This window comes from Delphinus delphis, chromosome 3, assembly GCF_949987515.2.
Source record: "Delphinus delphis chromosome 3, mDelDel1.2, whole genome shotgun sequence".
NCBI classification, from domain to species: Eukaryota; Metazoa; Chordata; class Mammalia; order Artiodactyla; family Delphinidae; genus Delphinus; species Delphinus delphis.
Window position 1 is genome coordinate 114,960,655 of NC_082685.1, and position 72,089 is coordinate 115,032,743.

Below are 72,089 nucleotides of genomic sequence, written 5' to 3' on the forward strand. Positions count from 1 at the left end.
ACTCCGACATCAACCAGTCAGTGGATGTGGGTTGCCCCCCCCGGGAGAGTGTGTGAGCTTGGATAAGGCTCCCCTTATCCCTCGGAAGTCTTGGAGGGGGAGGCTGAGAGCTGTTGGCCACTAAGACTCCCGGTAGCTGGGGGTATGACTGCTTCCCATCTGGGGGGTTCTGGGTGACTCCCACACAGCATCCACTGCTAGTGCTGGCCTCTCAGTAACCAGGAAGGGGGCACCAAGGCGGGGGGAGGCTTCTAGGGTACTGGTGACGTTCTCTTTATCTAAATGGTCGTTATAAGGGCGTGTTCACTTTGTAAACGTGTATAGTCGTGATTTTTGCACTTTTCTAAATTATATTCTATGTCAATGAAAAAGCTTATTTAAGAATGAAAGGGGGGGAGTGAGCAAACATGTCAAAGTCAGCTGAAGTCAGGACGAGGAGGGCAAAGCCCTCCTTGGGTTTCACAGCACGGAGGTACTGGTAACCCTACTGACAACTGTTTCTGGGTGGCAGTTGGGTTGGAAGAGGGTGAGGCGGGAGTGATAAGGGAAGGAATGGAGAGAGTGAGTGTGGGTGACTCTTTTGAGATGTTAGCCTGAAAATGGTGGTTGCCTGGGTAGAGGGTAGGGCAAGAAGGAGCCCAGAGAGGATTTTGTTTTGAATGGAGAATACTTGAACCTCTTGCAGATCTGTTGGGAAGCATCCAGTGAGAGGAACTGGTTGTGTATGATGGGAGGATAAGGGATGGTTGATGGGGTGTGGTGCCTACAAGTGTGGAAGGAAATGGGGTTCAAAGCACAAGGTATTGGCTTTACATACGAGGAGAGCATTTCTGACCTCCAGTCGCACCACCTACGCAGGCCACTCGTCCGGGCCTCAGCATGTGATACCTCATGTTGTTGTGTCTCTACGTACACATATGATTTTTATCTGTCAATAAAATCCTGTTGAGAGCCATGACTATGAGCCCTGGAATCCCCACTGACTACTTAGCACAATGCTTTGTACACTGTAGGTGCTCAATAAGTGCGCTATGGTAAAAGACGATGGCAGTGAGGTAAGAAATAAGGATAAAAGGGGAGCACATTGATTTGTTCGGACCTGGTATGGAGCTTAAAGCAAGATAAAGAGAAATCCCTTTGAATAAACTGACATTTGCTTTTTTTTTTTTTTACATCTTTATTGGAGTATAATTGCTTTACAATGGCGTGTTAGTTTCTGCTTTATAACAAAGTGAATCAGTTATACATGTACATATGTTCCCATATCTCTTCCCTCTTGCGTCTCCCTCCCTCCCACCCTCCCTATCCCACCCCTCCAGGCGGTCACAAAGCACCGAGCTGATCTCCCTGTGCTATGCGGCTGCTTCCCACTAGCTATCTATCTACCTTACGTTTGGTAGTGTATATATGTCCATGCCACTCTCGCGCTTCTGATATTTGCTTTTATTTGTATAGTGTTCGCATCTGAAAATGGCATGAAAGGGTCCGGGCAGTGAGCAAGTGGGCTATCCCAAGTTATGCAATTAGGAGAAGATGCAATTCTCTGTTTTGATCCCTTATAGGGACTATGACGTTGCCCTTTCTTACTCTTCAAAGTGCTTTCACGATTCGGAGGAAACAAGTTCAGAGAACTTAAGCAACCCGTCCAGGGTCACACAGCTACGGGCAGAAGCATGCCAAGCACCCAGGTCTCTTTCCCCAGCGGCCCCGCAGCCCGTCTGCCTGCACTGACCGTGTGTTCCAGATGGACTGCACATGCGGCGGTGTCAACATGCCAGCCGGGAAATCTGAAATGTGTGTTTGATCAATGATGGCGAGGACTCAGTCCTTGGTGAAAACCCACTTGTCCCTTGGACTTGTCTCTTCAGACATATTTGTATTATGATGACAATTAGTAATTACACGGAGTCAAAGCCCTCAAACCCCTTTTAGGTTGTAAATCTACTAGTGCCTTCTGTTTGGCTTTGTGGGTCACTCTGCAGCCTCCAGCATCATGGAGGTGCTTAGCTGTGGGACCTCCACCGCTGGAGTGTGGGTAGAACATCCAACAGAGACAAAGAAAAATCTGTAGGCGAAATCTTTATGCCACAAATGTCTGGATTTATCGTCACAGACATTAGATCATAACGTTTCAAGCAGCCAGTGCGCTACACGGTTTGATTACAGATGGCAGTCGATTTTCTCCTTGCCTTTTCTTTATGTCAGTGATGTTACAATTAAGTGAAAAATGAGAAGGGCGTGCTTTGTATTTTCCCTGGGTCTGAATCTCACAGCATCTCTCTTTGTTAACATTTTCTTTCCTCTTAACTTGGCTTTCTTGTTGTTGTTGTTTGTTTGTTTTTTCTTGTTGCTTTTTCATTTTGGAATCTAGTTGGGATGGTTTATGGGGAGGTCACAAGAGCCCCAGACACCACGGCGCTTTCTGTGGCAGGTGCTATGTCTCTCCACTCCACGTCGCCTCCCTCCACTCACCTCTGAGCTCACTGCAGCCCACATCAAGCACCTACACGCTCTGCTTTTCTTGGCTTCCTCCTGCCCGAGGGCTCTCTCTGGTACCAAAGATGCATCTCAGCCTTCCCAGAGCAGTGCGAAGTCTCACAGGTTTAATAGTCCCAGGGAAATCCTCAATAATCCTCAGTAATGGGTAAGCAAACCAGGCTCCCCAGCTCTGCTGGGAGAGTTCTGGGATGCATTCTAAACGTTCCTCAGAGCATCCTAGTGCCAGAAGTCCCCATGTGCCTAAGGAAGGGACCTGCGGCTCTCCTCCCTTCCCTTCTCACCTCCCCACCCCCTCAGGTGTGTTTCCTGGACTCACCTCCCAAGTCGTTACCTGCACACAAGTCCTCATCTCGGTGTCTGCTTTTGCATGGTTCCCACACAGAGATCCTTCCTAAGTCAATGGTGTTCAAATTGTCTGTCATGAATTCAGTGCTGGACCCAACCAGCATTTTCAAACAATAGGAAATATTACTGTGTGTCCCAGTTAGTGAGTGTAAGTCCTATATCATGGACACTTTGGTTCAGCTCCACATATGAATGTATACTGGGTCATGGTAAGAATTTATTTCCTCCTGTGGGTCACGGTCAACAGAGTTTCTAAGTGCTTTTGACAATTTTACTTATGAAAAGCCAACATAATTTCAATAAGGGAAATGAGATCAGAAAGATGAAGAAAACAACAGCATCTGAATTGGGAAGTGGCATTTCCCACAGGATAAAGACATGCAAAGAGCCTGGCTGCCGGCCTTAGCTTTGCAGCAAACGTGCTGTGTGCTGTGAGGCAGGTCCTGTAATCCCCAAGTTTCCTTTTTCACATTTCTAAATTGAGGGGCTTCTAGGGGAGGAAAGACAATTCTTCTTCTCTCTTCCCATCTTAGGTTCATTGGCTGGGGCTTTGCAAATTAGAACAACAAAGGACAGATTAACAGGAGAAAATCAATCAGAAGTTTATTAATGTGTGCATCTGAGCGTACCCGTGGGAGGCCTCAGTGGCGAGTAACTCAAAGGGCTGGTTAGAACTTGGGTTATGGAGCATCTTAACAAAAGAACAATAAGTTTGTAGAGAAACGACAAGACAAAGAAAAAGGGCTTTAGGCCTTGAGGGGCAGCAAACTCTGGGAAGGTAAACATATAGGGGAAAGTAACAGAAGATGCGTTGTTTTTAAGGAGGTTTGTTATGTAGCTGCCTCTGGTGTAGTCTCTGGGGTGATAAGAGGCTGGAATTGTCTGTGGTGATTAGGAATCTTCCTGCCCTTCCTGGTAAAGAGGGGGAGGGCTGAGAATTTTCCTTGTGTCTCCTCCTCCTCGATTGTCTTCAGCTCAAAATACTCCTTATGCCAGAGTGGCATATTTTGGAGTGAATGTGCCACACCCCTTCAGCCAGACCATCTGTGGAGTTCTCATTAGTTCTGATTCTCCGGGTGTCCAGGCCATTTCTGAAGTGCTGCAGATGCTCAAACCCACCTGGGCTGCTGTCCCCCAACCCTGGCTTCATGAGTGGGTCAGAGTGCAGGGGCCCTTCCCCCTGACTGGGCATAGAGGGAGAGCAGGCAAGAGGCTCCTGTTGGGAATGCTCGCCTCACTGCAGCAGGGGAGGGGCCGGCAGATGAGGGGGCCTGCGGGGATGCTGCACTGCCCGTGTGGGAGAATGGGGCACGGGGCTAGGGGCTAGGGAGTGGCTTCCGGGGGGCGGAGGTGGTAGGGAGTGCAGGTTGAGGGGGGCAGCAGGTGCCACTGAGAGGGAGGGCGCTGGTGGGCAGTGCAGGGGCCCTGGGTTTGTCTTCCTCTCGCCTTGGCAAAAAGAGAGATGCTTTGGAAGGAACTGGGCGGGATAGAGGGCAGCACCTGGGGAGACACAGAAGACGTGGTTACTTGGATGCCAAAGGGGATTTTTTTCCCCCAAAGTCACAGCGCCCCCTGAGGTTAGAGCTTTATCGAATTTTTTCCACCATTGCCCCAACCTCCTCCCTTGTTTCCAGCACAGGTTTTAGCACATGGTAAGCTCAGCACATATATGTTATATGAATATTGGAAAGAATACGTGCTGTATACGCACACTTCTTCCCACATGTCATTCCCCAGCCTGGACTACCTGAGGTCTTTTCCCCTCTCTTTATTTCATGTCTTTCTTTTCTTACATACTCTGCTCAGTAGTCGACCGTCTATGATGTTTCCTCCGCTTTCCCTTCTCTGCAGCAGGATCCCGGCAGGCAGGAAGGATACATAGCTTGGTACAATATAGTGATTTGCTCTCGTGTTTCTGTCTCTCATTATCCTTTCACTTAATAGCCAATCCTTCTTTGCTACCAGGTGAGTTTAAGGAATGAAAAAAAGAAAACAGGGCCCCAGATCTTTCCTTATAGGACAGAAGATATGGTTCAACTAAGACGAATCCAAGGCAAAAAAAGAAGAAAAAAAAAAAACCCACAAAAATGGGTGTGCCACTAGAGAGCATCAGGATAATTCTGTGAAAAATAAAACATGGTCGGGAGGGTAATAATTTAATACTTATTAGGTGATCACTGTATGGGAGGCATTCTTGTAAGAGCTTCACACGTATTGACACATTTAATTAATAAAGCTATGAAGTAGATGCTATTTCTATCCCCGTTTTGTAGGTAAGGAGACTGGGGCACAGAGAGGTTGAGCAACTTGCCCATGGTTGCACAGATGCCAAGTGGCAGTTGAGATGTGAACACAGTGTGTCTGGCTCCAGTGTCTGTGCATTAACACAGTGACATCTCTGATACCCGTGGGAGTGGAATATCAGGGAAAGCTTCGTGGAGGACAGGGCATTGACCTTGAGGCAATAGGCAGGAGTTGGCTGTTTGGAAACAGGGGCGGGGCATGCATTTCAGCTGAAGGGTAGGAGTGTTTTCCGAATGCCAGCACATCTGTGACAGTCCTAAGGTCCAGGACCAGGGAGTCTGTTTCTTTTGTACGACTTAATGTTGCCAAGTGTAGGACTCAATCTCCGCTTGAGAAAGGGTAAATAAATAAAATCTATTGTGTGTTTACATTTGATTTTCCTAGTTTTCTTCTTTTTTTTTTTTCCCTTCATGTTGCTCAGCTGCAAGATGCAAGAGTTTGGGAAGATTTGACCACAGGGCAGGAGAGAGCAATGTATTCTGGGAATGCAGGATTTCTTCCTTTGGACCTACTTCCAGTGGAAATCCCCATGCATGTCATGTCTCCCATCTGTCTGCTGAAACACAAAGATAAATGCCACGACCAGAGAGCGAGGGAGAGGTTTTTAAAACACCCAAGATGCTTGAAAGCAGAGAATCTTGTAGGGCTTAAGAAAGACTTTCCTCTCGCAGATTCATTTCTCCAGGGAGTGTTAACTGCCCCCAGACTTCATCTCATCCTTGAGTGACCAGGATGCAGCAACTGGTAAAACTATTTTCACAGTCTCTAAAGCATCCTGGAAGCGCCAAGAGGCCAATTCCTCAAAAGAAGACATACAAATGGCAGTTACAAAGTGCAGGGCAGGGGGCAGGCAGCAAGCGCACTGGCCAGAAGAGCTGTGTGAGAATCACAGGTGTAACTTACAAGCTTTGAGTTGCCTCCTAAGAGGGTAAAGTCTGAACGCTTCTCAGATATAGAAGCTGCGTTCCATGCAGCGTGGCCCTAAGACATTTTTATGTTATCAGGTCCTGAGCTGGGTTCACTGATTGCCTAATTACTCTTACTTGACTCCTGCTCTCTCCCTTCCGTTTGCTGCAGCCAGGAATTATAACCCTGATTGTTCCAGGCTGTTCCTTGAACGTCCACGTGTTTCCCTTAACTGGAAATATTACTCGGTGCAGCCGCCTCCCTTCTGGGACTGGAAGATGAGATATTTTGCAAGCTTGTCTCATCCTCTGAAGCACAGAGGGGGACGCTTTCCCTGACCCTTCCCACACACTCTGTCCTCCTCCTCTGAGTGCACAAACACTTCCTCCGAGACCTACGCTCACCCCCAGAGTGGGAAAGAATGGAAACCTAGCCCAAGATGAGTTTCCCCGCTGTGATGAGTCTGTTGAATACTAAATACAAGACATATTTATTCAGGCCTCAAGTTTAGGAGGAGTGACCGGCCCCTGACTCTGAATGCATGTGAATCCAAAGACAGTAGAAATGTATATTTTCCTTGACCAAGAGTAAAGTCCTGAGTTGCTACAAGGTAATTCCTTTTGCAAAGCACAGTGTGGGCTGGGGGCCGGGCACAGTCTGCTCGGCCATTCCAGTAGCCAGGGGGCTGGTGGCCAAGCCTTCTGGCAAAGCACCGGGGAGCCGGCCCCAGAGCAGGGGGGCCCAGCCTGGGAGGGGCGCCGAGCGCTGTTTCCTGGGAATTCTTCACAAATCTCCCCTGCGTTTTCCCAGCAGCTGTTGGGGGTGCATTCATGTACCCAGGTACCGGAAGCCTCGTTCTGCGTTCGGTTGACGTTGATCTCCGTGACAAGCTCACATCACGCAGGTTCAGTGGAGTAAACCCAGGCAGAGCCTCACCCTGGGAACTGCCAACCTGTGACGTCAGCATCTCTACCGGCCAAGAAGAAGCCTGTGGAAACCTCTGCTCCCTTCCAAGCACTCTTCATTTTTCTTCTTTCCTAGAGGGATGAGCAGTGGTGAAAATGAACTCTTCTTCACACAAGTCGCTTCACGTGGCTGTATTCTGGGAACCTTTGGTGTAGGTTTGGCTCGGACGCCACATTGTCTGTTTTTCTCTTCTGCCCCCTCCCACGCTTTTTAAAACCGATATTCGTTACTTTTATTTTCCTTTTCCTTTTAGTTCTAAGTGTGCATTACGCAAACATCACAAAAGCATTTTTAGGTGTGCGTTACGCAAACATCACAAAAGCATTAACAGAATTCTAAGTCAAAGGCAGGAAGAACCATCCCCGATCCCACCATCACAAGCAACCAAGCTGTTTTGTTTTTCAGTCACCCTCTGCTCAGAGCCACATGAATATGTAACTTTACCGGCATAATTATAGCAGAGAGACCTTTTGCATCAACTTTTTTTTAAACTGAACATTATACGGGAAGCCTTCTTCCATGTCATCACGTAGCATCTGCGTTTATCTTTCTACTCTTTGCTTACTCATCCCATTGGGTGAATATAATGCACATAATTGACGTAACCATTTTCCTACACTTAATCAGTATGAATGGCTTCCAGCTTCTTGCTGTTAGAGGAAAGCACTCTGCTTTTTCCCTTTGGGATTATTTCCTCATGATAACTTCCTAAGAGTCTCCTTTCTATTTTTGCTTTGGATCCAGAGGTAAATGCTATCTTCCTGTCTGTAAGGTCTTCTGTGGTCTGCCTGAGGGCTGGGAGTCTGGGTGGGAACCTCCTCCCCAGATGTCCCGGGCTGTGGGAGAGGGGGCACAGGCCTTTATAAGGAAGTGGAGAAAACTCAGTGCACAACTAATTAGAAAGTGCCATGAAGCAAGTCGGAACTGTATGGCTTTCCTAGAATTGATGGCGGTTTCTAGGCAGGCCTGCCCGTTCTCTGGCAGGTGTGTGCACCCTTCAAGGCCATATGGTTTTCGGCTGCACTGGGCCTCATTCTTTGTTCCGCCCATGATCCTGTAACTGAATATCAGTTAATAACTCTTCATAAGAATGTAGCTTGGATCAGCTTCGAGGTCCAGAGCTCTGTCTTTTCCAGACTCCTGCTGCCTCTCTGGCACACCTGCCGGGAGAGGCGGGGGTAGGGGGCCCGTGGCGGTCCCCGGGGCAATAACAACAGCCCCGCTCATGGAGGGCCAGCTGCAGGCCAGCAGGTGGAGAGGCCAGGGCACAGAGCTCACTCTTCTGCAGTAACTTGTTTCCCTCGGGATCTGCCAGGAGGGTTGGGGTCCTGGGACTTAAAAAAGAAAGGGGCAGAACTTTTGACTGGAAAATGTTTTAAGGCAGTTTCCAACACACAGGCAGTGTCTGGCTTATGTGAGTTGATTTGCAGGCAGTCCTGAGAGGCTGGAGGTCACTTGGGATCTTGAGAATGGCTGGGGCAGCCCTGTGACCAAAGGCATTCTCCACCCTCCCCATCAGCTGTGGGATTTCCTCCTCTTTCTTCCTCCCCATGTACCCCACCATCTGCTTAAAGGGGTCCTGCCACCTTTCCTGCTGTCCCCTCTCCCCGGTGGCCTTGACCGAGGGGACGGATGGGAGGAAGGCCCTCGCAGCTGTGGTCTGCCTGGCTTCACTCTGCGCACACCTGTGGTGGTGGTGTCCTCGGACTGCAGGGCCCAGCAGTCTCAGGGAGCTGGGCGTCCCTCTGAGCCTACTAGAATCTGTCTGATCATCAGAATCGCCAGGGATCTTCTGAAAAATGCTTTTGCCTGGGCCTCATTGCAGACCCACCGCAGCTTGGCGGGGGTGAGGGCAATGAGGAGAAGGCTTTCGTGAGCCTGGGAGTGTGCCCTTTTTGTTGTTACCAAGCAGAAAAACATCTCTTGAACACTGCCTGCCAGAGACAGGGGAGTGAGGGGAAGCAGGAGACTCTGTTTAACTTGACAATCACCCAGGAAGGGAGAGGTGGGCCTAGACTAAGCAACAGGGAGATGGGCAGATGCACCCCGAAGCCCTGAGTAGGAAACAAAGTGATGGAGAGTCAGTCTAGGACATAGAGGTGTCCAGGAGCTGGCCTGACAGAAGGTCCTCACCCCTTAAATGTTCTCATCCACTCGCCTGGACCTGTACCAACCAGACATCCCTGCACCCAAGGCCTGAGAGGCAGCAGAGCAAGGGAGAGGGTTTTGATTTTTCATCTTCGCTCACACCGTATCCCAGCACCCAGCACAGTGCCTGGCCATGCTCAATCAATACTTGTTGAATATTAAAGTATCAAAATCCTTTAAGTATTTACAGTGACTTAGGAACCATGCTAACCATTTTACTCGTGGTATCTCATTTAATCTGCACAATGACCCGAGGTGGTCGATCCTATTATTATCCTCATTTTAGGGATAAAGCTGGGACAGAGTGAGATCAGGTTTTGGGACCAGGGTCTCACTGCTAACAAGCAAAGAGCTGGGGTTAGAACCCAGGCCGTGGTGGTCCTGCTTTCACTCTGTCCTGGCCCATGTGGCTGGCAGGTTTTGTTCCAAGAGTCAGCCTCCAAGCTAAAAAGCATCACAAATTACATAGGCTTTTGGGTGTCCTCGGCACCTGACCCTAACATATGACACCATCCCTATGGAAAAATGTCCTCATCATTCCAAACATGAGGCTTAGGAAAATCCAACTGGAGCCTGGCCAAATGGAAGAAGGGCAGAGCACAATTTGGGGTTCTCCGGATTCCTAAATGCTATGGTCTCGGATGACAATCCTGAGAAATAAAGCCAAAAAAATAAAAAGCTTTGATTAAATACTGTGCTGATTCTTAGAACATCTGCCCTCCATCCCTCCCCACCCGCCGCCCTTCTCTCTCCTTGAGATAACTATAGGAGCAGCTCAGAGGTTGGATGGGTTCTGGCTAAGAACTGGGTGTGCTAGGACAGAGGTCAAAGGGAGACTGCCCCCTGCCAGCCCTGGCAGCTCTGCTGTTTCCTGAATGATCCAGCCAACTTTGGGGCTGAGTTTCCCCCAACTGGCCTCTTAGACCCTTCCAGTGGGGGTCCAGATCCTCACCGAGGCACTAGATCCAGCCAGCACCATTGCCTTGGGGCCCTTCCAATAGGGACATGGGAGCATCCGCCATGATTCTTGCGGACCTGGGAAAAGTTGGCGGGCCAATGCCAGAGGGAGAAGATTGTCCGCCTTGCTCCTTCCCAACTCATCCATCTTCTTCATTCTCCTCCGGGCCAGTGGGAGGGAGACACCCTGGAGAAACCACTAACCAAGCGCTGCTCTTAAGCAAACTGACTTGACAGACATATTGTAAGGGAGGGATGGCTCAGCCTTCAGAAATATTTTACAGCAGGATGTGAGAGGGAGTGAATCCAAAAGTGTGTATGTGGCGTGGGGGAGTAGAGATTCAGGAAGGCGCTGAACCATCTTCACGGTCGGCAGGGGCGACCTTTTGCTCCCTAAGAAGCATAACACAAGCTGAAGAAACAGTGACTCCTTGGCGACACTCTTCTCCTCTTATATTCACCTAAAACCCTTTCTCTGTTCTCGTTAGTAACTATGAGTGAATGTTGATCGGTCCCAGGGCTATCCACTAGCTTAAAAATGTTGGAAGAGTCATTGGTTTATGACGGAGACAAATAGAATCTTCAAATGAGAAGCAAGTGTGTGCGTGTGCGTGTGTATGGTGTGGTGTGGCATGTGTGTAGCATGGGCTGGGGTAGGGGTGGTGGTGATGGTGGTGAATGTGTGTGTGGCGCATGTGTGTATGTGGTGTGACAGTAGGTATTGTGAACATCATGGAGGGAAAACTTCTCGCTTCCACTTAACCAAGTGAAACAGCCCCTTACAGGTGAATAGCGAGCATCCCTCCTGATACACATTTTCCATCACAGATGAAATCCAGCAGACATCCTAAGTTGAAGAAAGAAACTGCTAGATGACACAGGTTCTTGGGATTTATTTGTAAGGAAACAATGAGTGTGTTCATTATGGTTCCGTGGAGACACAATTGGCCTTTTGTGCAGGCAGGATCGTGTAGTGTTACGTAACTGATCTGTGGGAGGGGACACTGTCGGGGGCTGGCCAGCACGCCTGTGCTGGCTCTTCTCCATTTCCGTCAGCTACCCCGCGATGTTGCCGTGGTGCTGCCCCGTCACCCCCAACGGATGCAGCTGGCATTGGGCTGAGGTTGACGCTTCTTGTCCCACAGGGGCAGTAAGGTAGGCATTGAGCTGCCCAAGGCAAAGTGGGATCACAGAAAGAGCAAACACTAGGATTCCTGCCCTGTGGGTGATTCCCAGTCTCTCTGCCAAATCCTCAGTCCAGACCCAACCATCGTGTACCTCTCCACGGGTTTCTCTTTGGTTTTATGTTAGGCTCTGGGGTCCTGGATTTTCCTGTCACTTCCCAGCATTTTCCAGAATTGAGTTTACTTTGCCATATTGTCCAGAACAGGAAAAGATATATATTTTTTTTTTTTTGCGGTACGTGGGTCTCTCACTGTTGTGGCCTCTCCCATTGTGGAGCACAGCCTCCGGACGCGCAGGCTCAGCGGCCATGGCTCACGGGCCCAGCCGCTCCGCGGCATGCGGGATCTTCCCGGACCAGGGCACGAACCTGCGTCCCCTGCATCGGCAGGCGGACTCTCAACCACTGCGCCACCAGGGAAGCCCAAGATATTTATTTTTGATGATTCATTTTGTAAGCAACCACATTATCAAGTTACCCTATTTGTTCTAATTATTTGTCAGAATTCAGAGCCTTTATATGACTCTCTTAACGTTTGTGGTTTAGTACTACAGGAAACTCTGATACTCTAATTTATTTTGAAGGTAATTTATTTTTTATAGCTATGTATACATTTGTGGGTTTCCATAGTTTTTAAATTCAAAGTTTGAGTGTTTACAACGTCACCAGGGTACGCCTATGTGTGGATCTTCTTTTCCCAAATAATTTGTAACCTTTTGATTAGAAGTCTCAAGTCATTCTGCAGGAACATGATTAGTGTTCTTTCCTGGACAAAAATTTTCTTCCTCCACTTCTCCTCTTTGTCTCTTGTAGGTGGCCCAATGTGTAATTTTCTTTATCCTTCCCCTGTGAATAGTGGACAAATTGCTCCTAATTCTCAGTTATTATTTCAGTATCTGGCTGGCTGTGTATTACCTCTGTTGCCTCCACGGCATCTTGAATTTGCTAATTTTTGAAAATCCATAAGCACTTCTTAATCTCAGACTATGTCTTCTCAGATCTCTGCCTAGGGGTCTCATATTTTTTCCAAGTGCTTCCCAGTTTCTTGGAGATGGGGATTGTCTTTGCCCTGAATCTAAGAACAGCCGTTATTTTTTTGTTTTGTTTTGCAGCACGCGGGCCTCTCACTGTTGTGGCCTCTCCCATTGCGGAGCACAGGCTCCGGACGCGCAGGCTCAGCGGCCATGGCTCACGGGCCCAGTCACTCCGCGGCATGTGGGATCTTCCCGGACCGGGGCACGAACCCGTGTCCCCTGCATCGGCAGGCGGACTCTCAACCACTGCGCCACCAGGGAAGCCCCACTCCTTGGCTTTAGATGGCCGTCTCCTCCCTGTGTCTTCGTGATCTTCCTTCTGTGCATGTGTCCTAATCTCCTCTTCTTACAAGGACACCAGTCATATTGGATTAGGTACTGCAGGTTAGGGCTTCAACATAGTAATTTTGAGGAGACACAGTTCAGCCCATAACACACACCTATCCTAAAAAGGTGTTTTGAGATATTGTAAAATAAAATTCCTGGTACACAGTACAGATGCTAAAAATGTTAGCTCTCGTTCTTCCTTCTCTCAATTCGAGATTCCTTTGTCCTTGGTAGAAAGGAATGTATTTCCTTTACCCTCAATTTAACTTTCCCTCTTTTTCTTCCCAGGAAATTATTTGTGAGAAATCATGGGAAGATGATCTATCTTAATGTTTTTCTTTTTCAAAGATACTACTTCATTAGTCGCAAAAGGAATTCCAACAATTTTCTTCCTCTCTTCTGGAATGTCAACATGATGACTGGAATGAGACTAGGAGATGACCTTGACGTTGGAAGCCCCATATAAGGTAAAGGTGTGAAAAACAGAAGACACCCAGGGCATGGATGACATTACGTGGATGCCCATCAGCTTTAGATTGCCTACCTCAGGACTTCATGTTACATGAGAGAGAAAAAAACCCTGTATATTATTTATGCTACTGTTATTTTAGCCCCAAATAATTCCTAACTGGTGTGGAATTTGAGATCAGTTGCAAAATTTAACATGTATGTTCATAAACTAATGAGTTTCAAAATCAACTGGCTTCATGTCCTTCAAAGCTTACATTTCGTGTCTTACCACTGACTGCAGTTGAGAACACTGCTGTGTGGGCACACGCACATAAATCTGTTCCAGAAAGTAGGAGGGGAAGAGTGGACAGGATTGGAGCGAGCATGGAGGCAAGTGCTATGAGATAAAGTCAGACGAGTAGGTAGGAGTTGGCTCATGCCCAGTTTAGCAATTCACTGTAAGAATTTGGGAATTATTCTAAGTGAAATAAGGAGCCATGATCTGCTCTGCATTTTTAAAATCCTGGTGTTGCTTAAAGAAAGGATTGTAGAGGTAGCAGCAAGTGTAGAAGAAGAAAGGCCATTTAGGAGACAACGGATTTAGTAAAGGAAGGAGTGACTGGGATGAAGGGGTGGCAGTGGTGGTAGAGAGGCAAGAAAGACATATTTTGGAAAGAGGACCAACAAGATTTGTTGCTTGTTTGGATGTACAGGGTGAGGGGTGGGAGGAGTCAGGGATGTCATGCAATCATCTGGTTTTAATAACTGAGCCGATGGGTGGTGGTGATTAAGGAAATGGGGATGGCAGAGGGAGATCTGGTATTTTGGAGAGAGGAGATGGGATTAAGAGGTCTGTTTTAGATATGGAAAGTTTGAGATGGCTGAGATACACAAGTGTTAATATCAGTTAAGAGGTTGGCTATCGGAGTCCAGACTTCGGAGGAAAAGTTCAAGGCAGAAACATAAATTTTGGAGCCACTTAAAACGGCATCAGAAGCCATGAGATTAGATGAGAACACCTAAGGAAATAAACATGGGTAGACGAGATGTTCTGAGGTGAACCCCAAGGAACGCTATTCTTTAAAAGGCAGATGGAGAAGAAAGATTCAGGAAAGCAGCCTGGTAAGGAGTGGCCAGTGAGGTAAGAGGAAAAACAGGAGACTGGTGCCCTGGAAGCCAAGGAAAGACACAAAAGGGAGTGGCTAACCATGTGCAATGCTGTTGAGAGTTTAAAAACAGGAATGTAAAGAGCTCGTTGGACTTGGAGAGATGGCGTTCATGTTGACAGGAGAGAGCAAGTGAATTCATGGGAGGCGAGGACGTGAAGGGAGTGGGTGGGGATAATTCTTTTGAGTTTCCCTCTGAAGGGAAGCAGAGGAATGGAGTTGTAGCAGATGGAGATGTGGGGACAAAAAAGGATTTAAAAATTCGAGAGATACTGAGCGTATTGGTATGCTGATGGGATATATCCACTAGAGAGAGACTGATGATAAAGGAGAGAGAGGGAATAATCGAAGCAATGAAAGCCCCAGGGAGTTGGGCCAGAGTGTAAGTTCTAGAGCACAGGTGAACTGTGATGGGAGAAGAGACGGGGTGTTTTGTTTTTGTTTTTTTGGTTTTAATTCTACTGCAGATACTGCTGCACAGATCACCTATTTATATCAATATCTTCCCACATCTCTAGCATGTTCTTAGGACAGAGTTGCCAAGGTCAAGACCATGGACATTTTTTAAGGCTCTTGACACATTTGGAAAGCTACATCCAGAAAAGTTATATCAATTAACATATCTCATTTTCATCTTATGTACGTTCCTTTGAATATTTTAATATATTTTTCAGTCATTATAATTTTTCTTTTGGGAATGTTCTACCACTCTTTTAAAAATTGGAACATTAATGATTTTTAAAAATATGTGTAAGTTTTTAATATATTAATAACTGTTCCTTTTGCTATATTTGCTGCATATCTATTTCTCAGTTTGCTGTTCGCCTTTTAAATGTTTTGCACGATGCTTTTCTATCAATTTTTCCTTTGTGATTCCTTCTGTTCATTTTATGCTTAAAAAGTATTTTTTTCTCCCAAGAAACAATACTTTAAAGAATGGTTTGGAAAGCACGAGAATGTTGTGATCAAGGTTGCCCTGGCCCTCAGTACTATGAACACATGGCTCAGAAATGGAGCAGTTCCCCTAAGCCCGCTGCACTTCCAGCTCCAGGAAATGAAACATTCCCTGAGAAAATGCATCATATTTCATGTCTGCTAAACAGCAAACAACAAAACTCAAGTAATCTACATCAAAACAGTTGCCCATAGAAACGTTCACAAATGAAAATTTTGCAACATCAGAAGCTAAGCTAAGTAGTAACCCACCCACCACACAAAGCCCCAAATGCTGCATCAAGTTACCAATTGTCTGTGTAATCTTGCTTTTCGGTTGTTTATCTAATGAAATACTCCTCTGTTTCACCCAGAGAAACTTCTGGCCTGTGATCATAACTTCCTTCCTCCCTTGCCCCCAGTGTGCAGTATAGGAAATTATTATGGGTCTACAGTTACTATCACAGGAAAATTAGGTGTCCCTAGTCTCTGAGAAGTAATGGAGGTGGGGGAATAAAACACGAATCAGGCACGGGCACTCACTTTTCTCCACGGTGTGGGTGGTTCCTTCAGTCTAGAGGAAGCCTCGTAGCTTGATACCCAGAAGAATACCTGGTCCCTCATATATGGGTAACAGTAAAAGCCACTTTTTGAGGGATGTCTTCTAAGTCTTTATCACCTGCTATTTCCTCCCTTCTCCCTCCTCTTTCCTCTCTGTCACATCCTCAGCCCTGAGCAAGACGGCCCCTGTCCTGGTCCCATGCTTCCAGGGACCTGCTTTTGTTTTCCTACCCCTCCCCAAGGGATGAAGAATTCACCAGCCAAGGGGTCACGCACACCTAGAGCCTGCACTTCAAGACCTGGCTTTAAGAAGTCAGGCAGAATTCTCTGCCCCAGAGACCCTGAGTCTTTCCAGAGCCCTTATGGGCATCTTCCCTGGATCCAGCCTCTGTTGCTGAGGTGCTCCTCTTAGGTGGGAGTGGTAGCCAGGAAGAGCTATTTACAAGGGGGTGTGGATGGGGCCAGGACTCACTGGCAGCTTATCTGTGTGTATGAATGAAGCCCCTGGTGGTCTGGGGACTGAGCCAGGATGGGAAGAGAAAGGGAGTGGAGTCGTGGACCAGAGGCCAGGATGGGCACCCATTCTCCTTGCGTGATTGAAGAGTCCAAGAATACTGAATTTACCAGCCCTGGGCTTTCAGTTTGCTAAGAAGACATGTCTGTCAAAGTAGGAGGATATTACATGTTTTACTTAATAGTCTGTTCACTTGATATACAATTAATTTATAACTTTCAAAAATTCAGACGTACAGTGTATGAATCTCTGTTTGTCCTTTGGCCCCTGGCCCTGCCGTGTTGGGGTGGGATCGTTCACATGCAGTCCTCTTTCTATTTTATTTCTGTGCTCCTCTTCCCTTTTCAGCCCGTCTTCTCTTCTCCTCTGAACCGTATCACTGGGATTTGCTGGCTTCTGGTACTGACCTCCGGGACTGGTGGTGTTGATGATCTCTCTGCTTCCTTGCCTGTCCTGGATCATTTCCCCACCTTGCTAGTTTGAGAATCCTGTGCATGACGATGGCTATTTCTGAAGGATAAACAGAGCCCTTTAATATGCCACTGAAAAGATTAATTAATAAATGAGCAACTGAAAACAGACACTAACCACCACTCACATAGGCTCAGGTGTGTCCCCCTCGTCTATTTGCTCTGTTCAAAACGTCTCCTACCTCCACATGCCTCTCCTTTCTTATATCATTATGGGGGAAATGGTAGGTGGGAATTAGTACAGGCATACCTGTCTGGCCACACTTTGGTTCTCATAAGACTCTAGAATGGTTTGCTTCACTCCCATCGCCGGGGTTTGCAGAAGCCGGTGGTTCTCGACTATAACATGTGTCAGAATCACCTGGAGGGCTTTCTAAACCACTTCTGGGGCCAAATCCTCAGAGTTTCTCAGTCAGTAGACAGGAATGCGGTGGGGTCCAAGAATTGGCTTGCTAACCCTTTCCCGGGTAACGCCAGCGCCACGAGTCCAGGTGGGACTCTGAGAACGGCTGCTACAGGTCATCAGGTTTTATTGGATTTTCCCTCTTTGAATCTCTGTTGCTAATGTGAAATCACTTTCAACTTGGGGTCCACGAGCAGACTCTGGCTGTGCTCAGAACATCGCGCAGAGGCCAGAAAAGTGACTTGGGACTCTAGCGCCCCATTCCACACCCCCTGCCCCGTGGACAGGCAGCTGGCTTGGTTAGCAACGGCAGGGGAATTCTCCCACAGGGGCAACGTGAGCCTCAACTTGGCAGAATATGAAACAGCCTTGGCCATCCCCTTCTCTGTGAGTTTATCTTTAATTGCAGAAACCTGGGTGGCCTTCACACGAGTTGTTTGTACAGCCAAGGAGAAGAGATAAGTTTGGTAACCTTGGAGAACCGAATCCCTTTTTTTCCCAGCCTCCTGAGAAGCAATGCTCAGAGGAACAAACACTGTGTGTGGGAAACCAGACAGGGGTTCTGGAAGGGGGACGGGAGAGGCCAAAGAGGGGGTGGCTTTTCTTAAGAGTAAATGTCTCCCTATCTGTCTAAACCGTGTCCTGCTGGGTGAGAGTTTGTTAGCTGGAATTCCATAAATGACAACAGTCTAAATCTCCTCAGCTAGACTCCAGGCCATGATTCTTTTTACTGAGCTATCATCACACAGAAAAACAATCTTGGCTCCAAATGCTGTGTTACAGCAGCCAGTCCAAAAATGACTCTTAAAGGGAACCTCTTGGGGATTTGCATCTTATAGGGACAAGGAATTCTCTTCTCTGTCAACAGTGAACCACATGGGCTTCGGGGCACTGACTCAGGCAGCGTGAGCTCAGTCACCAGCCAGGGTGCCCAGGAACTAGTCATTACTTGTCCACTTTCTCTTGTGCAAATCTCTAGGCCAATCGTTGGCTTTGTTTTCCAACCCCACCTTCTCCAAGTGACTTTTGTTGTGGGTTGCTCTGAGTCTATCCCTGATCGTCATGCTGTGAGAGGCTCCTCGGCAGTGACACAGTTTCAGTTCCATAAGAATAACAGCAATAATAGATGCTACTTAGCGAGCATGAATTCTACGTCAGGATCCATGCCAAACATTCTGTGTCCGGGGCCTCACATAATGCCCACAAAATCCTAGGAAATGGGGCTTATCGTCCCAATCTATAGGTGAGGAAACCAAGGCTCGGGAGTTAAGTAACTTCCCCCAAGATCATGCAGCCAACAACATGTACAGCCTTGATGGAAACCCAAGCTTGTGCCAACGCCCAAGCTTTTGTATTTTGTACTTGATAAATGTTTATTAATTGAAGTCAATCTATATGTCTGCATATGCATAAAGGAGATTTCAGACACAGGTTCTAACCTCTTAAATGATTTAGAAAGAGGAAACTCACTTAACCAATGGTTCCGTCTTCCAGCCAGATCAGTTAACTGAATTGTTATTGTGCAATCAGTACTCAATCACCACTCAGTTACTTGCGTCATAGGAGGTAGCATGAGTGGAGATGGAAAGTGTGGACAATCCAGCCGTGTCTGTGATGAAATTCTGCTGCCAGGTACATGGCAATTTGGTGTAAAGAACATGACGGCCTACCTGAGGGCTGTGGCAGGTAAAGGGCAAAAGTCCCCTCTTTCTAGGAGTGTCTGTGGCTCCTGTTTTTTCCTGCAGCCTGTTTCTGCAGACATTCCAGGTTGCGTGACAAGCTTCACTTCTTCCCAGAGCAAAGCCCACGCTCATAACTTCGTCTTATTGGCTTTGCCCTGGGGATGTGTGTGTTTATGTTCACCGGCAGATGGGGGGAGATGATCTGTATATGAGAATCGGCACCTGCAAGAAGTGATTCCTTCTTGCTATGGCCAGAAAGGACATGGGGATTACGAGGCTGGGCTAGACCCCTGTTCACACAGCTGCCTCCAATGCCAGGTTCAGAAGGTCAGGAGCAGCCTCTAGAATATCCTAATTGACTGCAGAGTTTCATTCCGTGCGGTTTTCTAAAACCTTCTCAAATGTATGGTTTTAACTTATAATAGCTTTGGGGCGTAATCATTCCATGAGTTTACTTCTATTCTTTGTTAAAATTCACTTTGGCTAGGTCTTTCAACCTCGTTGAGATGCTCTGGAAGAAATGTGTTAAAATAAAAAATTACCCCTGGCTTTAGGTTCAGGATACCTAGGTTTGAAACCCAGCTTTGTCGCTTATTAGATGACAAGGACTTTCAATGAAGACGATACACTGAGCTTACATGGGAATCCTCCGTCCCATTCTGAATGCGTACAAATGCTTTAAGACTTAAGGAATTTAACATACCTGGTTGAATTCAAAAGCAAGAGAGGGGAATGTCAAGAGGCCATGATAAAGAAGGAACCATAGTGGGGAAAGAGCTGAGGCCACATGGCCTGTGGTGACACACACAGCAGATATGTGGCTCAGAGGAAAAGGTTTTGTAACTGACATGGGAACGGCGATTGTTTGGTCTCATGAGTCAGAGGGAGACAGGACTGGCTTCTCTGGACAAAGCTGAGAACCATTAAGATTCTCTTGAATGGGGACAAGAAAGTCTCCACCCCATCCCAAGAATGGTACAGACTTGGGCTCCTTGCCCCGGACCACGGGTGGAAACGGAGTTAACTGAGGGAGAGTCATACCCCAGTTCTGTGGCGCATGATGACCCCTGGGGCCTGAATGCTTGTGTCACGTGTAGTGTGGAAATCCTAGAGTGTGGGAACCCAGAGACCCACCTAGAAACCTGTCCTGGACTGGCGAACCCTGTGAGTTCCAGGCACAGAAACCATAGGGACCCTTCTAAATCACCCACTGATTAGCTCAGGGACCAGTGGGAGAGCACCCTCTCCCAGTCTTGCTCCGCCGCTGCATAAACTCACAGGTGCTTTGGGGGAAGCCTGCAGGGTCTACGGACATGTGTAGCCTCTGAGGTCTTGGATTGCTACCCACCCTCCTTCCCCATCCCTCCCTCCACGGCCCCCACCCCTGCCCTGCCATGCCCAGGAAAATGGCCACAGCCCACTAGTCATCCCCATTTCTCCTGATAGTAACACATTTCCTATTCTCTTTCCTAGATGTGGGAACAACTATATTCAGATACCCAATCCTTTGTTCCCAGAGTTGCTATGACCACAGAGACATATGCTGTGGAATGACCACGTCCAGCTTCCTCTGGTGTCAGTCACTGGAGGCGCTCTGCCCCAAGGTTCTATAGTCCGCAATCCCCCTACTTTGCCCCCAAATATTCCTTTGGTTCTGCTCTTTTTATTTATTTATTTATTTTTGCGGTACGCGGGCCTCTCACTGTTGTGGCCTCTCCCGTTGTGGAGCACAGGCTCCGGACGCGCAGGCTCAGTGGCCATGGTTCACGGGCCCAGCCGCTCCGCGGCATGTGGGATCCTCCTGGACCGGGGCATGAACCCGCGTCGCCTGCATTGGCAGGCAGACTCCCAACCACTGCGCCACCAGGGAAGCCCTGGTTCTGCTCTTTATCATGATATCCTCCTTGTTTATTTCCCATATGGAAGTAGTATTTTCCTCCTCCAAGGTCCCACGCCTCTTTGTCCTCCCCTTAGAACATTTGACATTTTCCTGTTGTGTGGTTCTCTTTATGCCCTTGTCTCTTCCTCTTCCTAAAAAGAAGCTTCTTGACTCCAAGTCCGAGGAAAAGGAAAGCTACTGCCCCATACTCTGTCTTCAAGTCTTCAAATTCTGTAGAGGTATAAAAACGACACAAACAAAAACCACAGCTTTTTTCCCTTTCCACTTTGAAATCACCCTCTTCCTTCTCTTTGGTGCCCTAGGTCCCTTTTGGGGTGGTATTTATTCATGAATGCTTCTGTTTATTCTTTAGGGAAGACTTTATTAATTACCTACCGTGGTTAAACACCATAGAGATTTGTTATCTAGTCAAGCAAAGAAAATAATATGTGTGTGTGTGTGTGTGTGTGTGTGTGTGTGTGTGTGTGTATACACATGGGGGTCGATTGCTGTCAGTCTTCCTCTCAGAATAAAGGAACGGGGCCGGGTCATAGGAACTCCTTTAGTTCTTACTCCAAATGTTGTGGAAACAACCAAAGACCTACACAAGGCAGATATGAAAAGACAACCTACATTTCAAAGGCCGTTGCGGTGCCCCATCTTCTTGTTTAGGGCCGGACAGAACTTTGATCTTCTCTTCAGTGCTACTCACTGTTTACATAAGTTTCTGTGTCTGCCGCCTTCCTGTTTCTCATCAACAACCAGCACAGCTTCTACCGGTTGGGCACTCCCTAAGCTGAAAAGTTATTGACGCCTCTGGGAGACTAGGGCAGGGAGATGCTTAGTTCAAAATAACCTGCCAGAGTGGCTAGAGAATGTTTTAGCCAGGGTGCTTTTGGTTTCTGGGAATTGAAATCCTTTCAAGGAAGCTCAAGTGAATAGGACGTTTATTACAGGATTCAAAGGAATCCTACAGAAACACATGTATAGGAAGGACAGCCGGGCCTCCTAGGAATAGGAAAATCACTGGAAGATTGCATCTTTTTTTCCTTGTCTTCTCATGTTCATTTCGTCTTCTCTATCTGCAGACCCTTTTTCTGACTCACTCATCAACTTAGAGGCAGTTACCATGGCCACCGTCAATAGCCGCCTCATTCTCTGAATCTATATGATCTTCTACTTCCTGTCCCCGTAGCTAATTGGCCCAATCTCTAGGTCCCAACTCCAAGCCCCTGGAAGAGCAGATCTGATCTACTCGCTTGGATCAAGTGTCATCCTGGTCTAATACTGTGGCCACAGTTGGGAGCTGGGAAGATGAGAGAGGGGAGGAGAAATTTATGATGTGTATGCGTTGGACAATCTCTTTAGAAAGACATAGATGGGAAAAAATTTTGAGTATAGGTGCAAAGATACAAGTCCAGAAAGCACTCTGGACCAGTTTGGATATGAATCAAAATCACACCTCCATTTGAACCCAGTATGGCCCAGCCTGTCAATGATCCTGACTGGTTAGAGCAAAGAGTAGGGAAGGAGAGTCTGTTATGACCACTGCAGCAGCTGCCAATATTAATTATCAGGACAGTAACTTCCTATAATTCCTAAGTCATTGTTAAAATAAACATGATCCCTCCAGCTATAGAACCGTGTCATTTAATTTATTAATTAATACTTTGGAGTGCTGTTGAGTCATTTTGAAGATGACCCTACTGAAATTGATCAAGGCTTGTTTTGGGAGAATGGCTGAAATGGCCAATGAGAAACAAAAGTCATCAGGGTGCACAGGTAAAACTGGTCCTTAGCTACACATCTGTAACCACTGTTCCTGAGTGTTGGAAATGATCTAATAGAAGAAATCCTTAGGATTAGAAGGGAGTAGAAGAAGGACTTTATTTGTTATTTATTGCTGTCTGCTGTCCTCTCAAGCCAAGCCCTTGGTTGTCAAGTTTTTAGGTCAGAGAAGGGCCAACAGAGCCTTTGCTTAAGCCTTTAAGAATGTCCCAGCCGCCCTCTTTTGTGCTCTGAAGGAACAGCTTCAAGGCATCTATGTTTAAAAGGACAGATCAGTTCTCCCATAACTGAGAACATGCTTAGGACCATTCAAGTCACAGGGCCAATTTTGGCTGAGATGTGAGACACAACAGTCCTCTCTGTGGGAACCAGTTCTGTTGTCCTTCTTGCCTTTTAGGGTCATGAATAGCACACTAAGCAATTTGGAATGTCCTACCAGGGATTCAGCTAGGTTTTATTGTTTTGTTTACACACTTCAGTTCCAGAAAAACAAACTAGAAAAAGTTTCCTTAATTTGAGCAAGATCCATCTGACCATTTGTCTATATACTTGCCTATCTGTAAGGGGGCATGTTTCTGTACGTTGGGTCACACACAGTCCACTGAACTTGGAGGTGGATCACTCCCCAAGAAGACAGACATTATATTAGAAATGACAGGAAACATGGGAAAGAGTCCACAACCTTTAAAGTTTTGATATCTGTCTTTGGTTCCTGAGTGTTAGGATCCATCAAACCGTCAGGATGGGACAAACTGGTTGGGCATGAGTGATGGTGAGGAATACAGGTCGAGGCGGAAAAAGCAGGACTTAAGTCTTAAGGACTAGCCGGCCGGGAGGCCCAGGTCCTGAGCTCAGCACTGCCATTAATTATCAGGGTGAACAGGAACGCATCGCTTCTGGGGCCCATGGTCCTCATTTGTAGGAGAGAATTGGTCTAGATTGGGTGTTGACCCACTACAGTCTGTGGGTCCAGTTAGCCTACTACCTCTCGCTGTAAGTCAAGTTGTATTGGTACACAGCCACGGCCATTTATGTAGGTGTTGTCTGTAACTGCTTTCCCACTACAAAGGCAGAGGTGAGTAGCTGCAAAATAGACCTTATGGCCTGCAAAGCTCAAGGTATTTAGTATCTGGTCTTTTACTGGAAACATTTGTTCAACCAGGTCTAAAGGAGTCTTATTATTCAAACTCTAAACCCTACAATTCCTCTATATTTTGAACTAATCTTTTTCTTTAAGTGTTTCTCTGTGTCTCACAATTGGATAAGTACTTATTTTCCCTCTGAAGGCCAAGACATGCCCACTTGACAGTAAGTAGGACTTGAAAGCAAAGAATCAGACCCTCAAGGAAAAGGAAGACAAGATGGAAGATGGTGGAAAAGCTGAGTTTGGTGAGATGGGAAGTAGACGCAGCACTGGGCTGCATCACGGTTGTGTAATAGGAAAGTTCCCACTCGGCAATGTTCATGGAATGAGGCTGGACCAGCTGCTTGGCAGAGGGGGTTTCCCCTTTGGGAGATGCTACTGATGATTCACTCACATGTGGGTTGACTGCAGAAAAGTTTTTAATTGGAGGAGGAGGGGACAGAGAGAGAAAGAGATAGAGGGAGGCGGGAAAGGGATGGGCAAGTGAAGACGCCAAGACACCTAAGCATTTACCGTGACTCGGGCTTTGTGCTAGGTACTCTGGGTATACAAAGGATGACAGGACATGTTCCCCACACCGAGAAGCTTAGCTTTAAACCAGAGCTTAAGGACAAGGGCACGGCTTCTGGTAGAATGAGAAAAAGTGCCACGAGGAAGAGCAGAGCAAGATGGGTAGAATTAGTTTTTGAGAAAAATATATAGGAAAATGCTTAGACTATCCAAGTCCCACATTTTATATCTAAATCCTAGCAAAGCTTGGGAATGTTAATGTTAAAAATTCCTGCTGAAAATAGGCACATTTTCCCATACTTCTCAGCCTAGTAAACAAAGTCCTTCATGATCTATTCATTTCTTACTTCTCCAGCTTCATCCCTCTTCTCTGTACCATTCCTGGTCCATGTCTCAGCCTCACTGAATCTCTTCCATTTCTTTTAATACATCAGACTTGCTCTTGCCTCCAGGTCTTTGCCATGCTGATCCCTCTGACTAGAATTCCCTCCAACCTGAGTCTGTCCCTGCTACTCCTATTCCTACTTGCTCTTCAGACCTTCACTCAATCCCTGCATCATCTCTGACCCCCCAGGGCTAGGTCAGGTTCCCATCTGCGTTATCTCAATATCAGATATTTTCCCTGTCATGCACATGATAATTTCCTGTCACTTAAAACATGAGTTTGGGTCCCCTCAGAAACAGACTCTGAGACAGAGAGGTGAGTGCAGGTAATTTACTTGGGAGGTGATCCTAGATAAAACAAAAACCCAAAATGTCAGGGGAGTAGGGAAGTGAGACAGAAAAAGAAAGGTGGGAAGTAGAGGAGTCTTTATGAAGTAAGTTATCATGGTGGGTAACCAGAATGTGACCCTTCTGGGGAATCTGTGGGCTGTTTTAGAATATGCACTGCAGTTATCCAACCTGAGGGTGAGGGAGCTTGGGTATTGATACACCACGTGCATTAGCCATTGGTTGAGGGCTAATCTCAGCGAGAGGGATGGAATGAATTCCTGGCACTTCTTGTCCACTGAATGGGCATGTAGAGTGGGCTTTGGGGGTCAGAGACAGTCCCGTAGTTGGAAGATGCAGGTGCTAGCAGTTGGAAGTAAGGTTGGTGTGCCCTCAAGTGGGAAGGGAAGAAGCTGGGGGAGGAGTACTGGTAGTTCCATTTTTCATATCTGTTAGACTCTCAGATCTGAAACGAGCTGGGCCTGGAACAGCTTGGGGTGGGGAGAGAGCTGCTAAAGTAGCTGGAGGCTGGCTGTGTATCTCTCCTTCATGGAGTTTTACTTGGGGTCTCTCCCTATGGTCTCTCCACCTGGGCTGGTTTGAGCTTTCTCTCCCAGGGTGGCTTCAGAGCCATCAGATTCTCACCTGGATGACCAGGGATTCAAAGGCAAGTGTCCCAAGAGAACCAGGAGGAAACGATGCTGCTTTTTGATAACCTAGCCTCCAAAGTCACATAGCGTTACTTCCCCTGGAATGCCAGATTCAAGGGGAAGGAACACAGACTCTACTTCCCCATGGAAGGTGGGTCAAAGTCACATGTTAGGAAGAAAATACGATCTGCCACAGTGATGATGTTTCAGTAACATTTTGGAGATACATTGCAAAGCTTTTCTTCAGTGTCAAACTATACCATCTCTGGATACATTTGAATATTCCTGGGGCTCTTAACACTCAGGTTCTTTATTCTGATTCTAGAAAAAATTTCATGCCTTATTCTGCCAAAGCATATTTGGCATAGCTAGAGCTCAGCTTGGCATCTGAGCTGACTTAAGGTATGTTTTACTAGCCCACATTCCATCTATGAGATATACCATAAAATAAGCAATCTCAATCAATATGCAGCAAAGATCACCGATGGTAGACACCATAAAGAGAAAGGCTAACAGGTTTGACTAAGGCAAAATTAAAACTTCAGCACATCAAAAATACTATAAGCTAAATCAGGAAAAATGAAAACTGAGAAACTTTTGCAACATTATGAGAGACAAATAATTGGTATTCCTAACACATGAAGAACTTTTACGACTAAATTAGAAAGGATAAATAGGAAAAATAAAAGGGGGGGGGGAAATAAATAACTAATCCCCAAAGAAGAAAAACAAGGTATCAAAATAAATGAAAAATGTTTAGTTTCTCTAATAATTTCTTCAATAAAAAAAGATTTACCATTCTATATTTGCCTATCAAATAAAAACAGTGAGACATTATTTTAGTTTTGCCTATCGAATTGGTGAAGACTAAAAGGAATTATAATATATCACATTGGCCAGAGTGTAGGGAAATGTGCTGTTACACTGCTGAAAGGCAGTTTGGCAATAGGTGTGGGAAGCCTTTGAAAAGACATGACTTTTTGGTCCAGCAATTCCTTATCTGGGGATTTTTCCTATGAAAATGCACGGGCATTTATCTCCAGTATTGTTCATATTAGAAAAACTTATAATTGACAGTGGTGGTTAAAATAGAATACTCTGCCACCTTAAAAATTATTGTATATATATACATCCCTAAGTAGAAAGAGGTTCATAATATATTTTTAAGCGAAAAGGCATAAGGCAGTTCAAAAGAGTAAATGAAATATAATTTTATATGTGTGTGTTTGTACATGGCTCCAGGAAAATATAGTAATCTCCCCTTATTCATGGGGGATGCGTTCCAAGATCACAATGGATGCCTGAAATCACAGATAGTACTGAACCCCACGTGTACAATGTTTCTTCCTATATATACATACCTGTGACAAAGTTTAATTTATAAATTAGGCACAGTAAGAGGTTAAAAGCAATAAATAATAATAAAATAGAACAATTATAACAATATACTCTAATAAAAGTTGTGTGAATGTGGTCTCTCTCTCTCTCAAAATACGTTATTGCACAAATTTAACACCTTTTCTATCTTAACTAAGTACTTATCATGCACTGTGTCCGTAACTTTTGCAGTTTGAGGTGCACCAACAAAACTAGCCCAATTTTCTTTCTCTTTCTTCACAAGTTCACAGACAGAAGATTGGTTTTTACCATAGATCTTAGCAACCTCAGCATACAATTGTTTTTCTTTCCTTATCAAGTTGGGAACTTTCACGTTTTCACTTAAAGGAAGCACTTTAGGGTTTCTCTTTGGCATATTTGAATTACCAGCGTCACTACTCTTGCGCATTGGGGCCATTATTCAGTAAAATAAGGGTGATTTGAACACAAGCACTGCGAAACCATGACAGTTGATCTGATAACCCAGGAGGCTGCCAAGTGACCAAGGGGCAGGGGACGCTGGACGAAGGGATGATTCACATCCCCAGGAAGGACAGGGTTGGGGCCACATGAAATTTTATCACCCTACTCAGAATGGCGCACAATTGAACATTTACAGTTTATTTCTTAAATTTTCCATTTAATATTTTCAGACCCCAGTTGACTGAAGGTAACTGAGACCACGGAAAGCAAAACCCTGGATAAAGGGAGACTACCACATTTCCATGTATGTGTATAGTCCAGGAGAAAAAAAAAAATGAAAGGCTGTACGTCCAAGTAATTATCAGATGTTACCTCAAAAAGATATGATTACGGATGGTCTGTAATTGAGTCTTTTTATCGGTGTATCCAAAGGTTTCTTTAAAATGAGCATATTCATACTATTTTTTAAAATTCTGAAGGTAAATGTGACATTCAAGCTTCAAAAAATGTATTTTAAATGACACAAGAGTACATGGTTATATTCTAGTTGTAAAAACTCTAGTGATATGGTAATTATAAATAAATAGTATAAATAACAAATATATAATGTATATAATTCTATATATTGTATAATATGAATATAATTATATAAAGTAAAATCCTCCTTCACCACTAAATTATTTTCCAAAGGGAAAAAAAGAAGGCAAGATTCCCTCACCTTTCATAAACACAATCCAGATATGGTTAAACACACACACCAATGGAGTTAGTATCTGAACACAGTGTAATAACTGCCTATTATCTTAGCTGAATGGGCCTAACTACAAGTCAGGAAACCATGTAGTAACAGAAGAGGCAGGCCTGGCTTACTCTGACTGGCGTGAGAAACGCCCACAGTGTGGCTGGTCACATTTTAACCCAGAACCTTGTAGTTCCACCCAGAAAGGCATACCACTGACAGATGGGGAGGAAGATAATGTGAGGCAGAGGGAGTTCAAACAACAAAACTCAACCCTGGAATTGAAAGGCTGGCCATGGTTCTGAAGGCCCAGCCAGGAGGAACTGCTTACACGGAAGCCTTAGGAGTGAAAATCTTCTCTCCGAGGGCTGACAGGTGCAGGACTCAAGTCAAATTTCACATTACATTTGACCTGAACTATTTTTATAACGCTCCGACAAAATCAGTACTTTTTCCAGCAGTGAGTAACGCTTTAAGAAAGCTTTTCTTGTCTCATTTATCCCCCTGCCTTTGAGTTTACAGAGCTCACCAGGAAAAAAGGCTGCCTGCGTGGATGTCCCCTGAGAGTTTTCATTATTGTGTGAAAAGCATTTTAGTTGCGCTGATAAGAATCTGTTTGTGTAAATAATCTCTTCCTAGGAAACCTGGAATTTTTCTGCCTCTTGATCACAAAGGGATGACTTGACTCTCAAAGAAGAGACAGGTTGGATCCTCAGGCTCCTCACCTGTTTCTGTCCCCTTCGTGCACATTCAGGACACGCTCAATTTCTCTATGCTTCATTCTCCTTGAATATGAAGTGAATACAGAAGAAAGACTCTAATGATAGTATCGAGGGGGGAAACAACAATTTTCTAGATGTTTCTATTACATGACAAGCTACTAAGAAACACTGGGGCAGTTCAAAAGAATGAAGACATATGGGGGTTATAAGTGTTTGGGGAAATGAGCTATGGGGCGGAAAGGGCTATAGAACCGCGAAGCATTTTTATTGTGTTCTGCTCATCCTGAGAGAAGAGTCTGTTCTTGCTGATGCCGTTATAGGTACTTTAATCTGTTGCTTTAGTTTATGTCTTCTGGCACCACCTGCCAGACTGTAATATTAGTTTTCAAGAATCAATTACCTTTTGGCATTTTAAGCACGTCTATGGTAGCACAGCCCAAAAGAACGTTGGCCCTGCAGTCCTGCACACCACGTAGACACGGACCACAGAACATTTGCAAATGCTGGGCTGACATCTGCGCCGCCACCCCTGCACCCCTGCATCAGAAAGCAGCGCAGCGTGAATACAGAGAGCCTGGGCTTTGGTGCAGGCTGGCACTTGGGCGATGTGTTTCCTTTTTGCACGCTCCCTGCCTCTCTGTTTTCTCATGCATAAAATGGGGTGATGATAATAACACATCTCATAGAACTGTGTGATGATTAAATAAAAGCGTGCATGTGAAGTTCTCAGTACAGGGCCAGGTAGGTAGAAAATATCCTATAATATTAGGTCCTAAACCTTTTTGCCAGACCGTAAGGCAACGGCCTCCCTCCCCATGGTCTGCAGTGCTGCCTCCCACTCCTCTTTGCTTCTTGCCATCCCTCTGCAGCTCTGTGGAATATTCCTTCAGAACACAACCCAGTCAGTCCATCTGTCCTCTTTGGTTTTTTCCTGCTATGTGTCTTATATCCATTCTCCTTCCCAGATAGTAAAACCCACGAGGGCAGAGAATTGTGTGCCAGCTTTGTGCACAGAAATATGGGGGAGCAATGTTGGGACTTCTCAGGGGACAGAATGGGGTGGTGTAGAATCGATTTTATATAAATATCAAAGGGCAGGCTTTCAAACGGAGATGGAAACTGGGGCCAGAGAGGGAGGATAACCCTCCTGCGGATCCAGAGCCTCCTTTCGCTGAGGCTGGAACAGATGTCCCTCTGTGTGACAGTGGGATCTCATTTTGCCTTTCTGAGCCCTTCCTCAAATGCTATCTCTGACCCCAAGGCTCTTCCTCACGCATCCAGCCCACTGGCTGGTTAGTGCTTCCACGTATGTTCACTTACCCCTGCTTTGGGGTTTGACCCAGGGGAACTGGTCTCCGTAAGGGGGAGCTGGCCCCATCCCAGGACCCCAACAACATGATTCTGGCCGGTCACTTGGTGCCTGCAGGCTTCTTACGTGATGCTGATGAATGGTGCAAGCAGCTAGATGTGCAGGATGCTCTGTGTCCAAGTTCCCTAGCCATGTAGATTCTGGGACACGGTCAGCCCTTGGCAAACGTTTGGCCTGGCCCGCAGCTTGATTCCACATTGGTGCCATGTTTTGTTTGCCAGTCTCCCAAATAAAGAAAGATGCAGGACAGCTTCTGGCACTGCCATCCAGGCCTTCAACTTTCCATCCCGTATGAGCGAGCTTTGGTCTCACGGCTCCCTTTTAAATGAAAGCAGTCGAGTGGTTAAATATTCATGCTTTGCTTATTTCAGTATATTTAATTTATTGCGTATCACTTTTCCTGGGTTTTATATAAACTTGTCCGAGGACTTTTTTTTTCAGTGTAAATCCTGGCAGAGTGCTCCCTTTTCCTTGGCAGAACGTTGATGAGTTAAAGAATATAAAATGTCTGCCTAGCTAAGAAGGTGATATCTTTTTTTTTTTTTTTTACAGATTGCTCTTGTACTTTAATAAAAATAATACTCCAGTCATTATCAGCATCATTAATTAATCTTTAGTTATTATTAATGTGGTGCTTCACATAAGGTGTCGTTAAAACATCTGCTTCGTTTTATTCCCAAGGCTGGAAACCACTGCCTCAGCTTGTCTGCCCAGCATTTTCTATTCCGTTAGGTGTTGAAAATGAAGTGGAGATTGTGTTTTTTTTCCTTCTCATTTCTCTCCCTGGTAAAAATGGAATCCTATCTTCCCCTTCTCTCTCTTTTTGCAGAGCAAGTCTTCACGAAGCTCTATCTTACAACTGTCTTGGTCTGGAAGATGTGATGAGAGGGCTATTTCTCAGACCTGAATAGTAGGCTATAACTCTTCTCCTTCGAAAGCCTTCCTCACCCTCACACCCAGGGTTTTGGGAAGCCAAAGCGTTATGCAGATACAAACGTGATTGGGGCCAGATTGAGGTTCAGAACTCTGTGGATGCATATCTAAAACAAAGGGCTGACAACAATCAATGAGAATTTAAGGTCTTTATAGGAGAGCTTCTAACTATGGCCCTTGGAGGCATATTTTCCTTTTTTTAAGAAGTCATAAGGCCCTGTCGTACCCAATTTTCAAATATGTGGAGAATGATCCCTTCATTGTGGGGAGCTAATTGAAACGGAACAGGCGCTGCTGTGGCCTGCACACTGCACGCCCCACTGCCCCAGCATAACACAGACATCATCACTTGCACCGCCTCTTGCCACCCACAAGGCATCTGTTAGAACCTAAGTCACAGTATTAGCCAAAGAGAATAACAAAACAAAGTTAGACATTTAAATTAACTGCCAAAGAAGAAATCACATGTCACTTTTCTGTTTAAGAACATTATATAAGCAGCAACAGAAGAAAGGGGAAAAAAAGGAAAAAGGAAGGAGGAAGCCAGGAAGGGATGGAGAGGGAGTGTGAAGGGAAGGAGGATGGGAAGGGAGGGATGGAGGGAGGAAGGACAGAAAAACTAAGTAGAAACTTAAGAAATGTACAGGAACTATAGGAAGGAAATTTGGGGAGTTATTGTAGGACATAAAACAAGATTTTTATAACAAGAGAATGGGGATGGGAACAAGTAATATTTTAAAAAGGCAATTTCCAAATTAGTCTGTGAATTTAATGCATTTAATCTTAAATGAAATTTTTTAAGGAACTTGAAACGTTATTCTTAATTCTATTACCTGAAAGACTAATTTGTTAGTAAAGGGATACTTGTATTGCCTGATATGAAATTTAAAAGACGTGATATTTAAAAGTGTTTACCAACGTAAGAGTAGACTAATGAATAGAAAGAATAAAACCCAAACATATACATAGATAAAAATATTTTATATGTGATAGAGATGACATTTCAGACAAGTGAGAAAATGATATTGTTTTAGGAAAACTATTTGGTGGGGTGTTGTGTTAGTTTCCTAGGGCTGCTATAATTAATTACCACAAAGTTGGTGTCTTAGAACAACAGAAATTTTTTCTCTCAGATTTGAAAGCCAGAAGTTGGACATCAGTTTTATTGAGTCGAAAGCAAGGTGTTGTCAGGGCCTCCCTCCCTCTGGAGGCGTTAGGGGAGAATCTGTTCCCTGCCTCTCCAAGTTTCTGGTGGCTGTTGGCGTTCCTTGTCTTGTGGCTGCATCACCCCACACCCTGCCTTCGTCTGCCATCACCTTCTCCTGGTCTCTGTGTGTCAAATCTCCCTCTGTCTCTCTCTCATAAGGACACTTGTGATTGGATTTAGGGACCATCCAGTTAATCTAGAATAATCTCTCCATGTCAAAATCCTTAAATTAATCTCAATCATCAAGATCCTTTTTACTTACATGGGAGCACATGTTCCAGGGATTAGGACCTCATCTCTTTGGGTGGCCATTAGTCAGCCTACTACAGCGGTAAATTAGATTCTCATCTCACCTTATACATCAAGTAAATTGATAATGTGTTAAATTCTTAACTAGAAGAATATGAAGGCAAATAGTCATCTGATCTCAGAAGGGGAATGGCCCTTTTAAGCGTAAAAGAAAAGATTAATGGTTCTGCTTATGTAGAAATGTAAAAGCTTGCTTAGGTCTAAAATGACCATACACAAAATTACAAAGAATTGACAAATTGGAAAAAGCATTTGCAACAAAGTTTCTATCATTAATGTATGAGAAGCTTTTATAAATCAGAAAAAGACATCTCCTAATAGAAAAATAGTCCAAGAATAGGAATAGGCATTTCACAAAAGAAGAAAAATCAAAAGGTCAATGAACATTAAAAAAAAAAAATGTACCCTTGTAGTAATCAAAAGCAAGTTAAATGTTGATGATGTATTCGTTTGGGCCAACAAATTGACAACAATTATAAAAATTGCAAGAACCCATAATGCAAGAAGAGGAGGAAATTTCCTCATTTAATTCCTCACATGAAGTTATTGGTGCAGCCTTTCTCAAGAACTATTTTGCAATAAATACATAAGGCCTTAAAACGTGTATTCACTTTGAGTCATAAATTGTGATTTTAAATTATTGCAATAAATGAGCAACTAAACCAACAGAATTGTACCTGCATGCTCCTCATAGCGTCATGAAAACAAGGCGAAATTACAAATGGTCTAATATCCCATAAGGGAAAGTGAAAAACGTTTACAGTATGTGGTTAAATGAAAAGAACAAGTTACAAGGCCATCTGTACATCTGGTCCCTTGACTGTGTGTGTATCTGAAATACTGAGTGAAAATGTTAACAGCTGTCCTCATTGGAGATCTAGAACTATGGGTGATTCTTGCCACCATTTAAAAATTCTTCAAGTTTTACACTGAGTATGTATTACTTTTGTAATTTGGAAAGAAAGGATAAATGCATATATTTAAAAACGATCCATACAGAAAAAAGTCATATCTTCTAAATGTGGCAAATACTATTTTCATCTTCCTTTCCATTTTCACCTCCCTTGATTACCCAACACCTGCCCAGTGTTGCTGCAGCAGAAGAGAATCTCAGCCTGCTCTGAGCTGGATCCTGTGTTCTCATAAGCTTATGTCTTTATACATGTTGTTCCTTCTGCCCCAAGTCCCCAGAGAATCCTACCACTCATAGAAAACCCAGTCCTCTAAGGAGGGCAGAGAATCTTCACAATGCCTCTAAGGAGAATAAATTACTTCCTCACCTTTGCTGTCACAGTTCAGCACACTTCAATATGCCGTGATTGTATTTCTCTTCTGTTTAGGTGCCATGGCTCTATTTCCCTCCTGGATTGCGACCTTAGTGCAGGTGAGTCAGAATCACATGGGAACCTCCAGTCCCCGGCACAGGATGTGGGGTAGGGGGTTAGATTGGCCCACGAAGAATGTAAAGAGAAAAAGGCTACCCCCAGCCATGGTGCTAGGAGGGAAAGTAAGGTACAAGGTGCCCAAAGATGAGAGTCAAACCTGATCTTTTTAGATTGGTCAAATGGGCATTTTTAAATTGGACATAATTCTTTCAACCTACTGATTGATATTGGTTGAAGTTAATACATTTCAGATTTGGTTTGAGTTGCCTGCATATTTTGGATTTTTTTAGTGTGAAGAAAGCTGTCTCATTGTTGCTTCTCCTTAACTTTTAATTAACGTTAAATGCTGCAGTTTTGTTTAGCATAGGCTGGTGGTGTTTCCAAACAGGCTCACCTTTTCACAAAATCAGATTCCTGAGCCGCACTGAATCATTGACTCTGAGTGAGTCTTTGAAGATAATTAGAAACAGCTGGGGAGCAGAGACGCCTCAGCACATACCTTTCCATAAAAAGAAGAGAACAGGTGAGAAAAAGGAGTCAGAGATTAATAAGCCTGGGGCTGGTCAGGTCACCTCTCAGAGTCATAACTCTCTGTTTTTATTAAATAAGGAAAGGAGCTTCCATGGCATTTGGTTGATAGCAGCTGCTGGATCTGAGACGTTAGGAAGGAAAGAGCAGGTGTCTTTAAGGAGCGGCTGGGGCTGGTTGTAAAGCTGAGCTCTCCGCCAGGGAGTCAAGGAAAGATGCCATTTACTTCCAGGTTGTCACTGGACTAAGTAGGGAATTGTCTGAAGAAGATCACGGTTGAGTTTAGAATTAAGTAAACAAATATATAGACTCAGATTTTATTGCTCTGGGAGTAAAATTAAGTGTGCTGGATTTTGGTGCACTTTTTCTTTCTAGTAGCGGGTGTTCCATTTTGTATGGTGGCATTTGTATATATTAGAGGTAGTAGTTGTGGAATAGTTTTACTCTAGGTTTTAATTTTTTTTCCTCACATTCCCAGTGAAAGCCTAAACTGCCCACTCCCAGATAGGGAGCAGAGCACAGGATGGATCGGAAATATTTGTGTGTCCAGAGGCAGAAACGTGTACCTAGGGCTGGTGCTGGCTCGAGAACTAAGCAGCTCGAGCTTGGGTGAATCACAACCTCCAGGGCTCAGTTTATCTCTCGATAGGGTGAGGGACACAGACTAAATCATTGTTATTGATGAAATTGATTTTTAAAAAATGGAGTGTAGTGATTCTGGCTGAGATAGAGGAGGACCCAGACTCTGTCTGCTAGCCTTACCCTGCTCCCTCTCTATCCAGACACCCCAAGGAAGCCCATGGAGTTTGAAACGGAATGAAACCTTAACAAAATTACCTTGTCACTCATCTGAACTCACTCCCTCATTTGAAGACATCCACCCAATCTGCAAATTAATTGAAACATGATTTAAGTACTTCCCTGGTGGCACAGTGGTAAGAATCTCCTGCCAATGCAGGGGACACGGGTTCGAGCCCTGGTCCAGGAAGACCCCACATGCTGCGGAGCAACTAAGCCCGCGAGCCACAACTACTGAACCCGTGTGCCACAACTACTGAAGCCCGTGCGCCTAGAGGCCATGCTCCACAACAAGAGAAGCCACCGCAATGAGAAGCCCACGCACCGCAAGGAAGAGTAGCCCCCACTCACCGCAACTAGAGAAAGCCTGCTCGCAGTAATGAAGACCCAATGCAGCCAAAGATAAATGAAATAAATTTTTTAAAAAAGAAAAAGGATTTAACTGTTTACTGAGGTTTTAAACAATGAAACAAATCAAACAAACAAAAAACTATGAGAAGGATATTCAATTCATCACCAGAGCATAATTTCTCTCTGGGTCTCCCTCCCCACTCCACTCTCAAGTCCCACCTCCCCTTCCTGCTTCCAAAGTCCTGCCCTTCCTCCCTTCCACTCACTACATGCAGACTCCTGAACTCAGCTTCTGGAGTGTGATTCCCACCCTCCTTCCTCCCCCTCCCCGCTCCTTAGCTCCTTAGCAGACCTGTCCATTTCTCCTTCAGTCCCTTTCTGTCCTGTCCAATGGGAATCTCAGCTTCTCATTATACTCCAGTTTTATCTCATTCTGCCCCCTTAAAACTCCATTAACTCTGTGAACAGTCCCAGGCAGGTAACAGCAGCCCAGTGTGAGATTCATGAATTTCTTCTGTTTAGAGTGGGGAGTGGGGAGGGGTTGGGAGGAGATCAAAAATGCTTATAGCTAAGTATATTCTTTACCAGTTCTCTCCTCACGGGGGATACTAATGTCCCATTCTTAGAACTCCCACCCTGCCTCCTGCTGTAACGCAAATCAGTAAAAACAGTGTGTGACTGGGACACCTGGGTCAGAAGCACTGTGCGAGGTTTGCATTTTGGGAGGTGTTTTTTAATGCTCGTTTCCTCTTCCTTCTGTGTTTCTTTTGTTCTTTTTTCCTAACCAGTAGCCATTCCTAGGACCACTTCCCACTGCCCCGGCATTTCTGTGCCGGGACAGATGGTCCAGAATGGAAGGTCTCCCTGGCTCTTTAAGGAAGCCTTGGGATCTTTCCAAGTGAGTTGCCCCATAGGATTCATCAGGCTTTGTGTGGACACAGGGGCACCCGAGGGGGCAGCAGTCCGAAGGGGCGGGTGCCAGCTAATAACTGAGGTCCTTCAATTATCATCAGGGTGTAGATGCAGCTCTGCAGCTAGAAGTATAGCACTTCCTGCTTTGGTCACACTCACCTGTGTCCCTGTGGCTGGGGCTTTCTCAGACACAGTCAACATAAGTTTAAGGGTTTTTTTGCTCCACATGAAAGAGAACCGCAATCTCTGTCCCCACGTCAGAATGACTGTGTTTTCCTAATCACTGTGCACATATTTCTTGCCTGTGATATGTGTGGATCCATTTCCTTATGTGTTACTCACTACTCTGGTGCCATAGTCCCTGCTGTGAGCCCCGCATGCACACGCACACACACACTCACCCTCACACCCCTCTGGAGAAAACGCCCTGTTGCCCGGCTTTGGACAATGCCAGGACCCCACAGAGTGTGCACTCTATTCAGTGCTTGCCAACCAACCTGTCCCTTTGGCAGCTGCAAACCAACCACATCTACAGATCTTTGCTTTTTGCTTCCTCCACTGGCAGAGCCACTTGTAAAGGTAGGTGATGGAGGAAATTTTAATACGCAGCAGGTGAGTGTGAGTGTGTGTGAGTGTGTGAGAGAGAAGGAGAGACAAAGAGACAGAGAGAGAGCAGGAGTCTCCCAGGCATCACTCAGCTGGGTCTGTATTTGTATAACATTAGTTTCCTGCAGAGTCATCGGGCTGGGGAACCAGTTCTGCCTCATTGTAGAGCTGTGCACCTGTTGCAGATTGCATTCGCCCAACATACTTTCTCCTCCCTTTGTGTGCTCATCCCCTTGGACTGGAGCCCGGGCTTTGCACTGGCCCAAAGAGACATGAGGGAGCCCAGGACTTAGACTCAGATGATCTTGTCCGAATCTGGCACTGCCAGGAGAGGCAGAGAGAGGATCATGACGGAGCGGTTAATGGCATATGGTCGGTGGACCCAGGCTGTCTGGATGTGAATCCTGAAGCTGCCTCCTACCAGGTCTGTGACCTTGAACAAGCTACTTAATACCACTATGCCTCAGTCTCCTCTTGTGTAAAATGGGGATGATAAGACTAGCACCCCGCTCATGGGGTTTTTGTGAGGGCTGGGTTAACTCAACATAAGTCTCCTTCACAGTAAGCTCTAGATAAGCACACTATTTGTTATTCATAGAAGCAATGGGAATAATCCTGTGCTGTTGCACAAAGCAAAGGCCCTGCTATTATTACTAGTTGTGTGAGTTTGGGGTGAATTAACCTCTCTGAATCTCATTTTCCCCATCTGTAAAATGGGGATGAAATCAGAACCCCCTCCCCCTCCCCCTGCCCCAACAAGACTGTGCCTTATTGTGAAGCACAAGTTTGTTTGTTGGAAATGGAAATCTGTAGTCGATCATGTCTTTGCTGCTGAAGATTGTGCCAGGCTCCACATGCCCTGCTCTAGGAAGTTTGAAGTTGTGGACCAAAACATCTCAAATATTTAAAATCCAAGAAGGACCAAAAAAATAAAGGCAAGTCATGACTCATTCTTTGGGGTCACATGTCTCATATCCCAAAGGGTTTAGGAGGAACTTGCTTTTCCTGAATCCACATGTGATTGCTCCAGAGGGACCTCCTTTGACTATACCAGGAGAGCTAAAGGGCTGATGGGTTCTGAAGAGCGGAGGAATGCTGTACAGATCTGGGATGTGTGATGGAGCAGAGCTACTGATTCTATTATTCCCGATTCTGCCACTTCTTTGCTGTGTAACCTTTGGCATGTTAGTTGACCTCTCTGAATCTGAGCTTTCTTCTCAAAAGGAAGATTAATAAGGTATCATAAAAGAATCTGCAAATGTTTGTTCCTTTCTCTTGGAAAAAACTTAGCATCTGGGTTTATCAGGCCAACCTTTGGATCTGGGTTGATGCATGGAACATGGTTTATGAGCTATAAGAAGTGAAAATGCAGTGTGATTTTAAAGTTCCGAAGGTACTTATTATAAAACAATAGGTGTTTTTTTTGTTTTGTTTTGTTTTTTTGCAGTACGTGGGCCTCTCACTGTTGTGGCCTCTCCCATTGCAGAGCACAGGCTCCGGACGCGCAGGCTCAGTGGCCATGGCTCACGGGCCCAGCCGCTCCACGGCATGTGGGATCTTCCCGGACCAGGGCATGAACCCGTGTCCCCTGCATCGGCAGGTGGACTCTCAACAACTGCACCACCAAGGAAGCCCCAGTAGGTGTTTTTTAAAACCCAGCTGAGTTGGTAGTGGGCTTTCTGGATCTGGCCCTTGATAACTCTCCCACAGTTAAACAGTTTGCTCTTCAATCTAAGAGTAGTTCAGCATCTTAAATCATGAAGCAAATTACTGTGTATACTAATCTCTTTACCATGTTAGATAGGATGACCATGTAAAGCGTAAGGAATAGCCTTAGGATGGGTGCTTGTCTGTGCATAGCTTGGACAGATCAGATAAAGAGAAAGCCAAAAGGACCATAATGAACAGCCTGGGGATGAAATGAAGATGGTCTGACATGGCCTCTCCTGGTGTCTTCTGGGAATTGCTGTGGGGTTATGGCTGGAGTCACAGGAGGTAATCCTTCCCAAACTCCCACTGCCCAAGCTCTGAAAAATCCTGCCCTGGAGGCATTTTCAAATGCTGGTCACAATCCTTGAAAATCGGCCTACTTTGGCCATCTCCTCTGGGGTATCTATTGATACATTGGGCTGTACCTCCAAACTGTTCTGAAATCTGACCACTTCTCACCACTTCCACTATTATTCTCTGATCCAAGTCATCATTATCTCTCAGCTGAGTTATTGTATATAATCTCCTAAGTGATACCCTTGCTTCTGCCCTTGACGTCGACTGAAGCCAGAGCACTGCACTCTGGAATCATCTACTGACTCCCCATCTCACTTAGAGTGAAAAAAAAAAAAAAAAAGCCAGTATATTGACCTAAACGCCCTAATCCATCTGGCTTCTGCAACCTTCTCTCTCTGTCTCCTAGTCTCCCTGTGTTCCTTGCTCTGTGCTGCCCCTAAGGCCTCCGTAGGAACTATTCCTCCAACAGATGCCTGTGTCCAGAATTCCAGATCATTCTCTCTTCAAACCTTACTCACTGGTTGTTATTTTTACTGGACACACAGGTCCTAAAACTTGGAGATCATGTTTTTAATAATCCCCCAAAGGACAGAGCTCAAACTCTGTTCCTCCAGCCTGCATGGGTTGTTCCTTTCTCTGAATTCCTAGAGCATTTTTATTCCAGGAATCTCATAGTTTGATGACTTATTTATACTTTGCCTGGACTGATCCTTACTCATAACCCATTTTAAAATTGGGTTATTTGTATTTTTATTAGTGAATTATAAGAGGTTTTAATATATTCTAGACACAAGCCCATTATTAAATATATGATTTGCAAATATTTTCTCCCATTCAGTGGAGTTCTCTTAATTTTCATGATGGTATCTCTTGAAGCACAAAAGTCTTAAATTTCGATGTAGTACAATTTATCTAATTTTTCTTTTTGCCACTGGTGCTTTTGATATCATATCTAAGAAGGCTTTGCCTAACCCAAGGTCACAGAGATCTTCTCCAATATTTCCTTCTAAGAGTTTTATAGTTTTAGCTTTTAAATTTAGGTCTGTGATCCATTTTGAGTTAATTTTTTGTGTATGGTATGAGGAAGGGGATTTAACATCATTCTTTTGCATACGAATATCCAGTTTTCTCAGCAATATTTGTTGAAAAGACTATTCTTTTCCCAGTGAATCATCTTGGCACTCTTGTCAAAAGATAATTGACTGTAAATGTGAAGGTGTTATTTCTTGACTCTCAATTCTGTCCCACTGATGAGTATGTCTATCTTTATGCCATAACCACACTGTTTTGTAGCTTTGTAGTGAGTTTCAGAATCAGAGTGTATGAGTCTTTCCACTTTGTTCTTCTTTTTCAAGATTGTTTTGGCTATTCTGAGTCCCTTGAATTTCCATGTGAATTTTAAGACTGGCTTGTCAATTTCTGCATAGAAGCCAGCTGGGATTTTGATAGAGGCTGCCTTGAATTTGTAGATTGATTTGGGGAGTATTGCCATTTTAATGATATTAAGTTTTCAGGTCCTTCAACGTGTGATGTCTTTCCATTTATTTAGTTCTTTAATTTCTTTCAATAATGTGTAGTTTTCAGAGTATAAGTTTTGTACTTTTGTTAAATTTATTATTAAGTATTTTATTTTGTTTTACGATGCTATATAACTGGGTCAAGGATTTTCTTTAAAAAGCAATGGAAGTCATTGAAGGGTTTTAAGCAGGAATGGGCATGACCATGATTGAATTTTTAAAGATCCCTCTGGCCTCTGTGTTGAAAATTCATTTAAGGGGGTAAGAGTAGATGAAGGAAGACCAATTAAGAGGCTGCTGCAGTGGTCCAAGTGAGAGATGGTGGTAGCTAGACAAGGATGGTGAATCAGACATGGTAAAATGTAGACAGACTCAAGATGCCTTTAAAGGAAATTCAATAGAATATAGTGATGGATTGGATTTGAGGGCATGAGAAAGGGAAGTATCAAGGCTTTTATCTTGTGTAACAGAATGGGTGGTGGGGCCATTCATTATGATAAGGAAAACAGGAAAAGAACCAATATATGGTCTTTAAATACCACCTTACCTTAGAGATAATTCAATCCAACCCACATATTATCTCAGTTGATTTTTCTAAGACTTTTATGAGGTAGGTAGGATAAGCATTAATGTCCTCAAGTGCTGAGTGATAAAACTGAGGCCACCATGGGAAAGAGCACTGATTAGAAGTCAGAAAGCATGGGATTTGGCCCAGGCTATGTTCAATATTGCTGGGTTCCCTTGGTCATAACAGTTAACTCCTGGAGCGGTTGGCTTCTTTATCTATCAAATGTGGGACTTGGTGAAGTTATCCCTAAACTCCCTTCTGATCTGCCTTCGTTCACTGTTACCATTCATTCAGAAATACATGTGGGGTTGAGGTACACGGGCAGAAACACATCTGATGATGGAATTGGGATGTGAACTCATCTCCCAATTTCTAGTCCTCTCATTTATTTTTTTCCCCCACTCATATTTTATGAGAAAAATGGATGTCTCCACCTTGCTCTGGGCAAGATACTGGGCAGTGTGGTTTATACTTGGGTCAATACATCTAATTTTAAGCTTTGGCAACAGGGACACATTAGTTAAGAATCCCTTGAAGCTGTGATTGTGTTTATGATTGTCTTTAATATGTTTGTAAGACTTGTGCTTCAGGCATTTACACTTCTATTCCCACTGTGACTTTAAGCCCTTGCCAAATTTAGAAGTACTCTCTTTTCTCTCCTCCTGTGGTGCCCACTCAGAAACTTTCTCAATCAAGAATGACTCATGGGTTGCTGCCCACAGACCAGACCTTAGGTATTCACTCTGGAGTGTGTCAGGAGTAGTTCTTAATCTCTTATGAAATCTGGTACACGGTAGCAGAAGTCCACCTATGGGGTGGGAAAAGTAAATACCAAAAAAGTGTTGCTGTACTTGAAAAAGGATCCGTGAGTTTTCCCAGGTGATGAAGAGGGAGATTATTGCCCCCAAACCCATACGCTCAGGACTCTGAGAGGGTGAGGAGAAGACTCGCTCTGTGCTCAGCTGGTTCTAGGCTCAGGCTTCCTCCTCGGTGGCCTTTGTAACCTGAATAAGGAAGAGGGAGGAGGGATTCTCTTCAGGACCAGCCTTTGAATTGGCCGCCTGGATGAAGGCCCAGGACACACCTGATCTAGTCAGTTTCCAGCAGCTTCTTTCAAACAACAAACAAGCTCAGCATTTACGCAGTGTATATACATTTCCATCACAATAGCTGCCCTGCTTTTATGGAACCAGGAACAATTTGATAGTGCAGATAAAGGGGGAACGCTTTGAAAGAGGATACCCACTGAAATAACACCTCTGTCAAAGGGGCACGTTTCCTCCACACATGATCCCTTTGGACGAGTGTCACGTCGCAGAGAAACAGGATAGCGACTCCAAACGGTCATTTCTGCACATTTTGATGACGACTTTTACAGAGTTGACTGCAGAGCTGTCGGGCTGACAGAACTTGCCCACCAGCTGGGCGATGAGCCCCGTCCTTGGCTGTGAACAGGGACGCGGAGGTGGAACGTGTGCAGCCGAGCGGGGGAGACATCTCAACGTGTCACTTCCCTTCGGAGGGAAAACAAGGCTTCCAGAGAGTCTGAGAGTCCACAAGTTTTAAGAAAACCAGCTCCTGTCTGAAATGGGAAGAAAAGCTAATTATATGCTCTGGAGTGATGAGTCCCCAATGTGACTACATAGCAGAATTGCCAGGAACACTTGGAGAAAGATAAATTCCTAAGCACCTGCCTGGACTTATTGAATCAGAGTCACCCTCCTTCCCCTACTCCCCCATGAGGGAATGGGGGAGCAGGAATCTGAATACGTTCACACCCCAAACCATTCGGACGAGATGACTGACGAAACTCCACTCTGAGAGCATTCATCCACAGGGCAACCTTGAATCACTGCTCTCGCCACAGTCAGAGGAGGGCCATAGCCAGCACTTTGCTGTCTGTGAGGCGAATATGTTAACAGGACAATAAAGGTCACGATTTCAGAGGAATTGAGAGGACAATCTGAATGAGAGAGGATTTTGAAAAATAAAATGAGTAAAAGTACAGCTTCCTGTTTTTTTAAAATTATTTAACATCTTTATTGGAGTATAATTGCTTTACAACGGTGTGTTAGTTTCTGCTTTATAACAAAGTGAATCAGCTGTACATATACATATATCCCCATATCTCCTCCCTCTTGCATCTCCCTCCCACCTTCCCTATCCCACCCCTCTAGGTGGTCACAAAGCACCGAGCTGACCTCCCTGTGCCATGCGGCTGCTTCCCACTAGCTATCGATTTTACATTTGGTAGTGTATATATGTCCATGCCACTCTCTCACTTCCTCCCAGCTTACCCTTCCCCCTCCCTGTGTTCTCAAGTCCATTCTCTAGTAGGTCTGTGTCTTTATTCCTGTCCTGCCCCTAGGTTCTTCAGAACCCCTTTTTTTTTTTTTTTTAGGTTCCATATATATGTTTTACCATATGGTATTTATTTTTCTCTTTCTGACTTACTTCACTCTAGAACAGTCTCTAGGTCTATCCACCTCGCTACAAATAACTCAATTTTGTTTCTTTTTATGGCTGAGTAATATTCCATCGTATATATGTGCCACATCTTCTTTATCCATTCATCTGTCGGTGGACACTTAGGTTGCTTCCATGTCCTGCTATTGTAAATAGAGCTGCAGTGAACACTGTGGTATGTCTCATTATATGTATATGTGCCACATCTTCTTTATCCATTCATCTGTCGGTGGACACTGAAGTTGCCTCCACGTCCTGGCTACTGTAAATAGAGCTGCAATGAACTGGAACTGCTTGCCAGCTCTTTGCAGCTGAGCAATACCAAGCCTGCTGGGTGAGTCACTAACATTTGAGGTCCTGCATTCCCAGGGGAGAAGCGATGGGACCAATAAAGTGGACCACCAGAGTAAACTGGAAGCACTCTCCCCTCTCCTGGTGGGGCTTCTGCCATCTTTGCCGCTGCTGCTTCTGCTGCTTTTCTAATGTTTCCGTGTCAGGCGGGGATTGGGGAGGAGGCTGAGATGGGTACAGGCAGGGGACTCCAAGCTTTGGGTGAGGGGAATGGAGAGCGCAGGAGTTGTGGGGTGGGGTGGAAGGACGAAGAAACCTTATAGAAGATCAGTTCACCAAGAAGGGAAAAGAGTTGGTGATTTACTCTGTTCTGAAGGTTCTCTTCTGAGATCCGAGGGCAGAGCTCACATACAAGGGACAAGGATGCACGCTGGCCCCCGTGTCGGCCTCCCAGCCCCTCGAGCTTTACAGCAGCTTTCAGCCACCGGAGGCTAGGGCTCAGAGTTTGCCTCCGCTGGGTCTGTATGGAGACTGGTACACAGTTCTGCTTCCTTCAACAAGGTCTCTCACCCTTGAGCTCCCACCCAGAGCTCCTTTGCCTCTTGTCTAAATGTATGTTTCTACTGTACCTTAGAAGAAGGTCTCTCCTTTAGAGTTAGGAATTTCCACTTCCCTTAGTACCTTAGGTGGTTGAGATGATAATTCTATGTGATCTCTTTATAAAGCTGGCCGAATTGGGCTTCCCTCTAGCCTGAGGGTCCTCTGTGACCTATTGTTAACCTCTAGGTCTACCCCTCTGCCCCCCACCTCTACCTCACATGTATGGACTGTTTACCCCACTGGACCATAACCTTCCGGAGGGCAGGGAATAGGGATCGTTCATCTTCGGATCCCAGCACCTAGCATGTGGCTCGGCACTCAGGGGCTAGTGGCTCATGCTGGATAAAATTGAAGTTAAGTTAATCTGATAATGTGTTATGTGTCCCGTAACACATACACCACCTTGCCAGCCCGTGTCAGAAAGATCTAGGTCAAAAGATCTTGTTCTGCCGATATTAGGGATGTGTTAAAAAATTCTTTTTTGGACAGTTCAGATATTCAGCAAAAGTCTGCAGATCATTGCCATAAACAATGTCAAGTGCACGCTTGCATTCCCCTCAAAATGCCCGGCCCCCTCAGCCTCTGAGGACTGAGGCAGCTCCCCATGAGGTGGGTGTGAAGAGTGAGGCCCACAGCCCTGGCCATGCTGCTGGGGCGTCCCAAGCTGGAGGTTCCCAGGCTGCTGCAGGATGGGCTCCGTGCTGGCTTCCAACCTCCAGCAGCTCAGGTTGCCGGCTCAACCCCTCCAGATTCAAAGGCCTTTGGCCTCATCTGGAACTGTCCCCTATGGCCCATGGGTCTTTAGGATGCTTTATCATTTCATTTCCTGAGCGAATGGTACCTTCCTGCACTTCCAGTCTGCCTCCTGAGGAGTGTATGGTTGGTGGTCATTTGCATACACGGGGGACATCCTTCTTCTGAGCCTGACATCTTGGTGGCTTTTTTTCTCTGTCCAGGAAGGTGGCTGCCCCACTGCTGTGTGTCACCACTGCTTCTCTGGCAGCTCATTCAGGGTCTGAGAGGCTCAGCCTCCCTCTTATATCAAGGTTTCCAATATATTAAATAAAAATGCCGAAACAGGCTAACAAGAATTGTGACTTTCTTTTTATAGTTATGTTCAAGAAAATGATGCTTTTAATATGAAATGTCACATTTTGTTCATTTTTATACATGACAAAAGTATAGTTTAAAAATATCTGACTGGGGCTTCCCTGGTGGCGCAGTGGTTGAGAGTCCGCCTGCCGATGCAGGGGACACGGGTTCGTGCCCCGGTCCGTGAGGATCCCACGTGCCGCGGAGCGGCTGGGCCCGTGGGCCATGGCAGCTGGGCCTGTGCATCCGGAAAAAAAAAAAAAGATACAAAAATATCTGACTGATGTGAAATATCAAAAGTTTTATAGCAAAACAATGTAACTTTAAACATTGATAATCATGCCTATTAGAAGGATGTCGTGACTTATGAGAATGTCATGACTGTCATGATTTAAATCATTGCTACATTCTATTCATAATCTATTGATTACATTCTAAAAAGAGACAAAAATGTCCCATCACAGAAGGAAGTGTCACATAATATAAAGTTGCTAATTACAAGATAATTATAGGAAATATAGAAAATATTAATTTATAGTGCCTTAGAGACAGCCTGGGTCTGGGAAATTAAAATTAAATGATGATATCTTTCCGCTCTCTCACTTTATCTTTGCTAGCAGCAAAAGTTTAAAATTGAGGCTCTTTATGACTGTGTGACATAAGATAAATGCACTCCCTGACTCCCCTCTCCTCCTCTGCCAGCACCCCGCCTGGTCCCCTACAGTGCTGCAGCCGAGGCCCAGTTGGGCAGTCCCGGGATGCAGAAGGCCTATAGCTTTATGACTGTGTCTGTGGCAGGGGTACGTCCCAGTGGAGAAGCCTGGGCACCACATCGTCTCTGGGTCCCCACCATTTGCAGGCACGTGGCTCTCAGTCTGCTTTCTTCCCAGCAGCCAATCCCTGTTTCTCTTTGCTTTCCCTCAGACTAATGGAACAATTTGCCAGCAGAGTGGGGGGGTGGGGGGGGTGGGGGGTGGGGAATAGCTGGGAATTTACATCTCCCTGGGGGGCAATCCCTGGGGGGCCAGTGAACTGACTGGTTCAGAGGTATAAATACCCCAGCTCTCTTGCCCCTGATTGGATCAACTCTGAGACTAATATTGTCTTCAGGGCTTACTTTCCTTGACATCGCACCTTTACTTGGCCTACTTTCCTTCCTGGTCCCACTTCTCTACTCTATTACCACTTTGCCTAAGAATCTCTCCTAATAAAGTACTTTCACCTGCATCTTCTCACTGCTTCTGGAGATCTCAATCTATGACAGGAACTTACCTCATAAATGACTGTGTGACTTTGGACAAGTTACTCGTCCCATATGAATCTGTTTCTTTATCTGCAAAATTGAGATAGACACACCAACCTTATAGTGCCATTGGAAGCTATATAAAGTATCCGGCACAGAGGCAGTTCCAGTAGATGCCAGCACTATCATGGCCTATTTTCTCAAGGCCATTAGGTTCGTTCCCCCCGGACACTGACAATATTCTCTATGGTTGGAGCAAGCTGGGACTATAAGAAGTGAGTCCAGTTAATTATTGTCCTAGGACTGAGCCCACGTCCCCCGTCAGCTTAAATGGGTCTGAGCAATTCAGCTGTATGCTTTTAAAACCCTTAGCACAAAAGAACATGATGTGGAGTGTGGATGCTGGGAGAGGATTCAGGGTTTGATCTTAATCCCTCTCAGGGTTGTATCCTGACCATGGAAATCTTGAGGGGTTTTGATACAGGGTTTACTCTGATGAGAGAGACCCTGCCTCATTTAGGTCTACTGCTGTGTTTTGGAGCCCGTTTGGAGCTGGGCGTTGGTGCCAGGCTGTCTGGGCAGGGTTCCCTCCGGGGAGGCTAGGCCAGAATGAGAATCAAATGATCCCATATACAGGAAGTTACCAGCACTTCCATGTTATGTGCACTATCAGGTAGGCAAATCCGAGTAAGTCATTTCCTTTGTCAAGCCAGAGAGTTGTAGGGACCTAATACTGTGACATCCACTCTCATGCTCCTGTCCCCTGCTGTTTCGTTTTCTCTACTTCATTTCTCTCACCTCATTCTTCCTAAACATAGACTATAATTCTCGCAGGTTAACTGCCCGGAAGCGTCTATTCCCTGAGGTCTTACACATCCGCTTTGGGTGGCTGCCCCAACTCCCAAAGAAGTCCCCTTTGCTGTTAACTGTAAACGCACATGACATAAACAACAATTTAAAATGAGTCAGAGATTGGGACTTCCCGGGCAGTCTAGCGGTTAAGACTCCGCGTTTCCACGGCAAAGGGCGTGGGTTCAATCCCTAGTAGGGGAACTAAGACCCTGTATGCCGCGTGGCATGGCCAAAAAATAAAATAAAATGAAATGAGTCAGAGATGGCCTGATAAAATCATATGCACTGGCCCGAGGAGATGGTGCTCAGGAAGGAGGCTGGCTGGGGTGGGGAGGGTTCCCTGGGCTTGAGAGGTGAGGACGGCAGGGCGGTGTGCCTGAGCGTAGAGAGTTGTCTCAGCGACGGTCCTGGCTGGATTCTGGGGGCAGAGCCTGGAGAGCACACGCACACTTTGTGGCCTTGCACGCAAAGCTTAGGGGAGATGACCCTTGCTGGCCTGCGAGTGAGCAGTGAGAAGCAGCAGTAGTGGGAAGTGGGGTCTGACTCCAAGACTGTCACCGTGAACAAGGGGTCCTCTGCCAGCACAGCTTCCTCTTGGGAACAAAGTTCCATGTTTTAGAAGTCTCCTGGGAGGAAGTCTCCAGGTAAACAGGAGTTGGCAGGGATGGTACAGCGAACTCCTCCCACCTAGAATTCTCCTTTTAGGAAGTGCTCTGTGAGAAGTTGTAAGGACTCTATCGTGAGCCCCCCAAATTCCCCTCACCCTAGTAAGGTAGGTTTGTCCTCCAAGGAGGGGTATGCCGGATGATGCCCTGTGGCAAAGGGAACCTGCAGAGGAGTGTAGGGATAGAGCTTCAGTCACAAGTCTAAGCAGAGCATGCCGAGGACCAACGCACCGGGAGCCATTTGTTTAGAGCAGCGAGGACGTGCCCCCATCCCCCAGACCTCGACATCTGAGGCTCCGCCTCCCGAGACAGGTTACAACCCGCGGCGTGCGTCTCCTTCCTGCGCTCCGCGAAGATGAAGCATTCAGTTTCAGGTCATAACTGCGAAAGTGCACGCGAGATATGCACCACCTTGCCATGATTGACTTGGGGCAAAGGGTCAATGAAAGCAGTCAAAACCAGGAGAGGACTCCTATTTCCTCCAGGGACATTAATAAAGGGAGCGCTGTTGCCAAAGGATATAATAATGAACGCCAATCAGTCCTGGAAGCACATCTCAGGTTACTAAGCCTGAAGCGGATGGAGGCCATCACAGCCCCGTCCACACAACACGCACCACACCTGTCCAGTCACCCTGTTTGCCCAAAACACTAACTGGCCCTTCCTTGGTTCCTCTTCCTCATGCCTAATCCTGTGCATTGCACATGTACAGTCAGGCCCTGCCCTGCTTTATCTCCAGGGGCACGTGTTTGTTGTTACTAAATCGTGTTTTTCATGGAAACATGGGCAGGCACGGATTACTTCCTGTTTCCCAAACTTCCACGCATCCACCTGGCAGTGCTGGTTCTGCTCTGAGCCCCCTTCTTCTCACTCACATGAAGCCACCAGATTGGTTAACAGCATGTCTGGGCAAATCATTCTTCTCCATTAGCTGAGTGTTTTCAGACGCACCCTTGTTGTCCTCAGACTGAGGGACTGGTTACCTTTAGGAGGGAGGTACAGCTGCCGAACAACAGGGTCTCTACAAAGAGGCCCCAGTGTTTATTTTATGCCCAGGTCCACAGTGAGCAGAAAGTTGACAGAGTACAGGGCTGCGAAATCAGTGTCTCCGTTAGTTACCCTGGGGCGGAGGCTGCTACTGGGCAGAGTTCTTTCCTTCGGCATCCTCTGGAGAAGGCCTGGGCTCTCTCCAACGCTTGCTGGGATGTGGCCCTCAGGGCAGGAAGTGGACAGCCCTGCTCCAGCGTCCACTCCATGAGCACTCGTCCTACAGCTGCTGGTGGAGGCCAAGGCGATGGGATGGGTTCCATGGGATGCTGTTCAGGGAAAATCTTCGGGGATGAGCTGGTCTGTATTCTGAGGTGTCCGCATGAGCTCAGTTCAGGGCAAAGACAGTCTCAAAATGACTTGGCGTCCCTTTTTAAGTCTCTCCATCGTGGACTCTCCCGGTGATGCTGTGTTGGATTGGCTGACTGTGGCCTTTTCCCAACTCTGTTCTGCTGGGGCTGCTGGCCGTCTTTGAGGACGGGGTTTGGGGAGTTGTCCAGGGGCCTCCATGGCCCTTCCTTGGCCACTTTGTGATAGTCCTATGCTGGGTTTACAGAAACCAGACGGGGAAAGATGAAGGAATCTGCTGTGCGAGCATCTCCCAGGCCAGGCCTTTGTGGCTACTGCTGCTTCCTGGGAACTTGCAGCTCTGGCAATGGTGTCTGCAAGAGCGGGTGCTGAGGGACCCCTACAGCATCTTATCAAACCCATGCTAGATTCTATAGGGTCCCTTTATGAGATGGGAAAATGGGTGGCAAATATATACAGTGTGTGCTTTACACCTAAACTGACTCCTAGAAATGGCATCCTAAGACATCCTGGCACCAACTGATGGAATGGAAATTCGCTTCCCACGAGAGCAGCGTTATCTTTGAGAGGTATAGCCCTGAATAAAGACTTGGATAAAGTGCAGCTCTAGTGACCTGTGTGTCTTGCAACACCCTTTGAAATCAGCACTCACTTGTTCCTAGTGCCATCTTCCTACTTTGCTCTGTTGTTCCTTACACCAGCACCTGGCCTGACTCCCCTTTTCTTTATCCTACAGATTCTGCTTACTGATGACTTTCATTTACTCTGGTGTCCATCTCAGATGGTTCTTACTATCTCAGGACTTCTATGTATTGTTTTCTCTGTGTGTCTTTACATATTTACCAACTACTGTCAACTCCCAAGTCTTCTCTCTCTTTCTCTCTCTCTTGAGTCTAGATGTTCCCAGAGAATCTCCTTGGACCAGTTAGCCATCATCTTTCTTCTTGACATGTCTAGTTTAGAGACTTTCAGCCAATTTAAAGTTTGCTGTTAGCTATTCTTAGGTCAGGTTCCTGATTTATTACTATTGGTTAAAACAGTGGAACTCCTTTGGGGTGATTTTGGCTGAAGTAACCCATTAGAAGGATACTGTGGGTATGTCAGGCCTCTGAGGTTTGGTGTGACCAATACACTAATTCCTCCTTTCAACAGGCTGACTCAAAGCCTTATTAACATGCTTCTAGCACAGTACACACTTCACTGGAAACTGATGCAATCAAATTGCCCTTTGAGAGGATTGTTACATGAGACAATGGCCAGGACAGGCACAGTTGACTAGGACCCGAAAAAATTAATAGGGCAGAGAATGCAAAACTTGGGAAACTAGAGGAAGGCAGGTAGCTAAATCATGTGTGTAACCCAACTGTTCTGGTTATATATTGCTACCACGCAAATCATCCCAAAAGTCAGTGGCATCCAGCAACCCCCATTTTATGATACTCACAGATTCCGTGGGGCAGGAATTTGGATAGGAGACAGTGGGGCATGGCTTGTGTCTGCTCTATAATATCTGGGGCCTCATCGAAAATTGATTAACACAGCTGGGGATAGGAATCACCTGGAGATTTCATGTAAATGACTGCTGCCTGGGCTGGGATGACTGGAAGGATGGGCTCAGCTGGGACTGTCAACCAGAGCACTTATGCAAGGCTTGCCTGTCTGCAAGGCTCAGGATTCCAAGAGTAAGCCAGCAAGCAAGGCAGAATCCCATGACATTGCATGACCTAACCTTGGAAGTCATGTAACATCCCTTCCACCATACTCCATTGGTCAGAGCAGCACAAGCCCACTCAGATTCATGGGGAGCAGACATAAACCCCACTTCTCAATGGGAGGAATGTCAAGAAATTGGTGGCCTTGTCTTAAGAAGGCCACACCAAGGATCGATTTTCTCTTTCCCTTAAGGATTGCCTCCCTCTGGTATTCTTGAGAAAGGGAAGTTCTCTCAATTCAGGTCCCAAATCGTCCACAAAACAACCAGCTGCTCCTCCATAAAGTGTGTCTTTTCCAGCTCCCCTGAAGGTCACTGCTCCCCTTGCTGAGGATCTTGGTGTCCAATAATGGATTGTGGTTTCAGTGTTGTAATTCCGCTACCTCCACAACGGCCTACGTGGAGAGGGAAGGCAACATAGGGTAGGCCCTGTCTCTTACATCCCTTGGCAAAAGCATGATCCGCATTTGTGTGGATTCATCATATTTTGTGAAACACTGAGAGAACCAAAAGGAACGACAATATATGAAGAAAGTCATTTAAAACTACATTATGGGCCTGACTCAGCCCAGATTACAAAGGAAAAGTCTCCAAAGGGATACCAGGGAGTAGATCACATGTGTCTGCCCTCCTGTCTTCCCTCATCTCTCTGAGAACCTCCTTTATAAAATCTGTGTTATAATCTTCATTTGCTTTTTGAGAAATTCCAACTCTACCCATGAAGTTGTTTTGAGTTTGAACTCGAACTGAAGAGATTGAGTTCTCTTTCTCTAATAGTATATTTCCTTAAGTTGGAGTTATTCAGTCCATAGTGATACCCCAGGGAACTCCAGAGGGCTAGTCCACCACTATCACCAGAGTGGGCTTGGGCTCTCCAGATTCCTTCCATTGGTGTTCTGAGTCTCAGAGACACATTCGGGAGTGATTCATCCAGTCTACATGGAGGCATCCCCCATCAGTGTGAGTTAGAGAGCCATCTCGTATTTTTCTTATTGTCTTGCTGGTAATTGTTTGAACACACACATAGGTCTTTCAAGAATAAATAGTTATTCTTAAAGGCATTTGAGGTTAAAAGCCTAAGAAGAGGAAATATTGCCCTAATTGTCCCAGAATTTGCATGACCTCTCTGAGTATAGGGATTAGATTTCATTTCCTATCCTTTCCTCACTCTCCTATCCAAGTTGTGTTCTCCGAGCCTCCAGGAAATTAGAAATTGACCTGTTGCTGACCATGTACAGTTTCATACATAAGACTTGGCTGAAACTTTGAAATTATGCTTTTAAAGTCTCAAATAAACCCTCAGAAAAGGGCAAATTCTCAGCTTCTGTTAGGGAGCAGGGAGTGGAGAAGGTTCGAGGTGAGGCTGGCTTCATTCCTTAGAGTCTGAAGGAGTTAGCTCGCAGCAGTGCCAGGGGCCTCGCAGTTCAGCTCTGTAGCATGAAGCTGGCTGGTGGCAACAGATCTCGGCCCAGATTCATAGCCTGACCTGAAAAGCCAGTTCTGCTCTAGGCAAGAAGGCCATTCATGAGCAGATTCAAGAGCCCTGTTCTTCCAGAAATATTGACTTTATATGTCACCAAACCAGGAACCCAACCCTACAGAGTCTAGTGTTGAGGAGAGTAGTATAGGTTCTCCTAACCCTGCTCTTTGTTCCCCTTAGGCACAGCAGACCCCGGCCTCCCCAGTGAGGATTCCTCTCCTTTCTCAGTGCTTTTATTTCTCTCTGTCTGCCTGGAGACAGTCCCTGGCCAGAGCAGCTGGGTTTGAGCCTCCCCATGTCTGCGTCCTCCCGAGTCACCTCCCTCTGTGGTCTTGTCAATTCAGTTCTGATTTCCCATTTGTCTCCTCCCTTTCCACTTCCTAAAACATAACTTCTGTATTTGCTGCTTGCTTCAACTCTGTTCTTCTAGTACTTAAGCCAATACTTTGAGTTCCATTCCAAGTCTCCAAACTCCTTTCCTTCCATCCAAGTCTCCAGAGTCACATGTCCTCCGGCTTTTAGAATGTTTTTAGCACATAATCAGTGTTATCATTCATTTATTAGATTTTGAAGTTTCTAGTTGGCTATTGAACCAGCATGAACATTAATGGTCAAAAGCAACTATAATTACTGAGATTCCCACTATGGTCCTAGCAAGATGTCCCAAGTTGTTAGGTTGTAAGAACCATACTGACTTTTAATGAATTGAATACGTTACAGTATGTTCAAGGTAAACCTCCTGAGATTAATTTACTCATTAACTTATTTTCATTTCATGCTTAAACCATAAATAATGTCAATCTTAGAGAACCACATTTTGATAGTTAGAGCTTTTGTTGGAAATGAAAGAGCTTTCATCTTCAGTAAATGGGATAGACTTCCATGTGAATATAAAATGTGATAATCATATTTATATACATTTTTGACATGCTAACACTCTCAATCATTTTTATTATAGCTTAGGTGTAGTAAAAAAAATAAACGTTCCCCAAAATGAGCTTGAAGAAACATTCTTCGGTGACTCTCTTCTGAAATCTGAATCATGCTGCACTCCTGCTTGTTTTCCAGCTTCTGGAAGAGTCTGTTCCCCTTTGGAGACTGCTTTTTTCCATCTCTCTTTGCCTGGCCAACTCCTGGCCATCTCCTGGGACTCAAGATACCTGACATTCTCAGGCAGACTTTTCTGACGTACCCCACTCCTCCCCTAAGGCTTGATATCATAATACCTTGTACGTTATAGCAACGATTATGGTTGTGATTGAACATGAGGGCAAGGACTGTGCCCGCTGCTGCTGCTCAGCCCTGTATTCCCAGTGCCTAGACCAGCACCTGGAAAAGAGCACAAACAAATATATATTGAATGATTTAGATGAATAATTAAATGACCCAGCTGATATTTGAATGAATGAGTGCATAGACGGGAACTGTAAGAAATGATTATAAGAAAGGTCATGGCTTAAACCAATTCTCATTGAAAACAAGCTTATCTCATTTGCTGCACATAATCATTATAATGAACATCATTTGATTTCTTTTTTTTTAAAATAAGGTATTTGGTTGATAACTTATGTAACTTTCAATTTGTAACCATGAAATTGGGTCTTCAACTTTAGGCTACATAACAGTGTCCCATACAAAAACCACAAATAATACTGAACTTCCCTACTGACCTTTAACAGTCCAGATTTCTACTTTTATTTCTACCTATGTGGGTGCAAATCTCTGTCGTCCATGTGGGCAGTAGCAGAGGTCCTAGGTGAGGTTGCAGGCCTTGTCACCTAGAGCTGACTTAACTGCTGCTCTTGCTTGGGTCAATGGCATTTCTGCTAATGGATTCCCTGTTGACCCAACCTCACTCCCAAGACCCTTCTCTCCCACCCATCTCCATGCTAAAGAATGGAAAAGCTATCTACCTGCTTTCTCAGCCTCCCTCAAAGCTAGTCTTTGCTTTGAGGCTGAGCTGGGAGAATGAGATACAAGAAGACCTTTTGTTGGTTGTTAGCATTCCTGACAAAAGGGACCAGTGTTTCTAATGGCAACATCTTTTTTTTTTTTTTGCCTTGAATGTGGACATGACGGGTAGAGACGTAGCAAACATCTTGCAATAGTGGGGCAATAAGCTAATGCTCTAAGGATAGTGGAGCAGATGGTAAAAAGAGCCTGGGTTCTTAACATAGTGACCAGCTCTGGACATTATCACATAATAAGAAATCCTAAGGTAGGCAAGGTAAATCCCTGCTTGTTTAAGCCTGCATTAGTTGGTCTTGCTATTAATTGCAGCCCAAAGCATACCTCACTGATAGAGCTAAATAGGCTATTTTTAGTCTGCTTCTTAATCTAAATCTAACTATACCCTTTATCTAAATCTAATCTTAGTCTAAATCTAAACTTAATTTAAATATAAATGCTTTAAGAAGGGGCCCTTCTGATGAGATCACAAACAGCCATTTATGAAGACACTGTTCGAGATATTTATAAATCTAAGAATGACTTGGCCCTTTCATCTTACTTCGTGGCAAAAAAATAAGCCTCCTGCTATGTCTCTCAGATTTTATCACATAAAAAACTTTCAGGAATGTGACTCATTTTTCAGAAAAGGAGAAATAACTCTTTTCTCAACTTCTAGTTGGTCTAAAACCTAGGCACTACCTCCACTTTAATGTCCAAGTTATTTTGGAATTAACTAATTAATAACATATATATCAGCAAACAATGTTTAACATTCAGGCACCTATGCTGGGATTATATAACACGTGGGATGTGTAGAACAGCAAATCTTTTGGCCCATTATACAACTTTAAATGAACTCATTCAGACTATGGTTATTAAATACTAAATGAAAATGCAGAAATACTTCCAAATTCACTTTATGCAAAGCCTCCGAAATGCTTAGCTCTTTTCATCTCTAGGAATTAGGGGAGCCTAAAGCTTAGACTCAAACTCACGGAGTGAGTCCTTCCTCCTCAGCCTCTTCTCTCTCCTTGCCTTTTCCCTCAAAGCCCAATGTTAATAGGTTGCACATGCCATTAACTGAGCCTCTGTTCCTACCCAGTCAGCACTGCCAAGATGCCTTGACTTTCAGCGTGTCTCCCCAGTTCCTGGCTTTGGTTTCACGTGCTCTGCTCTGAAGCACTCTCACATGAAACCAGGATGATCTGCAGGGCAGCACTGTGGAAAATGCGAAACATCAGGCATACGATAGATTTTTCAAATCTGGACTCAAATCAAAACTTGGCTTGTTTGCTGTCTGGCTGATAAGGATGAATGAGAGATGAAGACTTTGCTTTGCTGTTTCCACCGCAGAATCTGAGCATTCATCTTAAAAGGGACATTTCAGATGAAAGAGGTAATTAAGCTGGACAGTCTTTTGTTTTCTACCCTGCTGGGAATCACTGCTAACGTAGGAGCTGCCTGGATGATTAGATGGGCCAGGGGCTGGAGATGGGGAGGAGGCAGGCGCAGAGCAGCTGGATCTCAGTCTCCAAACCTGTCAAGGCCTTGGGAAAGTACTGACTGCACTCTGTCTGAGGCAGGGAAACCGTGCCTGTCAGTGGTGGCTGCCTCCCTCGAGAGGGAAGGGAGTGATTCAGCTGAAAACTGGCCTCATCTGTCTTGAGCAAGCCTACTGTTCTTAGGCCGCTCACAGTTGGTTTTTTGGTCAGAAAAATTCTTGCATTTGAACTTTCAAGATGTGTAGGGTTGTATAGGGTATTTTCATGAGTTTGTGGTGTGTCTGCTTTGCCTCTGCAGAGGCAAGATGTCACATCTGTCATGTCTGTTTAGGGTTTTACAGTCTCTTATTGATTATTCTTTACAGACCCCAGGAGGGAACTGGGCTCTCTAAGCATGAACTGGCAAGCTCACGCTCATTTAGCTCACCTGAGTGCATTGGGGCTTTTTTGATTCTGACATTCTTTCCTTTGTATAGTTTGGGGGTGACTGATTTTACCAGATTCTCTTTTGGTGGCCCATTCATATCTAACAGTATTTTGGAAATCACTAATTCTGACCATGACCCTTAAAAAGAGATACAATTTATATCACAACCTAGAACCTCTTCTAAACCTTTTTATGTGCAGTGTACTCTGATAGTTTCTGCTTTATTCCATTTTATTTTTTTAAAATGCTGATCGTGACTACTAAATTTATTTCATGACTAAGTTACACGTTGCAGTTTATTTATTTTAATTTTTGTTGGCTTAGAGTTGATTTACAGTGCTGTGTTACTTTCAGCTGTACAGCAAAGTGAATCAGTTATACATCTCCACATCTCCACTCTTTTTGAGATTCTTTTCCCATGTAGGTCATTACACAGTATTGAGTAGAGTTCCCTGTGCTCTACCGTAGGTCCTTATTAGTTATCTATTTTATATATAGTAGCAACTTGCAGTTTAAAAAACGTTGGGATATCATAACCAATTTCAAAGGACAAATGGCGTCTACCATGCTGAAAGGAACGGTGTAACTCTAAATTCATTGGTGTTAAAAATTATCCATGCTACCTGTGGTAGACAAAGCTCTAGGATGGCCCCCAGTGATTCCTGCCTCCTGGTAGTCTGAATATAGACTGGGCCCACTGACTTGAAACTGCTTAATAGAATACGGTAAAAGTGACGGGATGTCATTTTTGTGGTTGGCTTACAGAAGACTGCGACTACCTTCTTGCTCACCCTTACTCTCGTGCTAGCACTCTCTCTCTGGCTCTTCCCACAGGCTTTCTCTAATCAATTAATTTGGAGAGGTCCATGCGGCAAGGAACTGAGGTGGCTTCTGACCAGTTGCAGATCATGCCCCAGTTGAACCTTTAGATGAGACCACAGTCCCAACCCACACCTTGATTGCAGTCTTGTGTGAGACCCGGCTAAAAGTACCTGAATTCCTGGCCTGCAGGAACTGTAAGATAATGAATAGTTGTTGTAAGCAACTAAGTTTGGGGGGCAATTTGTTAGGCAGCTATAGATAACTAATACACTATCTCTTAGTGAAACATAAGATTGGCGTCTGCACTCTTGGTTTTGTAACAGTGTCCACTTGCCATCATGTACACAATGAAAAAGACATTTAGAGCTCTGTCTTTGCTTTGATATACAACACTAGCCTAGTCATTGACAAAGAAGCTTTTGAAACTTGCTTCTGAAAGCCAGTGATTAAAGACTCCTTCAGCACCAACAAGATGGAAAACTTTAGAGTTATTGTCATCTTAGTGTTAAGCACTATTTTATTACAGGAGCACTCTAGTTGAGAATATTTGGAGAAAGACCATGTTAAATTGCTTGATTTGACAAGAGAGGGTTTTCTGAACTATGCAGGACGAGACATTTACGAATAACCCCATTGTCCAGAGTTGTATCGTGTACATACTTCCAAATGCTAAAAAATGCCACAGGGCTCAGTCCTCAGGTACCTTCTCTTTTCCACCTACGTTCACTACCTGAGTGATCTCAGTCAGTCTCATGGGTCTAAATATCATCGAAATGCTGATAAAAACCTAAAAATATGTCTCAAGCTTCAACTTTTCCCTTGAATCCCAGATTTCTCTCTCCAACTGCCTACTCAACATCTCCATTTGGACGTCTAATAGGCATCTCACACTTAACACATCCATCTTCAAATCCTCACCCCCTTCTCACTTTCTTTCCTCTCAAAAAATGACAGTTCCACCCTTTGGTTCTTATGCCAAAAAATCTTAGAGTTATTCTTGTCTCTTGTCTTTCTCTCACAACCTACATCTAATCCTTTAGCAAGTTCCATTAGTTCTTCCTTGAAAATAATTCAGGACCTGGCTGCTTCTCAGACCTCCGGTCCAAGTCTTTAAAGAGCCTTCCTAGATGGTTTTCCCACTTCTGCCTTTGCCCCATATAGCCCGTTCTTAACATGGCATCCAAGGGGATGTAATTAAAACAGAAGTTGGGTCCTGCACCCCTGCTCAAAACATGGCAATGGCTCTATCTCACTTGGAGTAGAAGCCCAAGTCCTTACAAATGGCCCGTGGTGCCTGATTTAAACTGCCCCTCCTTTCTCTCAGGCCTTAACTGCTGCCACTCTGCCCTCTCCCTAGCTGCAGTCATGCTGGCCTCTTCTTTGCAAGTTTCCATTGTTGCCGTGAATGCTTTTTTCTTCAGATATCCACATGGATCGTATTTTCAGTTCTTTCGGGTCTTTGCTCAAATACTAGTAGGTCTACCTTGACCACCTTTTTATAAATTGTAGTCACCTGTCCTGTGCTCCCAGAAACCGCTATCCATCTTCCTCATTGTATTTTATTTTTCCATATCACGTCCACCTGCCATAACACACACTTTACCTTCAAACGCCACACACACCTACATTATTGTCTGTTTCCCAGCACTACAACCTGAGCTCCATGCGGGCAAACATTGTCTGTATCCTCAGAGCCTAGAAGAGTACTTGGTTCAGACTAGACATCACTAACTGTTCGCTGAATGGATGGATGAAGCTCTTTTCTCTCAGCCATTCTTTGCTTTTCTATTCACATTACAGGTATTCATCTGGTACTCCGCGAGCACCAAATGCTCAAGGGAATCCAGCGTAGAGACTGGTCATGGAGAGAAGAGTTACACATTTTGTCTTTAATTGCACATCACACTTGTGTGAAGTCTGATTTCCTGTAGGCATGGCCTTATTTCTTTCAGCTTTGGCCTTATGCACTGGTGATAGTTTAAGCAACTGTAAGGGGAAAAAAACCACATCTGGGGTCGCAATGGTCTAAAAGAAGAATATTGAATTCAATGGAGATCTAGTCCGTGATTAATAAGAGCAATATTTCTGCATGCAGGAGGCATGAATACACATTAGAAGCAAGTTAGTCAGAATAAGGAATAATAAACCGTTGAGAACTGGGATTTAGAATCTTTTTCGTTTCTGACTCATCCTTAGACTTTGAACAAAAATCTCATGACACCCCATCATTAGCACATAGTGACAGTCTTAAAATATGTATATGCCTTTTCCCCCTAGACAGGACTGTTTATAAATACTAGAATTGATTAATATCAAAAGACCTGCCCACATAATGGAAAGGAATGCTGCAGAGAGAAGCCAGAAGCCATGGACACTGCAGCTTGCATTCTTTTCTGAAGGCATCATGCTTTAGGGGAGGAACAAAGGCCCGTTTGCTGAATTAGGGTTGGGGTGGCAGTCAGAACTTCAAATTTCTTGGCATTCGCTAGTTTGAGGCGTAACTTTCTGAATACTTGAACGCAATTACATGTGGTTTCTTAAAAGAGCTTCAAACAAAGCAAATTATTTAAGGAATGTCTGTCCTAAAGGACATATCATTTAGACAAACTATGCTTTAGTCCCTCCAGACCTGAATATACCTGATGCTTTAGTCCCTCCAGACCTGAATATGCCATGAAAGAGACTTTTTCATGAATTGCTGGAATTTTCAACAACACAAAAGACAATAATCCTGGGAACTCAAATTTCTGCTGACTCATGGTATCCAAACTGCCCCAAATGTTCCTTACTAATAGTTCTCTTAAATGCATCATTTCAAAGCAAAAATCGGCTTTGAAAACATGCAACCAGACCTCATTTACCAGGGAGTCTGCAAGAAAGCACGTGGGGCCAGTGTGCAGGCGTGGTGAGCATATTTTAGGACATTTTCGTAAAAGGAGATGTGTAATAGTACAGTATTTCATGTATGTAATCACTTGGAAAGGGGCTAATTTGGGTGTTTAGAAATGTATAGATTTTCTTTTCCAACCTGTGCCTCATTCTTAATAATATTAATATCTAATATCTATTGAGCACTTTATACATCTAGGTAAAGTGCTTTAGACAGATTACCTCACTAATTCTTACGGCAGCTCTATGAGATAGAAATATTATTATTCCTATTTTGCATGAGGAAAATGGGGAGTAGAAGATTAAGTCATTGCCCAATTTAGTCTACTTTGTAGTCTGTGGGACCAGTTCGTACTCTGGTCTATATGACTGGAGTCCCTGCTGCTCAAGTCCCAGCAAGCCCCCTTGGGCCCACTGCCCTCTCTGTCATCCAAGATAATTGCGTTGAGCTACTTAATGGCACTGCTGCAGCCCCCTCTCTCCCAGGAGGGTCTGGCTGGAGCCAATTCTGTGAGGTTCCACCGTCAGGAAATTGTTGGTGGTCCATCTCCAAGTGCACCTCTTTGCTGTACCTTTAACCTGATGATATGGCCGGCAGCCGGCTTTAAAAAGTGGGGCCGGAGCCAACACTTGTCAGAGGCCTATATGGTTTGGGAATACTGTTTCTGAGGATGAGATTAGATCCTTAAGGATTTATTCTAATACTTTGCTTTCCCAAAGCACAGTCCTGTGGTTTCATACCCCTTTCTACTTCCCCAGAGGTCATTCCTTTTCTACTGTTTGTGGCCCACATGGGTTATGGGCTGACTCGGGGGCTTAGAACAGTAGTGGAAGGCCGGCTGGGTGGGTCCACGTGGCTGGACGGAGTGTGGCCTGAACCTCTCTGACTACAGGAAGGAGGAACAGAGGAGAGAGTGGCTTTCTACCTCTAGCTCCACCCTCTTGGCCCACACCCTCTCCAGAGCTGTCATTGCCGTGGCTTTTCTCTCCCCTCTGAAGTTGTGGTCACTCTGACGCGCAGTTAAGGGCAGCCAACAGGAGCCCCAAAATTTAGCCAAACCAATTCTGTCTCCTTCAGAAAATTAGCTACTGGCAGTTTCAAAGCTGCACTCCTGCTCTTACAGAGCTCTGATTTATTCCCGAGTGTCTCTTCCAACCAGCTATAGGAAATACCTCTTCTTTCAAGTCATGGTCTGCGTGGAGGACAAGAGGCCAGGGATGCCCTCCGGGAGAATTGGAGGGCTCCGGCGAGGGGTCAGCCTCTTTCCCTGTGACACAGAGGGCTGCCGAGGCATTTACACAGTTCTCTGGGGTGGTTCCATCTGAGTTAGAATGCCTTGACAGGGCAGGTGGCAAAAGCATTTCTTGCTTCAAGAAATATTCAATCCAGATAAGGTAGAAGGAACTAACCCCAGAAGCAAAATATAAGCAGGTGAGAAAATGCAGTGCCTCTTCCCAATCTATCCCACGTGGGAGCCAGGGAGCAGAGGACACTCTCTCCCCTCATTTACAAGGCTTCAGACGCACAAGGATTAAAGTCCTGGCTGACAAAAGCAGTGGGATCAGGTGCTTCCTCGGGAATCCTTCTTTGAGCATTTAACAGCCAATCTGGTTTTATTTTCCCATGATGGGGCTTAAATGCAATACAGAAGGCAAGGCTGCAGTCCACAGACCTCCACCTATGGCTCCTCTCACATCTGAGGCATTACTTGCTTGTGTGTTACACCTAGATCTCACGTCAGCAGAAGAAAGTACATCTCTGAGGCAAGACTCAGATGGTGCACTGAATGACTGAGCCGGCCCCGCACCCATCAACGTCACCCTTATCCTCTCTCAGCCTGGGTGACCACGCTTCGAGCAGAGCCAGCCCTCGCAGACACGGAAGCATGAGGAGCTTAAGGCCAGCTGGGTGGGGCAGTCCTCAGAAAGGGCATGGCCAATGACAAAGAAACGCCACACGCCTCCACTTCCAGAAGAGAGAAACGACACAGCCTGCAACTGATGTCCTAGTAGAACCATATGCAAAAACATCAACGTCAAAGGGGGAAATAACGTCCTTCTATGTCTTCTTTAGGTGGGAAAGAAGACCACCATTACTGTACCCTTGTGACTTGTGACCTGCCCCTCACTGAGTGGTGGTGCTGGGACGTGAGGGAAGGTCCGCAGCATGGCACTCTCTTGCCGCCGCACAGATTCCTGGCTTCAGGTTCAAACTCTGGAACATCCACCTCGACCTTCCTCTTTTTTGGCAGAAACAATTGGGCCTCTCTTTTCTGGCATAACAAGTTCCACGCTCCCCTTTTCACCCCAATCCCTGCCCTTGGAGGGAGTCCCTGCAGACTTCCTGACTCCAGTGGTACCAGGACTGGACTAAAGGGCCCCTCCCTTGGCAGCCTCAGGGACTCCCTCAGCTAGGCGGGGTCCCTTCATTTCTCGAAGCGTCTCCATCAGTGAGGGCCAACTGGGCTGGAGCTGCACTGAGGGGTGGAGATCCAGTCTTTCTGGGTCATTACCTCATTGCTTCAGGTGAGGAGTTACTTCATGGGTCTGCAACCCAAGGCTGCACATTGGAGTAGCCTGGGGAGCTTTTCAAAGCTACCATTGCCTGAGCCCCGGCCAGCCCTCTTCAATCAGAATATCTGGAGCTCCAGCTGGGAAAGGTGGTTTGTAAATGCTCTCCAGGTGATTCTGAAGTTCAGCCAGCGTCGAGAACCAATGATTTACTCTCTTCTCATCCACACCATCTTGTTCAATCTGTTAGGACACAGGGGTTGAGCTTACTCATCCACTCTCTGGCTTCAGATGCTAAAATAAGTAATAAATTTACCAAGGGGGAGCCCAGCCAGGAGACACAGTAAGGTGGGAAGGGAGGAAGAGTTATGCTCCCACAGCTTCACCCTCCCGTGGCCAGACCTACTTAACTGAGAGGGTCTGCTCCTGTAGGCATTTTCTTTTATCCTGGAAATATCTGACGTTTGCAGGATATCCTCCAACCTCATGCATTCAGTTCTCCCTGCAAACCCTTTGAAAAATCAATCTTCTTAAAAAGAAAAAAGCCACCCCACTTGGACTAGCTTCTTACCCCGTGACTCATCCAGAGGGACAGGCACCCATCAGTTCAGGAGACTGGGCAGGAGCTGCCACGGGTAAAGTGACATCAGGGCCGCCTCTTCCTTTGCTCACAAGCTGCTTGGATCGAACAGATTCTCCCAGAAGACATCCAGAGGGGTGGGCCATGGTCCCCGGAGTGGTTCTAGCCTTAACCTCTGCTGTGACATCTCCAGGAGTGTCTCCAATCTAGCTCAGGGGAGGAAAGCATCCTTCTTTTAAACAGTATAAGAGGCACAGTGAGAACCCGATTCCAATAACGCAAAGAATCAAATTGGTTGAAACTCGGATCGGTGCTCATTAAACTTGCTCCGACTCTTAGACAACCACAGATAATATCAGACCAATGTTACTCTGTTTTTCTTTATCCTCCTCAACCCCAAGTCTCTTCGCTGAGACAACTGTTCCCAAGAAATAAGGTCATGCTGAATTTCAGTGGAGCATTTAGATTCTGTGGGCTTTAAAAGTGCCCCCAGATCTCTTGAATGAATCCAGTTTATTTGGCCACATGTTTTCGGGCTGAGTTCGTGAAATCACAGCAAACTTCATCCTGAATTCTGTAATCTCATTGTCTGGAGCTTCCAATTCTGATAAAGCTCATCACTGTCATTCGCTAGCAATGCTGGTGCCGGGTCACAGCAATTATGGGCAAATGTCAGTTTCCAAGTCTGCCAGCGCGGGTTAAATTGTACGTGGTTGAAAATAACAGCAAGGCACCTGTTCTTTCCCTTGGGGTGGGGACCCACCCACGGGAGCATGTGTGGCTGCAGGGAAGTGGGTGCTGCCTGATGGGGTCTGACCCCAGAAACGCTCACCCGGCTAAAGATGCTGGAAGAGCCGCAGTCCCTTGAAGCCAGGGACTGAGGCACCCACCTCTGGCAGGTGTTCTCACTCAAAACTTCGTCAGAAAGGACTAGTTTCAGAATTTAAGAATGGACTGTGTGTTCGTTTGCTAGGGCTGCCATAACAAAGTACCACGGATTGGGTGGCTTCAACAACAGAAACAGTCTTGCAGTTCTAGAGGCCAGAGGTCCAAGTTCTAGGTCTCCACGGGCTCGTTTCCTTCTGAGGGCTGTGAGGGGGCATCTGTTCCAGGTCACTCTCCTTGGCCTTAGATGGACGCTTCCTCCTATGTTTCTTCACATCCCTTTTCTCTATGGGTGTCTGTCCCTGTGTCCAGATTTCCCCTTTTTATAAGGACACCAGTCGTATTGGACTAGGGCCCGCCCTCATGACCTCATTTTAACTTGATGACCTCTGTAAGGACTATCTCCAAATAGGGTCTTATTCTGAGGTGCTGGGATTAAGGCTACAACACATCTTTTTGGTGTGTGTAAGGGGGGGGGGCACAATTCAACCCATCACAGACAACAACTAAACTGGAATCCAATAAGAAAAGCTCACATTCCCTGAGCATTTCTGCTCTGCATGCGGCATCGCTCCGAGTGCTCTATGCCGATTAATTATAGGGCCGTGAGAATTCAATTCAGTACCATTTGAATCCAAATTTTAGAACTGAAGAAACTGAGTCATGACAGAGTTCAGCACTGTGCCCAAGCTGGCACCGCTCAAAGCAGAGGCGGAACTCAAAAACTGGTTCCAGGCTGGGTCCTGGCAACTACTCCTGTGCAGCCACCGTGTTTGGTGTTCGTGGTGGCCAGGAGAACGTGCCTCACTGACCTCCCTCTGGAGGGAATGTAACTGACCAAGGGCCCAGCTGCTGCCCTCTGAGATCCTGCCCCACCTTTGCACTGAGGTCACGCTTCCCCCTGGCGCCCTGGTCAGTGCCCATTCCCTGGCGTCGTTTGACTCCGGTGGCAGCCAGAGTGGGGCTTGTGGCCTCCCCACCAGACCTTCCTTATGCCACCCGCCCCCTGCCTGCCCCTCTCCTGCCCTCAGGGTCAGGCCTGCATCATCGTCTGACCGCGGTGTTCCCAGCTGTCTCCAGCTACCCCCTCATAGGTCCTGGCGTGTCTGGTCCTGTCTTGGAGGTCCTGGATGAACACAATATCTAATTCAAAAGCTTCAGAAAGTATAGCTTCAAATTCATTTAGCTCGTCTGTGGTTTTAAAACTATAACATTAATTATGTATAGCTGATTCACTTTGTTATACAGCAGAAACTAACACACCATTGGAAAGCAATTATACTCAATAAAGATGTTAAAAAATAAAAATAATCCAATAGAGGGACTTCCCTGTGGTGCAGTGGATTAGACCCCGTGCTCCCAATGCAGGGGGCCCGGGTTTGATCCCTGATCAGGGAACTAGATCCCACATGCATGCTGCAACTAAGAGTCCACACACGACAACTAAGAGTTCACATGCCACAACTAAGGAGCCAGTGAGCCACAACTAAGGAGCCCGCCTGCTGTGACTAAGACCCAGCACAACCAAATAAATATTAAAAAAAAAACTATAACACAAAAAAATCAATAAACCCACTGTGTTTTTCACAGTTAGTGATGCTGTCAGATGCATTTCTGTTTAGGGTTCAGGAAATTGATGTCATTTATGCAGTTTTAATGTGGTTCCATTTTGTCCTTGCCGAAACACAGAGTCCCCAGGACCCAGCACAGAGTAAGCCCTCAGCAGTGGACTGACAGACTGACCTCGGGGGTAGAAGACCTTTTTGTCCCCTGACGTTCTCTACAATGAGCTTGGCTGCAGGAGGGAAGCAGACCCTCCAAGGCAGGAGGTGGGAGGAGAAAGCAGACCAGGGTGACGGTGAGGCCCTGGCTGTGTTACCTGCACACCTGCCCCTTCCTGAAAGCCGGGCACCAGCCCAATGCGTCTGGTTGCACTTGGAGACGGCAGAGGTTCTTGTGGATTCAGAAGGAGGTCGGTTACATCTTAGAGGCAGGAACACTGGTCCCTGGTAACCTTTTAGCCTGGGTGGTTATATTATTAAATAATGAATCACACCCCTTTCCTCTTTTCTTTTTACCAGCTGAACCATTCACCTTGCTAGTAACCCCCTCATGCTAGGTCAGGGCCTTTGGTTAGCTAGTTAGCTGTCCAGCGGGCATTGAATTTCTCTAGGCCTCAGGCTCCCCTTTTGCAGTTAAACTGAACTGAATTCCAGATGAGAAGGTAGGGATGAGTGATCTCTAGGGTCCTTCTCTGGGCGAATGGTCTCTGAAGTGCCCATCTTGGCACGAATACTGATCAGCCCAGATAAATCTATAGGGTGTCCACAGGATAGAGAATGTCTTCCAGCAGTGCATCATTTCTGCTATTTTCTACCCCAGAAAAACCACACAGTGAACCCCTTACTCTCTGGGCTATTCCCACCACAAGTGGGGATATTTGACCCAGAGAAGAGAGGTAATATCCATTTCTTTATGAGCTTCGTGGCGGATCTCACCTTACTGGCTGGTTGGGCTAATGCAGGTGTTTATCATAAATACTGTTGTTTAAAATTTCAGAAGGAATACCTTGAGGAGCAGTATATCTGAAACTCTAGATTCATATCATCTGTTATTATAGTGTCCTGTTGAATCTTCCCTCTGTGTGTTTTTTTTTTTTTTTTTTGCGGTACGTGGGCCTCTCACTGTTGTGGCCTCTCCCGTTGCAGAACACAGGCTCCAGACGCGCAGGCTCAGCGGCCATGGCTCACGGGCCCAGCCGCTCCGCGGCATGTGGGATCTTCCCAGACCGGGACACGAACCCGTGTCCCCTGCATCAGCAGGTGGACTCTCAACCACTGCGCCACCAGGGAAGCCCTTCCCTCTGTGTTTAAAAACTTAATCTAGCAGTGGCTTTTTGAGTTCATGAGACCATGAGACCATCTCAGGAGTTTTTAAAGCAGGGCACGAAGCTGCTAGAAACTGGCTCCCTGACCAGCATGAACATATGTGGGGCAGCTTTGATGTGACTGATGGGATAGTGTTTGCTGATAGGGCCTGCTAATGATCCAGAGAGATGATGTCATTCTTGGCAGGGCCCAGAAAGAGCAACAAGAGGCCAACAGCTCCCCTTGGCTGCGAAAAGCCCCTTTAGGGCTCCTTGACTTCGCTGTTGCTGAGCAGATGAGATTGCAAAGTTCTGTGAGCCCAGCTGAGACACCTTACAGCCTGGGGATGGGAGTTTTTGTCAGGAAAGCTTGGGTCACTAGCTGGTTTACATAAGTCCCTGAGAAAGGTTTACACTGCCTTTGAAACTACTCCCTGGAGTGGAGGTTTAGCATAGAGCTCGGAGAGAATTAACTCCTGGGGAGACAGTCCTTTGAGCTAGAATTGCCTCACCCCCGTGGGGAGAGATTGAAGCTCTTCTAACTCTTCAAGTCTCTCCTGATTTTGGATGGCCAAGGAAGGAGTAGGCACAGCACTCGGGGAGGGGAAGAGGAAACGTCATGGTACTTTCTAGAACTATAAAACAAACTCTACGCTCTTTCATAGAATGCATCCTTTTTTCCCCCTTTAATTTCTTGGATTCGCTTAAGCCAACCACCCAGGGAATCCTCATGTTTCCAAGTGAAGTTACTAACCAGTGGTCTCCCCTAACACAGTCTGGTCCTGGTGATACATGCCACCAGGGTCAGCAGACAACCCCCCAACTGGTCTGGCACCTCCCGTGTGCCTGCAGCCCAAACTCTTTGACCCTTTAAGGCAGATGCTTGCCCTGCTGTAGTAACCCCATAGAGCCCTATCTGTGCTTGCTGGGGAAGCCCCGAGGAAAATTTGGTTCCTTGATGAACAGCATTCACCACAGAATGGAGGACCCAGGCTGCAAGGAACTTGGTGAAAGCTGGGCTACTTTGACCATGATATTGCAAGTTGTTGGACTTTCTTCGAGGGGGTAGTAGTCTCTATGTTGGCTCCAAAAAGTGTCTTATTTACCAAATTGCCTAGAAATGCAGGCCACTTGTACAATGACAAAACACACTCTTTACAGAATCGCTGGAGCATAAGAGGCTTTTATGTAGCTGGCGACATGCTTAGTGATCATTCTGCAGAAATTTTGCCAGTAAGGATACTTTTTTTTTTTTTTTTTGCCGTATGCGGGCCTCTCACTATTGTGGCCTCTCCTGTTGTGGAGCACAGGCTCCGGACGCGCAGGCTCAGCGGCCATGGCTCACGGGCCCAGCCGCTCCGCGGCATGTGGGATCCTCCCGGACCGGGGCATGAACCCGTGTCCCCTGCATCGGCAGGCGGACTCTCAACCACTGCGCCACCAGAGAAGCCCAAGGATACTTCTTGATTGATGGAATAGATGCTGTTTAGCAGGCTTGGAAGTAGAGCAAATGCTGGTAAAGCAGATGATGTTTTCCAGTTGACTTTTATGATAATCAAGGCTCTGTTGCCATGGAAAAAATTCACCGGGATGCTGCCGTTGAAAACCTTTGGGGAGAAGACTGATGGTTAGTTCCAGCTCCATAGAGAGCAGCATTCATCCAGTCCCCACATACTCAGGGAGAGGCTACCGTGTGCCCCACAGTGTCTTAGGAGCAGTGAGCACAGAGAACACAATTCTCTACTCTCACATTTTGGGAGGGAGAGATAGGCAATGACAGAAAATAGATAAACTATAGACTATGTCAGTTGGTGAGAAATGCTACGGGGAAAACTAAAGCAGGGAATGGGGAGAGGGAGAGCTGAGGGGAGGTAGGAGAGGGCAGGGAAGTCTTCTCTGAAGGTGCCATTCAGACAAGGACCTGAAGGAAGGGAGGGCATATCCTCGTGGATACTGGGGATGGATAATCTGGGAAGAGATAGCAGCAAGTGCAAAGGCCCTGAGACAAACGTCTGGGGAGGGGGAGAAAGTATATAGGCCGGTGGGGCTGGCCTGTGATAAGCAATGGAGAGACGGGTGGGGAAGAGGTCAGAGGCAGCCAGACGCCAGGTTGTACAGGCCTCCTAGGGCCAGGCACCATCTACTTCCCCTTCCCTTCCCTTTGTGGTACAAACATCCATAATCCACCATCCTATAGACCCAGCTTCTCTTTCAAGCCATTGCTGACTCCTTCGGCCACAGCCATTCCTGAAGCCCCTTCCTGACATGGAGCCCTCATTACTTCCTAATTCTTCTGGTGCCGCCGCAATGAATTGTATCGTTTCCTGTGTATGTCTTCACCTCCCATCTAGATTCTTGCTCAGTCATGGTAAAGCCATGGGTAGCATTTTCCTTTATTTCCTATAACAGTTGGCACAGTCTTAGGTACCTTGGCAAGTGCAAAGAAAATACTTGTGACATGGAAACTCTGGCTCTACATTCAGAGCTTCAAGAACTTAAGTAGTGTTTTTCCTTTTTCCTGTCTGACTCAGAGAATGCTGTTTAGGGATTGTTTCTTCTTGTCTCCTAATCAATATTCTTGTTTTAAGTACAGTGGTCTAACACAAGGAATATTTCACCCTCAAATCCCAATATTACAGAGTTTTCGAAGTTTGCTACATTTGCCCTTCCTTGCTAAGTTATCATTGGAAAACAGTGCAAGTTTTTTCAAATAGTTCTCAATTTTCTCTGTGCTTAAAATATGAAATAGATTTTTACTCTACAAGTAGCTTTCCAACCAAAAAGATAATATTCTAAAGTTCTTGGGTACTGACTCTTAGTTTAGTGCAAGAGTGGGCAACTTTTCTGACGTGGAGTACCACATTCTGTACAGAGACCTCTTTTTTTTTTTTTTACATCTTTATTGGAGTATAATTGCTTTCCAATGGTGTGTTAGTTTCTGCTTTATAACAAAGTGAATCAGCTATACGTATACATATATCCCGATATCTCCTCCCTCTTGCGTCTCCCTCCCACCCTCCCTATCCCACCCCTCTAGGTGGTCACAAAGCACCGAGCTGATCTCCCTGTGCTATGCGGCAGCTTCCCACTAGCTATCTATTTTACGTTTGGTAGTGTATATATGTCCATGCCTCTCTCTAGCTTTGTCACAGGTTACCCTTCCCCCTCCCCATATCCTCAAGTCCATTCTCTAGTAGGTGTACGGAGACCTCTTGACAAGCTTCCTGAAGGCAAGCATCTCACCTTGTTCACTGGGGATCCCCACTGTTCAGAGACCCAGGAAGGGCCCAGTAAATGTCACTCTATACGTTCTTATTATCACCCCCATTTTGTAGGTGAGAAAGTTATAATTTAAGGTTGTAATTTGCTGAAGGTCACACAGATAATTAGTGGCAGATTCGAGACAATGGGTGCCAAAAGTTGATTTGAATCAGTGTTCAGATTTACTGTTGGCAATCAGCATTTTGAACTGCAGAACAGGAGGTAAGACATTGTATCTAAACAACACGGCTCTTTGCCCTTTGTAAATTTGTCACATAACTCTGAGGGGGCAAATGGGGAAGCTTTGTGGCTCCCTGTCTGGTGGAGATCCTGAGCAGAGAGCAAGAGGGAGCGTACTGGACCAGATCTGGAACTGGGAAAGCACAGTAATGGCAGTTAGAGAAAGTGCCTGGGAGGAGGGCAGGTGATGCGGGGCAGGGGGCTTATTTTTCCTGTGATCAACAAAGTTGCCAGTTACTTCTTTCCTGAGTCCTATAATTTACAAGTATTTGGATGAATCCTGCTAGATGGTAGGATAAAATCTGGATACAAATCAGCCACTTTGGGCTTCCCTGGTGGCGCAGTGGTTGAGAGTCCGCCTGCCGATGCAGGGGACACGGGTTCGTGCCCCGGTCCGGGAAGATCCCACATGCCGCGGAGTGGCTGGGCCTGTGAGCCATGGCCGCTGGGCCTGCGCGTCCGGAGCCTGTGCTCCGCAACGGGAGAGGCCACAGCAGTGAGAGGTCCGCGTACCACAAAAAAAAAAAAAAAAAAAAAAAAAAAAAAAAATCAGGCATTTTGGTCGAGGCGTAAGTGATTTCTGGTTACTGAGCACTAGGAGAGCACATCGTTACCCAGTCAGGAGCCAGGAGGAGAGATGAGTAGGGAGAAATAGTCCAGAAAGTCCTGCTTCGGGAGCAGCCTTCTCCTGGGAGAGAAGCTGTGTGATCTGATCTTTGACTGAGGATGGGTAGGTAAGTGATCTTGGTCTTCCTCTCCTAGGAATGGCGACTGGGAAGAGAGGAGGTTTAACATTGGGGTGGTGAGCTCAGCCTGCCATATCCAGTTCCCACCCTGACAAGCCAGTGCCTCACTTTTGGCTGTGCCCTCCTGGGTAGACCATAGGGAAGCTGGCGTATGCAGAGCTGAGTTCTAGCCCTAACTCGGATGCCCTTTTTATGGCCTTGGGCAAACTTTCTACTTCTCTTGCCTTCCGCTTTGTAAAAAGTGGTTTCTTAACAAATGGTTGCTCAGATCTTTCAGCTGAACGCTATGATGCTCTTCCCTAGGGTCACTAATCTTTGTTTGCTGAAGATGAATTTGGATAGCGGAGTAAGAAAGGATGCGTAATTTTGGAAA

The 72,089-nt window shown here is 45.7% G+C and overlaps 1 long non-coding RNA gene across 1 annotated transcript; it reads left to right on the forward strand.

Moving 5' to 3' along the window:
• Window positions 1-13,040: 13,040 nt before the first annotated feature.
• Window positions 13,041-35,691, forward strand: LOC132422193 (uncharacterized). Its single transcript, XR_009518828.1, has 3 exons — window positions 13,041-13,136; window positions 33,950-33,993; window positions 35,305-35,691. It is a non-coding gene; the product is annotated as an uncharacterized lncRNA (long non-coding RNA).
• Window positions 35,692-72,089: the final 36,398 nt, after the last annotated feature.